The following is a 70,426-nucleotide window of genomic DNA, read 5'->3' as shown; positions in this document are numbered from 1 at the left end:
ACGGGGTGTGCAAAGCAAGCACTGAACCAGGCGAGCACTTTCTGCCGAGCAGGACGGCTGCTTTACTAAGGAACCAGGTCCCTGGTCCATGTGGCTTTCCAGGAATTCTAGACTGACATGGGCAGGTCTGTGGCCCAGAGCTGGGGCCCCAGGGGGGCTTCCTCCCAGTCCTGATGGCACTTGGAAGACCAGGCAGTGCTGGGGACCGAGTCCAACCTTCCCGCGTGCAGAGCCTGGCGCAGCCCACTGAGCTAACTCCCTGGCCCTCGAAGGCGTTTTCAAAAAAGACAACATCCGCCCTCTCCTCTCTGGAAAGAAAGATGGCGGCCACATGGGAGCCTTGTGGACAGCAGGTATGAGCCGGGGGAGTGGGGGCGACTAAAACCTCATGGGTCGGGGGGCGTTCCGGTCCGTCCTTCACGCCCTACCGAGGTCACCAGTCGCCCCCCGCGAGCGGCTCTCCAGCACGGCCATGGCCCCAGAAGCACAAGGACTTAATGCAGAACCCAGCAGCTTGGAGCAGAAAAGTGAATGGACTATGCGTTGATCCAGCCCATCAAGTCTGCCGGAGGGGAAAGGGTGTTGCCCCATTCGCCCTCTCCTCTCTGGAAAGAAGGATGGCGGCCACATGGGAGCCTTGTGGACAGCAGGTATGAGCCGGGAGTGTGGGGGCGACTAAAACCTCATGGGAAGGGGGGCGTTTCGCTCCGCCCTTCACGCCCTACCGAGGCCATCAGTTGCCCCCCACGAGCGGCTCTCCAGCACGGCCACGACTCCAGAACACAGAAACCAATTTCTTAACTATCTGACTTTCAGTAGAAATACTTCCAGGGTCAATAGGTAAAATAGCAGAAATCCAAAACCAACATTTAATTCTTGAACCCAGCTGTAGAAAGCAAATCACTTCACAATGCTTTTTCAGCATGTCTGATTTGGGGGGGGGGGGTAAACTCTAAATAATAGTGGTGAATCTTTTATTGAAACAATCTAATCAAAGCGGATAGAGTGTTAACTAGAATTCATCTGCCTCACAGGGACGGGGAGGGGTGGGGGGTGGGGTTTTATTGGGGTTCTTCATGGGAAAAAATAAGTATTGGTAAAGGGAAATGTATTTGATATTTGCATGACTGAGACATAAACCTGAAAGCTTTGTAACCTTTCCCACAGTGATTCAATAAATAAATAAAAAAAAAAAAAAAAAAAAAGACAACATCGTGGCCTTATCTCCCTTTCCTGTCCAGCCTTCCTCTGTCTTGAAAGTGACTTTGCCAGGTAAACATCTGTCCAGATGGGAAAGCCCATCTGGAGAGGCTCACGGAGGTGACAGCACCACCCCCTGGATGGCACTTGGCAGAAGGCCTGGGGCTGGCAGGTGAAGGCATGTTCCCTGTTTCCCGGAGGAGGGCGGAGTGCCTGGCCTGGTCTCCGTTCTAGTAGTCTGACTCTCTCTCTCTCTCTCTCTCTCTCTCTCTCTCTCTCTTTTTAATTTATTTATTTATTTATTTATTTTTATTATTGAAACACCGGGCCAGAGCGATAGCACAGCGGCAGGGCATTTGCCTTGTGTGCAGCCAGCCCGGCCGAGCCGGGTTCGATTCCTCCGCCCCTTTCGGAGAGCCCAGCAAGCTACCGAGAGTATCCAGCCCGCACGGCAAAGCCTGGCAAGCTCCCCGTGACATATTTGATATGCCAAACACAGTAACAACAAGTCTCCCGATGGAGACGTTACTGGGCCCGCTCGAGCAACTCGAACAACGGGAGGACAGTGCACAGGCCAGTGAAACCCCATGAGGTACAGTTGTAGACTTACAAACTTTTGTGCTTGGGTTTCAGTCATACAACGATCGAGTACCCACCCCTCCACCAGTGCCCATCCTCCACCACCAATGATCCCAGTAGCCCTCCCACCCCCCGACCCCATTCCCCCGCCATCCCACCCCACCTCTGTAGCAGGGCATTCCCTTTTGCCCTCTCTTTCCTTTAGGGTGTTGTAGTTTGCAATAGAGGTATTGAGTGGCCGTTGTGTTCGGTCTAGAGTCTACTTTCAGCACGCATCTCGCACTCCGAACTGAGTCTCTTTCTGCAGGGTATCAGCAGCCTGGGCATGGCTCGCTGGCCCTCAGCACCTGCCTTGTGAGTGCAAGGCCGTGAGTTTGATCCCTGGTGCCCCCCCCCCCCACATGCGCCAAGCACAGTCCCTGGGACTCTTGAGGTGCGAGCACCACAGCCAGGGTGTGACCCCCAGTGGGCACACGTGTGAACACGGAGAAACTGTGCAACCCCGTGAGTTCCATGAGTCTCGTCGTGACGGCAACAGAACTGAAGGGCAAGGGAGGGGACATTGTAGCAGCAACCCCCCACTCCACAGCCCTGTCCGATGGCCAGAGATGCTCTTGTTTGGTTTGAGGGCCGCATCTAGCGGTGCTCAGGGCTTACTCCGGACTCTGTGCTCAGAGAGCCATACGGGGATGCCTGAGATCTAACACTAGTTGGTCTCGACTTGTGCAAGGCAAGTGCCTCCCCCTCTGTCCTCTGTCTCCAGTGCCTATAAACACGTACTCTGTGCTGGTTTTGGTGCGTCTCAGAGTTTCCTGTAGCTGGACCCATTCAGTCCTTACAATTACCCTCTTTTACTGAGAACACCTAGCACAGAGAGGTTAAGCCACTGGCACAAGGTCACACAGCTGGGATGTAGTGACATCAAGTCGGGGACCTGGATGGTTTGGCTGTATAACAGGTGTTCTTGACCTTCTGCCATGTCTCTAGACAACATAAATAGTGTCAAGGGGAGAGGGGCAGGGGATGAGAGCCAGGTCATCTATTACAGATGATCGGTCATTTTAAATCTCACCGACACTGCGGGCCACTGATCACGAGGGATGGAATTAAGAGCATACTCAGTGGGGCTAGCGAGATAGCACAGTGGGTAGGGCATTTGCCTTGCACACAGCCGACCGGGGTTTGATCCCCAGCATCCCAGAGGGTCCCCTGAGCACCTCCAGGAGTAGTTCCTGAGTGCATGAACCAGGAGTAACCCCTGTGCATTGCTGGGTGTGACCCCCAAAAAAAGAAAAAAAACATGCTCAGGGGGTCACAGGTTGGACACTTCCTGTTTAACGCCTGCCTTGTGCCTGGGTGCCCAGATGCAGACAGTAGCAGTTATCACCCATGCCCGAGAACCAGGGATGCCAAAGGGATAAGGAGCCACAACAGACCCAGAGACAGACCAGGAGGACAGGGGTGGGGTTGGACAGAGAACCAGCGAGAGCCCAGAGTGGCCGTGGACGGAAAGAGCCAGTGAGACCCCCGGGGCCGTGAGCCCAGCCTGGAGTCCCTGACACCACGAAATAAACAACTCCAGTTTTTTACACACAATTTGACACAGAACTCAGGGACCTGCGTAGGAGTGGACCCAGTTACCTCTCAATCACAATAGCTGCCCGTGCCATCTTCTGTCACGCTTGGAGCCCCTCAGGAGCTGGGCCCTCGTGAACATCGGCACCAGGAGCCGGATTCGACACCCAGTATTACGCCTGGCCCAGAGATGTTCCATAAAGAACTGTAGAGTATGAAGAAATGATTCTTCTACACGCAGGCTGGGAGCCACTTGGGGGCTACATGCTCAGTCTGAGGGGTCCGGATGGTCCTGTGACTGGGGTCTGTGCTTACTCCCCTCCCTCAAGAACCCCCTCCTGGCTCCCTGCTAACCCCTGCCCGCCCCCCCCCCCCAAAGTGTCCACAGGTCTCAGAGCAGAACTGCACATGCTTCTAAAGTCAGCCCGGCTTCTGCGGTAGGAGTGATGGTTCGGTAGGTGGTACTGCGTTTGCCATGCGTGCAGCTGACCTGGGTTCTATCCCAGGCATCCAATATGGTCCTGCCCAGCTGCACCAGAATAATTCTCGAGCACAGAGTCAGGAGTAAGCTCTGAGCATCACCAGGTGTGTGGCCCAAGAACAAAACCAAATAATTTTTTAAAATATGGTCCCTTCCTGAGCCAGAGAGAGAGAGAGAGAGAGAGAGAGAGAGCCGGCAGGGTGCTGGCCTTACACATGACTGACCCGGATTCTATCTCTGGCACCCTATATCCTGGGCCTGCCAGGGTGACTCTTGAGCACAAAGCCAGGAGTAAGTGCTGAGCACAGGGTGGAGTCCCAAAACCAAAATGAAGAAAGAAAGTCACCTCCTCGGGGCTGGAGCGATAGCACAGCAGGTAGGGCGCTTGCCTTGCACGTGGCCGACCCGGGTTCGATTCCCAGCATCCCATAGGGTCCCCTGAGCACCGCCAGGAGTAACTCCTGAGTGCAGAGCCAGGAGGAACCCCTGTGCATTGCCGGGTGTGACCCCCGAAAAAAAAGCAAATAAATAAATAAAATAAAGTCACCTCCTCTGCTCCCCGACAGAGAAGCCCTGGAGAAAGCCTCTGTCCCCCACTGCCCCTCACCTGTTTCTTCCCTCAGACCTGGCCCTGGCTGAGTGACACATTACCCCCAAGCCAATCGGTACATCTTCCTGCAAGCCACTGATCTCCCCCACAGCAGGCAAGCCCCAGCCGGGGTATCCAGCGCCCCCCTCTCACAGGTCTGGCCTGCAGGTGAGCACTGGGAAGCAGATCAAAGGGCAGCCCCGTGGAGGGAGAACTCGGGGCTCAGAAACTATTGCAGGGCAGGCCGAGGATCCCACAGAGCCGCAGTGTGGGGTGTGCCTCACAGCTGCTGCCCGTCCCTGGCCGACAGAGACAGATGCTCCCAAGAGGAAGATGAGAGGTGGAGCATCTCCCCCGCTGGAGGCAGGGGACCCCCCCCATCTCGAGGTCTAATACCCCATTTTGCCAGACCCAGAAGGAGGAGGAGGCCCCAGGAGACTTCAGACCTCCAACAAAGCTGACCTGATTTTTATTGATTATTGTTTTTGGGAGACCTGAATAGCGTTCTCAGAACGCTATTCAGGTCTCCCAAAGAAGAATAGAAAGAGCTATGCTTGGAATATCACGTTTCACTCAAATGAGAGAAAGAATCCGGAGTTCTGACATCCGTCGACGATCAAGAATCAGGTTTTTTTTTTTTTTTGATGCTGTCTCATATGCCAAGGTGTCGAAAATCAGATGGACTGGTCACGTAAAGAGATTTAAAGACGACCGTTGGACTAGAGCTGTTACTGATTGGATTCCACGGGATGTCAAGAGACCGCGTGGCCGCCCACCTACCAGATGGTCAGACTTCTTCGTCAAGATCATGAACGATCGGTTTGAGGCCCTTCATGTTCCCGGAGCGAACAGATGACATTGGGCTACACTAGCAAGTGACAGGGACAAATGGAGACGTTACTGGCGCCCGCTCGAGCAAATCGACGACTAACGGGAAGTTAAGTGATTAAGTGAAGTGATTGTTTTTGGGTCGTACTCGGTGATGCTCAGGGGTTCCTCCTGGCTCTGCACTCAGGAATCACTCCAGGTGGTGCTCAGGGGACCATATGGGATGCCGGGGACTGAACCCAGGTTGACGCATGCAAGGCAAGCACCCTACTGATGGCACTATCACTGCAGCCCCAGGTGTGAGCTTCTTAAACTGAGTTCACGACCCCAGGAGTGTCCCAGACTGCGGAGCTTGCAAAGCAGTTCACAAAAGTCGAAGGTTTGGGCTGGAACCATAGTCCAGGGGGTGGCAGGGCTCTTGCCCTGAACATGGCCAACCCGAGTTTGATCCCCGGTGCTCTGTAGGGTCCCCTGGATCACTAGGAGTGATTCCTGCGTGCCAAGCTGGGAGTAAGTCTGAGCACCCACGGACATGGCCCCCTAAACCAAAAGAAATTAATCAATACATCAAAATTGCAGGGTAGGCCTGTAGAAAGTTCTGAAATGATGATGAAGAAGATCAAAGAATCCAGATTACCCAGAGAACGGCCCTGTTCTCCTTGGCAGGCATCTCAGCACTGCAGTGGTCAGTGTTCTGGATGAATCTCTTGCGGGGGTGTGTGTGGGGGGGTCTCAGTGTTGTCTCGGATGGGGAGTTCTCAGCACCATGGTGGGGGGCGGGATCTCAGCACCACAGTGGCTAGTCTTCCGGGTCAATCTCTGGGGTATGTGCGTGTGTGTGTGTGTGTGTGTGTGTGTGTGTGTGAGTGTGTCTCAGGTGGGAGGGAGGATTTTGCAGCGCCTTCGGGTGGGGGGTTGTCTCAGCACCATAGTGGACAGTCTCCCGGGTGAATCTCCAGGTTCACGCGAGTTCCCTCAGAATCCCAGCTCAGTGGCCAAGAGACCCGGACAAGCTTACTCTAAAATCCTAACACGGAAAGCCAGAGGTCCTAGAATCGCTGAAATCATTTTGAAAGGGAATCAAGCTGAAGGAATCTCTCTACCTGATTCCAAGATTTCTAACGTAGGGGGAATTAAGACTGCTGGGCATCAGCAGAAAGAAAGACAAACGGATGGGAAGAGAGGGGCCCGTACGTAGACTCAAATATGAGTGATTTCTCACAGAGGGGCAGAAGGCAAACAAGCGTCCTCAGTACCAGATACTGAGGAGAGGGACATTCACAGACCAAATAAAACCAAAGTATAAACCGTGGACCTCAACTTAAATCTCACATGTTGTGCAAAAAAAAAAAAAAAAAAAGAAAGAAAGAAAAAAGAAAGAAAAGTTCCAATGGACTAAAATGTGTGGTACAGAAGCCTAAAAATTTCAGAAAACAAACAACATAAAGGGCCAGGCAGGACAAAGTTCCTAGATGTGGTACCAAAGCACCACTCTAAAAGGAAAAGCTACAACTGTATCTTTCTAACACTTTTGCTCCATAGCACAGCGGTAGGGCGTTTGCCTTGCACGCAGCCAACATGGCCGACCTGAGTTCGATTCCTCCGCCCCTCTCGGAGAGCCCGGCAAGCTACCGAGAGGATCTCGCCCGCACGCAGGGCAGAGCCTGGCAAGCTCCCCGTGACGTACTCAATCTGCCAAACACAGTAACAAGTCTCATGATGGAGACGTTACTGGGCCCGCTGAAGCAAATCAAGGAACAACGAGAGGACCGTGACCGTGACCAAAGACCCTCTTAGCAGGATGAAATGACAAACTAAAACTGGGGAAAACAACCTCAAATGGTAATCTGACAAATCTATGTATTACTGCCATCTAAAGAACTCACAGGCTGGAGCGATAGCACAGCGGGTAGGGCATTTGCCTCGCACGCAGCCGACCCGGGTTCGATTCCCAGCATCCCATATGGTCCCCTGAGCACCTCCAGGGGTAATTCCTGAGCGCAGAGCCAGGAGTGACCCCTGTGCATTGCCAGGTGTGACCCAAAAAGCAAAAAAAAAAAAAAAAAGAACTCACAATACCCAATAGTTCAAACGATTCGATTAGAAAAAAGGAACACGTCCAAACATCTTATCAACTGGGAATATGCAGACGGCCAACAGGCACACGAAAGATATCCAACATCCTCACTCATGGGAAAACACAAATTAAAATCACAAGAGGGAGGCCACAGTGGGCACTTGCCTTGGACGCGGCCAACTCTGATTTGATTCCCAGCACCTCACAGGGTCCCCCGAGCCCCACGAGGAGTGACCCCTCAGCACAGAGCCAGGAGTCAGCCTTGGGCATCACTGGAGTGGCCACAAACCATTAAAAATAGATAAAATAAAATCACAAAGAGGCATCATAACACACACGTCCGAATAAAACTTTGAATAATGACAAGGCCAACACACAGTCGGGATGCAAGAAACAATCCCACATGTGATGCTGGCGGGAATGCAGTGATACAGTGATTCAAGCAGGCAGTTTAAAAGCTCCTTCATTAATGAAACTGAAAATAACAAAATGGTCCAGCAAATGCACTCCTGAGCATTTGTCTTGTAGAAATGAAAACTGATGTACACACACACACACACACACACACACCACAGCCTGTATATGAATGTCCATTTCAGCTTTATTTAGAGTAGCCCCAAACAGAAACAACATAGATGTTCTTCACTGAATCAATGGTTCAATAAACAATGGCACAGGGTCTCTAGCATGAAATACTACACAGCAATAAAAAAGGAATAAACAGTCGATTCCCTCAATACACTGGATGAAGCCTGGGGATAGTCGACTGAGCGCAAAACGTCAGTTCCTGAGGCCACACGCAAGGTGATTCCATTTATGTCACATTCCCAGACTGCCCACATTTACAGAGGGAAGGAGTAATGAGGATGCCAGGTGGGGGGGACTTGGGGTCACCAGGAGGTAGGAGTGAGAGAACTCCTGGCCACAGCATGCCAGACCAACATTAGCATCTGGGTTGGGAGATTGTCCTTCAGTTTTCAGACTGTTTACCCTGTAGGAAACTGGGTAAAGAGTGCTGGGGTGCCCCAGGGCTGCACCCGGTGATGATGGGGACAGTCGGTATTGGGGGTCAGTTTCCTGCACGGCCAGCACCTTAACCTTGTCCTCTCTGACCCATGATGTCAATTTCTTAAGATTTACGTGTATGTGCTGTTTTTAATTTTATAGGTTTTTTAGAAACTAATTTGCTCGAGCGGGCCCAGTACATTGTGAGACTTGTTACTGTGTTTGGCATATTGAATACATCATGGGGAGCTTGCCAGACTTTGCTGTGCGGGTGAGATACTCTTGGTAGCTTGCCGGGCTCTTTGAGAGCGAAAGCACAGCGATAGGGTGTTTGCCTTGCGAGCAGCCGGCCTGGCCGAGCCAGGTTCGATTCCTCCGTCCCTCTCGGAGAGTCTGGCAAGCTACCGAGAGTATCTTGCCCGCACGGCAAAGCCTGGCAAGCTCCCCGTGACGTATTCAATATGCCAAACACAGTAACAAGTCTCACAATGGAAACATTACTGGGCCCACTCGAGCAAATCAATGAACAATGGGAGGACAGTGGACAGTCTGAAAGTAATTGTCATTAGGTTCATTTTATTAGTTATTTATTTGGGTGGGGATTTGGGGAGGGAACTGGTGGTGCTCAGGGTGACTCCAGGCTTTTACTCAGGGGTCATTGCCAAGGGTGTTTGGGGGACCATACCGTGTGAGAACCGCTCAGGACTCACGAGTGCGAAGCTCACACCCAGCCTTTCGCGTTCTCTCTTCAGCCCCGAGTACATCCATTTTAAAAACACAATTCAAGAAGTCAAACTGGTTTTTATGGCGTGTAAAATTAGGGGCTAGCCATAAAACTGGCACGGAGATTGCCTGCAGGTACTGGACAGTTGCTGAGTTTTAGGGCGCTCCTTCCTGGGCAGAGAGGAGATACTGGGGAGTGGGCGGGGTGGGGGGGAAGTCTAGCCATGGGGGTCAGTGCAGAGCGGGGTGGAGGTCGGGGAGCCGCCCCTGACACCCACCTGGTTGTCGGGGGCGCTGTTCTCGTTGCCCATGGCGATTCAGGGTAACCGGGGTCCCTCAGCAAATTCTCGGAGGCGGCTGAAAGAGACAGAGGGGTCACACATCTGCCAGGCGGGGACAGAAGGGCCCAAGGCTCTCTCTGTCTGCTCATCTCCCAGATGCCACAGGCAGAGAAGAGACAAGGATATCCCTGCTGGCACCCGGTGGCAAACTGCTGCCTGCCCCAGACACCCCCAGGTGGCTCCCCGCAGGTTGGCAGAGACTGCCAAAAAGTGAGTTCGTTACCGGGGCAGATTCCAGCACCCTAGGCCTGGGGGGGGGACCCCAGGACCCGGAAGGATGGATGTGCTCTGTTTCCAGTTGTGGCCTTAGACACAAGTCAGAGGGTGATCGGGGACAACGGGTCCAGCAAGGGGCTGTGAAATCTGCCCCCCTGACAACATCCGATCTCTGTAGTTTCTACTCTAAACACATGCGTCTTCAGACCAGTCTCACATGTGCCTCTGGAGGAGGGGCACGGTGCAGAGGGGGCCAGACGGGAACAAGAAACGCACACGTGGCAGCTACCAGGACCACGGGGCAACACTGCTCACTCATCACCATATGTGGGGAGGGGGGGCATGTCGTGAGGACGCCTCCTTCCCACACAGGTCCCCTCCCTGGAAACCCAGAACACGTGTTGAACCCTCTGAATTCCAAAAGACTCTCAAACATCAGTGGCTTCGGAACCTTCGCCTGGTTGGATGGAGAAGGCCAGGGCAGAAAACTTGGCACATGCCAACCCAAGCTTCCCCCGTGGGGAAATGGACACCCCGCAGTGCTTGGGGGGCTCCATCCTCCGTGTCTGGGATTAAGCAGTGTTGGCATGAGGCGAGGTGGGTGCCTTCTCCCCTGTACCCTCTCTTGGCCCTGCTGTTCCCTGATTCCCGACCCTTCTTCTTGCCCTTGGCTATTTATTAGGTGAAGAACAACCATCAGCACATACGGAATGTGAAACTCTGCATTTCTTTAACACAACACCCGCTGAGAGGTAGTACAGTGGGTAAGGCGCTTGCCTTGCATGCAGCTGGCTGGGGGTCAATCCTCTGCACCCCGGATGGTCCCCTGAACCCTACCAGGAGGGATCTCTGAGCTCCAAGCTGGGAGTGAGTCCTGGGTACTGCTAGATGTGGCCCCCAAACCAAACCAACAAATAAAAATGAAACGCTTTGGTTTATTTTTGCTGTTCCTTTGGAAACTGATGCTTTATTGGGAAATATTATTAAGTAGCACAATCATCATCTCCTTACCAATTATTGCAACTTCCTGTATAAGCCAGGTTGTGTTCAATTATATGGAATTTGGTGGTAGGATTCCATAATATATTCATGGTATACACATAATACAGACATAATATAATGACTCTGTGTGTGTGTGTGTGTGTGTGTGTGTGTGTGTGTGTGTGTGTGTAAAGCTCATTCAACAAAACCAAGTTCAGTAATTTCATTAAAAATCAAGCAGCAGGGCTGGAGTGATAGTACAGCGGGTAGGACGTTTGCTTTGCATGTGGCTGACCCAGGTTCGATTCCTAGCATCTCATATGGCCCCCTGAGAACCGGCAGGAGTAATTCCTGAGTGCAGAGCCAGGAGTATCCCCTGTGCATTGCCAGGTATGACCCAAAAAGAAAAAAAATCAAGGCAGGTTGGGCCAGAGCAGTAGTACAGCGGGTAGGGCATTTACCTTGCACACAGCTGATTTGGGTTTGATCCCCAGCATGACAGATGGTCCCCTGAGCACTGCCAGGAGTCATTCCTGAGTGCAGAGCTAGGTATAACCCCTGAGCATCACTGCATATGACCCAAAAAGCCCCCCTCCCCCCACAAAAAAATCAGGTCAGGGCTGAATAAATAATATAAATTTAATCCCTAGTACTCCATGGTCCGGGCTGGAGCGATAGCACAGCAGTAGGGCATTTGCCTTGCATGCAGCCAACATGGCCGACCCAAGTTCGATTCCTCCTCCCCTCTCGGAGAGCCCAGCAAGCTACCGAGAGTATCTCGCCCGCACGGCAGAGCCTGGCAAGCTACCCGTGACATATTCGATATGCCAAACACAGTAACAACAAAATCTCCAATGGAGATGTTACTGGGCCCGCTCGAGCAAATCGATGAACAACGGGAGGACCTTTTAAAGGGCTGGAGCGATAGCACAGCAGTAGGGCGTTTGCCTTGCATGCAGCCAACATGGCCGACCCGAGTTCGATTCCTCCACCCCTCTCGGAGAGCCCAGCAAGCTACCGAGAGTATCTCGCCCGCACGGCAGAGCCTGGCAAGCTCCCCGTGACGTATTCGATATGCCAAACACAGTAACAACAAAGTCTCCAATGGAGACGTTGCTGGGCCCGCTCGAGCAAATCGATGAACAACGGGAGGACAGTGACAGTGACAGTGACTCCATGGTCCTGTGCTGGGAGTGATTCCTGAGTGAGTAAGTGAGTGAGGAGTTAGTCTTAATCACCATCGATCATGATCTGAACACCAAAGGGGAGGGACTGGAATTATACAGTGGATGAGGTGCTTGCCTTGCATAAGGCAGACCTGGGTTCAATCCTCAGCATCCTATACAGTCCCGCCCCCCCCCCCCCACCAGCCTGCCAGGAGTGATCCCTGAGCGTTGGGGTATGGCCCAAAATCAAACAAAAAAACAACAACACAAACCGAAGGGGAAAAACTCAGAGCAGCCGAACGAGCTTCTCAGAAAGGCGAAGGTGGGGACCGAGCATGACAAGACTAGTTCAGGCTAGGTGTCCCCGCCAGGGAAGGCCAGCTGTGTGAAGAAACCCCTCCTGGCAAACTCTGGAACCACCACCCACCCTGAGGGCCAGCCTACTCACGTGCCTTGGGAATGGTCAGTGGCTTTAGAGGTTGCGGCCCAGGAGAAGCTGCTTTTCAGCAACTGGACTTTCTCCTCCACTGTTCCGAAGCGGGTGAGGTCTCAGCCGAGGCCCCAGCATCCACCTCGACCAGTTGGGCAAAGAGCCTGTCCCCACCCTCCACACTGACACTCTGGGATTATGCAAATATGTACCCAGTGCCTGGCCGCCTGGGGCCGGCCCAGTTCTCAGCCAGCCTGGCTGCTTCAGGTAAAGATTCTCCCAGAGATTCTCAGACCTAAGCCCCATCTCGGAGGGGGGTGGGTGCCCCAAAGGGAGTGGGGTCTTCCCTTCAGGGAGGCTGGGGGGTGGGTGGGCACAGGGATCAGCCAGTAACCGGTCATGCGTGTCAGCCAGGAACAAGTCTTGCTTTCTAGAAAGGAGCTGTGTGCCCTGGGAAAATTCCACCAGGCACACGTGGAAGGAAAAGCAAACGTGTGGAAACAGGGTGACGCCAGCCCCTGGCACCTGTGGACGGGGCGTGTACCTGTCCTTCAGAGGTGTGGGCTGAGTGTCAGCAAGAGAGGTCATAAAAAGCAGTGGAGGCTGTCGGTCAGCAGGCCGGGTCATGCAGGGCAGTGGCCTTTCCTGAGACCCCCACTCAGCCTCCCCCATCTGGAACCTTCCTCGCATGCCCTGTCAGTCCTTCCTCAGGCAGCCCGATCCTGCTTGGCTTGTGTGAAAAGCTTCTGCAAAGACCCTGCCTCCTGCCTTGAAACACCCACTGCCAAACACCAGGAAGCTTTACATCCACGGCTTTGGTAGACCAGATGTCCCTGGAGCTCAGCACCCACTTTCTGGCTCAACTAGAACAGATAAGTGGGTCAGAGCAGATGGGTGGGTGAACTACTTGCCCCCTGCCATGAATTGGGACCCCCGAGCATCACGACCACCATAACAAGGCAAGCAGACTTTTTCTGTTTGTTTTTTTTGGGGGGGGGAGGTAACATCTGGTGGTGCTCAGGGATTACGCCAGGCTCTGCACTCAGGATCACTTCCAGTGGGCTTGGGGGACCCTGTGGGATGCTGGGGATCAAAGCCTGGTCAGCTGTGTGTAAGGCAAGTGCCTTCCCCCACTGTGCGATCGCTCCAGCCCCGACACAAATGAGCTTTTAGACCAAATCAGTGGTTCCCAGAAGGGAGGGGCAGGGGGTGGGCACACTAGGCAAAAGCAGGGAGGTGTGTGCTGAAGGATAGAACCAGAGCTGGAGATGTGAGTCTAATGTGGGGTGTCGCACCGCACTTACTGGCGTTCAGTGAAGCACCTGAAACTTTATTTTATAATGCAATGTGATGTCAGTACAAAAGAATGTTCTTGAGAAGGTGTTGGCGAGCAAACCACAACACCCAAAAGGAGAGAGAGAACAAAAGGGAATGCCCTGCCACAGAGGCAGGGTGGGATGGGGGGATGGGGGGTGGGAGGGAGACTGGGATCCGTGGCGGTGGGAAATGGGCACTGGTAGAGGGATGGGTATTTGATCATTGTATAATTGAAATCCAAGCACAAAAGTTTGTAAGTCTGGGGCTGGAGTGATAGCACAGCGGGCAGGGCGTTTGCCTTGCACGCGGCTGACCCGGGTTCAATTCCTAGCATCCCATATGGTCCCCTGAGCACCGCCAGGAGTAATTCCTGAGTGCAGAGCCAGGATTAACCCCTGTGCATTGCCAGGTGTGACCCAAAAAGCAAAAAAAAAAAAAAAAGTTTGTAAGTCTACAACTGTACCACATGGTGTTTCACTAATAAAAATTTAAAAATAAAATAAAATATGGGGCTGGAGCAATAGCACAGCAGGTAGGGCATTTGCCTTGCACGCGGCCAACCCAGGTTTGATTCCCAGCATCCCATATGGTCCCCTGAGCACCGCCAGGGGTAATTCCTGAGAGCAGAGCCAGGAGTCACACCTGTGCATTGCCCCGTGTGACTCAAAAAACAAAACAAAAAATAAAATAAAATAAAATAAAAATATTTGATGGTAAAAAAAAAAGTGTTGGCTGTGGTGATACACGTTGGCGTGGCCATGGCTGGGCTTCAGTTGTGAGTTGGGGGGACTGTACCCACAGGCGAGCCAGTGCGTCTTCAGCCTGCGTTCTTCTCTCTCCCCCCATGGTCTATGCTGTGTCCCTCAGTCCTGGGAGATGCTCTGTGACTGATACTGAACTAGGTCCAGTGATGGCTGGAGGCCAGGAACAGAAACAACAGGCCTGTGAGAACTATGGAGGCTCATCCCGCCCACGGCTCCTCTCTCACCGGGAGAAGCAACAGCCCCGGGGAAGGACTCCTCAAGGCGGCCACGCTGACCCTGGAGGGAGAGGATTGTGGGACCCGGGCCTGGAGCAGACGCCCTGCTCCTGGCTCCTTTAACCACAGCCACAGCCCCGCACCACAGAATTCCCTGCCCTGCGCACAGCCTCCGACCTACCCAACCAGACACAGCCAGACCCAACGCTCAAGGTCCCCGCCCCAGACCCATCCATGCCGCACCCACTCCTCTCCGGCAGGTTACGCCAAGTCCTTTCATTTGTCAGTCTTTCAGAACAATTTTTATTTTTCAACTGTGGTTGGGACTTCGCGCCAGGCTGTGGGGCGGGTGAGAGCCCTCCCCAACCCAAGGGACCCAGCCCCGGCAGTCGACCTTCACTGCCCAACCACCGCCAAGCTCCAGACCACTTTGCGGACTGCGTGGCCGCTTCCTACCCATTTTCCACAATTACTACACCATATCTGATGGGGTTTAGACACTAGGCAACAAATCATAGAGAAAAATAAATATATGCCTCTCGGAGAGCCTGGTGATGGGTAGGATGGGGGGAAATGGGGGGTGGGAGGGAGACTGGGAGAGTATTCCGTCCGCATGGGCAGAGCCTGACAAGCTCCTCGTGGCATATTCAATATGCCAAATACAGTAACGACAAAAGGTCTCATTCCCCTGACCCTGAAAGAGCCTCCAGTTGTTGGGAAAAGATGAGTAAGAAGAGGCTGCTAAAATCTCAGGGCTGGGAGGAATAGACACATTACTGGCACCCACTCCAGTAATTCTATGATCAATGGGATGACAGTGGTACAGTGATACCTGTGGTTGGTATAACATTATTTCAGTCCTGAAAGACCCAAATATAAACCAGGATCAGCTCACTGATTCACTCGTTCCTGTGCTCAGTACTGCACGCTCGGGGGGGGGGGGGGAGCATATGTACGGAGCAGTTTGGCCAGGGTCAGAGAGATAGCGCAGTGGGTAGGGCCCTTACCTTGCACATGGTCGGCCTGACTCTGATCCCTAAAATCCCATACAGTCCCCCAGGCTCCACTAGGAGTGCTCCCTGAGCACAGACACACGGAGTCAGGAGTCAGCACTGAGCACCGAGTTTTTGGTGTGGTCCAAAAATAAACAAAAAAGAAAAGGCAAAAGCAAAGGGAAGCAAGGCCAAAGGTCTGCAGGGGCAGAGGAAGGAGGGTCTGGGAGGACGCCCCCACCTGCCACGGGCCCCCATGTCCTCCTGGAAAGATGCTCTCAGAGGGGCTGCGGCGCTGGCCCCCAAAGCAGCAGGGAGCCCCCGGCTATTGGCAGCTGGTAGCAACTGGGGAGGTCCCACTCCACTGAGCCCTGAGTCAGAGAAGAGAGAAGCAGGAGCTCGGCGTAGAGACCCAGGCCTCGGGGCAGCCTATTGCATGTCTGCGCTGGGGGGCGGGGAGGTGCCATTATATGTCTGCTAGGGGGGATGGTACCCACTATATGTCTGTGAGGGGGCAGCATCTCAATACATGACTGAGCAGAGGGTATGGTGCCCATTATATTTTTCTTTTTTCTTTTTTTTTTCTTATTTTTGGGTCACACCCGGCGATGCTCAGGGTTACTCCTGGCTCTGCACTCAGGAATTACTACTGGCGGTGCTCGGGGGCCCCTATGGGATGCTGGGAATTGAACCTGGGTCGGTTGTGTGCAAGGCAAACACCCTCCCCGCTGTGCTATTGCTCCAGCTTCACAGATAACAGATCACAGATCATCCTGTTATTCGTCGATTGCCTCGAGCAGGCCCCAGTAACGTCTCCTTCATCCTAGCCCTGAGATTATATTCAAGGCTCTTTAGGAGAATGAGACCCATCATTGTTACTGGTATTTGGCATATTGGGTACACCACGGGGAGTTTGCCAGACTCTGCTGTGTGGGCAGGCTACATTCGGTAGCCTGCCAGTTTGTCAAAGCAGGAATGAGATGTCATAATAAGATGTCGAGCGGCCGCGAATGATGGGATTACACGGCGCCAGGGGGCCAGTTGGTGGGTGTGACCTCCGCCTACTGGAATTTGGAGGATCTGGGTGGAGGATGCTCGACTCCAATCCGAGTAGGCTTGGAGATCTCGGCTCCAGCCTCAACCCATTATATTTCTGTGCAGGGGGGGGAGCCAGTGCTGCATTATAAGCCATGAGGGGAGAGGGAGGGTTGGATCGATAGCACAGCGGGTAGGGCATTTGCCTTGCATGCGGTTGACACAGCCAACACAAGTTCGATTCCTCTGCCCCTCTCGGAGAGCCTGGCAAGCTACCGAGAGTATCTCGCCCGCACGGCAAAGCCTGGCAAGCTCCCCATGACATATTCGACATGCCAAACACAGTAACAACAAGTCTCACAATGTTACTGGGCCCACTCGAGCAAATCAATGAACAACGGGAGGACAGTGACAGTGACTTATCTTTGGGTCACACCTGGCAATGCTCAGGGTTACTCCTGATTCTGCACTCAGGAATTATTCCTGGCGGTGCTTGGGGGACCCTATGGGATGCTGGGAATCGAACCCGGGTCGGTCGAGTGCAAGGCAAACGCCCTACCCACTGTGCTATCGCTCTAGCCCCAACCCATGATATTTCTGTGCAGGGTTGGGAGCTGGTGCTGCATTATAAGCCGTGAGGTGGAAGGGAGGGTTTAGGACCGACCTCCCTCTCCGCAGAGTGATTCCCCATTCCAGCCTGATTTTCCAGCACTTCGAGACTCCAGGTAGCAGGGACCACTCCCACTCTGGGCAGAATGAGAGACTTTGATGGATGTCTTGAGGGGACCACTGAGACGGGAGGTCTGTCCCTTCAGGTGCATATCACAGACATTTTTTCTGTTTGTTTGTTTGGGCTTGGGGGGGCCACACCCAGTGGCACTCAGGGGAGCATATGTGGTGCCAGGTATGGAACTTGAGTCAACCGCATGCAAGGCGAGCGCCCTGCCCATTGCATCATCTCTCCGGCCCCTCATCACAAACTTTCTTTGGTTCTAGATGTCCCAGCCACTTCCCTGGTGACCGAGGTGGGGAAGCTTTCCATTTCCTTCTCATGCCTGCCCTCCTCCCCACCCCCCTTCACAAAAGCCCCTGGGGACCCTGCTTCTTCTTCTTTTTCTTTTTTTTTTGTTTTTTCTTTTTTGCTTTTTTGAGTCACACCCAGGCATTGCACAGGGGTTACTCCTGGCTCTGCACTCAGGAATCACTCCTCGCAGTGCTCAGGGAACCATATGGGATGCTGGGAATCGAACCTGGGTTGGCTGCATGCAAGGCAAACACCCTACCTGCTGTGCTGTCGCTCCAGCCCCCAGGGACCCTGCTTCTTAATGGACGTGGGAGACACCTCCCACTGGTTATGGCTCTATTTGGCTTTTCTGTCGGCTGGCTCTGCACCTTGCACCCACTTGCAAGCCTCACCCGGCTCCTCTCCCCGCCGCCTTGTTTCACCAAGCACCGGCTCCCGGGGTCAGCCACGTGACTGTCAGGGGCTTTCGTCATTTTCACAGCCAGACACCACCTCAGCCTGAGCCAGCTCCTCCAGCTCCCGGCTCCCATGAGTAAGTAACGTGGTAATAACACGGGCTCCACAGCTCCTGAATGACGGGTTTCGTGTCCTCGGGGAAATAGCCCGGAGAGGCCCGCGGGCGTGTGTGGAACGCAGCACCCAGTTCCCAGCAAGAAGGGCTCAGCTCTCCCATTTGACCCAGCAATACCACTCCTGGGAGTATATCCCAGAGAGGCAAAAATGTATAGTCGAAGTGACATCTGCACTTGTTTGTTCATTGCAGCACTCTTTACAATAGCCAGAACCTGGAAGAAACCTGAGTGCCCGAGAACAGATGACTGGTTAAAGAAACTTTGGTACATCTACACAATGGAGTACTATGTAGCTGTTAGAAAAGATGAAGTCATGAAATTTACACACAAGTGGTACTACATGGAAAGTATCATGCTAAGCGAAATGAGTCAGAAAGAGAGAGATAGACATAAAAGGATTGCATTCATCTGGGGGACATAAAATAACAAAATAGGAGACTAACACCCAAGAGTGGCCGAGATTAGTACCAGGAGGTTTGCTCCATGGCTTGGAGGCCAGCCACACATGCTAAGGGAAAAGGGAGCCCAGATAGAGAAGGGAGCACCAAATAAAGGGTGTTGGGAGGATCCTCCCAGGATGGAAGATGCATGTTGAAAGTAGACTATGTACCGAACATGATGGCCACTCAATGCCTCTTTTGCAAACCACAGCACCCAAAAGGAGAGAGAGAACAAAAGGGAATGCCTTGCCACAGAGGCAGGGGGGTGGGAGGGATACTGGGATCATTGGTGGTGGAGGTATGGGTACTCGATCATTGTATAACTGAAACCCAAGCACAAAAACTTGTAAGTCTACAACTGTACGTCATGATGTCTCACTAATAACAATTTAAAAAAAAAAAAAAGAAGGGCTCAGCTGTGACTGGGCTGACATCCCACGGTGGACCCCCTGGGCCGGGCCCTGACAGGTCCTGCGTCACCACCAGACACATGCAGCCAGATCAGGGGAGACCGGTGCCTTTTGCCCAGCACTGCCCTTCCTGACACACGGCTCCAGCCTCCAGGGGTGTGGGAGGCACCAGGCTCTGCCCATGGGCTCACCCCCACCTGACCTTGCCCGACCTAGCCGTGCCTCTGGCCACTCAGCAAACACAGGGCCCAAGCCCTTGATCTTCCCACAGATGGCCCGGCCATCCCTGGGGGCAGGCGGCTGGCAGGGCCCGCAGCTCCCGGTTAGTTGCTCATCCCAACCTGGTCAGGAGCTGGGATGAACTCATAGCCAGGGATGGATGAGACAAACAGCGGCACCCGGGCAGGGCTGATCTGAGCCAGCTCTGCTTTCTGGGGTTCCCTGGCCTGGCACTCACTGCCTCCTGCCCTCCCCAGCTCAGAGGAACCTGGAGACGTCCCGTGTTATAGGCCGGAACCAGCAGGCCGGGCGCCTTTTGAGAGTGTGAGTTCCTTGGAGTTCATGCCCAATTCAATCAGCCTGATCGATGTCTGAATAGGGCTGGAATGATAGCACAGCGGGTAAGGCGTTTGCCTTGCACGCGGCCGACATGGCCAAGCCGGGTTCGATTCCTCTGCCCCTCACAGAGAGCCCGGCAAGCTACCGAGAGTATCTCGCCCGCACGGCGAAGCCTGGCAGGCTCCGCGTGATGTATTCAATACGCCAAACACAATAACAACAAGTCTCACAATTTGTTGTGATACATTATTGGTGCCCGCTCAAACGAATTGATGAACAGTGGGAGGACAGCGCTACAGTGCTACTCCTACATTAAATTTTTTTTTAAAGGGGGCTGGAGCGATAGGACAGTGGGGAGCGCATTTGCCTTGCACACGGCTGACCTGGGTTCGATTCCCAGCATCCCATATGGTCCCCCGAGCACCACCAGGAGTAATTCCTGAGTGCATGAGCCAGGAGTGACCCCTGTGCATCGCCGGGTGTGACTCAAAAAAGCCAAAAAAAAAAAAGAGTGTTAGCTCCAAACTCTGACCCCCTAGTTCCCACTTCTCTGGGCATCATTTTTTGGGGTGCAGGGAGATTCCCAGTAGCTGGGGTGCTGAATGCAGGCCCCCTTCTCTCTAGGCCAAGGGCTGGGGTCCTGGATTCCTTCCCCCACCTCTAAAGTATGACTCTGAGGTTCACTGGCCAGGCGGGGCGTTTGCGGGTTGGCACATGAGGGATGGGATGCGCCCCGGGGTGGAGTGATGAGGGCCGGGACACACCCCATACTGAAGGGGTGATGAGGACCGAGATGTGCTCTGTAGTGGAGGGGTGAAAGGCATTTGGTAAAGGAATGAATGAAAACAAGTGATTCAGGCCACTGAGTGCTATAGAAGTTTGGCACTTTTATGACCAGCACTGTAGCACTGTCCATCCTTTCTTCATCGATTTGCTCGAGCGGGTACCAGTAACATCTCACAACAAATTGTGAGACTTATTGTTACTGTTTTTGGCATATCGAATACGCCACGGGGAGCTTGCCAGGCTCTGCCATGTGGGCTGGATACTCTCGGTAGCTTGCCGGGCTCTCCCAGAGGGGAAATCAGAACTTTAAAAAAAATTTTTTTTTTTAATTTGAATGTTGGGTTCTACACCCAACACTACTCAGGGCTTACTTCTGGCTCTATACCTAGGGATCGCTCCTAGCTGTGCTCAGAGGACTCGGTGGGGTGCCAGGGATTGAACCCCAGTCAGCAGTGTGCAAGGCAACTACTGCACTATCTCCTTTGGCCCCCAAACTTTTACTTCTTTTGTTTTTTGTTTGGGGGGGTCACACCCTTCAGTGCTCAGGGGTTACTCCTGGTTCTGCACTCAAGAATCACTCCTGATAGTGCTCGGGGGACCATATGGGATGTTGGGGTTCAAACCTGGGTCAACAGCACCCAAAAGGAGAGAGAGAGAACAAAAGGGAATGCCCTGCCACTGAGGCAGGGTGGGATGGGGGGGATGGGGCAGTGGGAGGGATACTGGGATCCGTGGTGCTGGAGAATGGGCACTGGTGGAGGGCTGGGTACTCGATCATTGTATAACTGAAACCCAAGCACAAAAATTTGTTAAGTCTACAACTGTACCTCATGGTATTTCACTAATAAAAGTTTAAGGAAAAATAAATAAATAAATAAATAAAAGTTCAACCAGAAAAAAAAAAACAAACAAACCTGGGTCAGCCACATGCAAGGCAAACACCCCCCTCCCCACCCCCACTGGACTCTCCTCTGGCCCCTTTCAACTCTTATTTCCATCAATGCAAAGACAAGCCCTTAATGCAGTTGGCTCCGTCGGCCCTGGTTTCTCTGAAATTCAGTCAGTTTCCAGTAAAGGCTTCCCGCGTGTTCAGCTGTTGGGTCTCTGCAAAGCCCAGTTGCAGCTTTGCCAACTGTCCCTGGGGCAGGGACCTGAGGACTGAGGACACGGAGGGGAGGAAGAAGGGAGGAGGAAAAGGAGAGAGAGAGAGAGAGTATGGGGAAAATTGTCTGCCAGGGAGGCAGGGGGAGGACTGGAAAGGAGGGGGCTATACTGGGGACACTGGTGGTGGGGAATGTGCACTGGTGGAGGGATGGGTGTTTGATCACTGTGCGACTGAAACTCAAACATGAAAGGTTGTAACTGTATCTCACGGTGATTCAATAATAAAAAATTCAAAAAAAAAAAAGGGAGGAGAGCATCCTGGTTCTGCTGGGCTTCCTGTTTGCAGGTGCCGCCCAGGCCTCCAGTGGACCCCCAGCAGAACCCCTTTGCGGTTTTCCCAATTCCTGCAGAGGCTGGAGTCTCTTCCACCGAGAGCTGAGGGTCCCTCCTATGGGACCCTGCAGGCACCTACAGCACCATAATTCCAACCACGTCTCTTTGCCTCCAAGTCTGAATCCTGGGACTGCTCGTCCTGCAGGTTCAGACTGCTCTCTGCCTTCCTCGCCCGCAGAGGAGGAGTCTTCAGGCTCAATCCCCTGTGGAAGGCCCCGGGGTAGGGGTGTGGGGTGGTTCTGGGCCCCCACTCAATTCGGAGAGGGTGACGTGGAGTCTAAACTAGGCCATCCTGCTCCCAGATCAGGATTCTGCACTGGGACCCTATCAGTGTCTCATCCCGGATCGGGCCAAGTGTGTCTTCTGCGTCCATCAGCTCCAGGTTTAATAAGATCTGTGGGCCAGCCTGGTGGGGCATCTACCTTATATGTTGCTGACCCCTGTTGGATCCCCGCACCCCATGTGGTTCCCTGAGCACAAGCAGGAGTGACCCCAAGCACAGGAGCACAGCTGAGAGTGGCCTGGAAGGAAGGAAGGAAGGAAGGAAGGAAGGAAGGAAGGAAGGAAGGGAGGGAGGGAGGGAGGGAGGGAGGGAGGGAGGGAGGGAGGGAGGGAGGGAGGGAGGAAGCGAGGAAGGAGGGAAGGAAGGAGGGAAGGAAATAAGAAATGAAGGAAGGAAGGAGGGAAGGAAGGAAATAAGAAATGAAGGGAGGGAGGGAGGGAGAGGGAGGAGGAGGAAGGAAGGAAGGAAGCAAGCAAGGAAGGAAGGTTTTATTAATAAACAAGATGTTGAGTTAATGAACCATGTTGAGTTAATCAGCAAGATGTTCTCTAGGGCTCCTGGTGACCAGTGGCGACACCCTTGTCCTCCTCAGCCTGACTTGCTGCCACCCAGCGCCATCTCTGCTGCGGGCCCGAGGACTGGGAGGACACAGCTCAGCCCTTTTCTCTCTGCACACAGTGTGGCCGCATGGACACCATCCCTGCCCAGGAAGGTGACCAGGTGCTGGAGGTCTCAGTCACTGCCCTGCTCCTCCTGCTCCTGCAGAGGCCGAGGAACAAAGTCTGGACACACCAGTGACCTGTGCTCACCTGTGGCTGGTTATACCTGTGATGTAAATACCTATGACCTGGCCACATCTGTGGCCTGCCTGTGGTCTGCCTGCATATCTGGCACTTGGCTACACTCCTCTGACCTGTCCTACACCTAGGACTTAGCTGTATTCCTGGGACTTGTCTGTGCACCTGGGATCTGTCCTAAACCGGTCACCTTCTGTAAACCAGAAGCTAGTGTCCTTCCTTAGAGCAGCAACAGCCTGATGTGACACTGTCCTTCAGCAGATGCTGACCGCGAGGCTCGGGTCACCCACTCAGCCTCGAGCAGGTCAATCCGGCTCATCCCAAGTCCAGCCCCAGGACCTCCGCTGGGATAAAACCTTTCAGCTGTGAAGGGGCTATGAGCCGGCAGAAGCTTGGTAAACTGAGGTGGTTAAGCGTCCTTAAGTGCAAACGGCTGTGCTTGAGGGTTGGTCCCTGAGGCAGAGTCCAAAAGGAGGACATGGGGACAGAGGGGACAGGGGTACAGACCAGGGGATGGAGAGAGACAGGATTGTCAGGGTGGAGGATCTGCAGAATGAAATGTTTGGGACAGTTTGAAGGCAGCTCTTCTCTCGGGACACAGAGCCCAGGCGCAGCCCGGCACGATGCTTAGTGAACACTCAGTTCCAGGCAGAGACTGGGGAGGAGCCTGAAGAAGGGGTGTTCCCTTCTTCGCACCCGGCACATCCTGGGACAGAGATGCAGAAAGGGGAGCCCAGGACACTCACGCCCAGCCCTGGACACTTGCAAAATCTTGGGGTTGACTTTGGAGGTCCTTAAGGCCTGATCTCAGTGGACTTTATCTCAGCATGGACCAAAGGCACGGACAGACCCCGGGCCACGATGTGGTTCAAGTGTCAAGCCCAGGTCTGATAGGCTCAAGGCCCTGGGTTCCGTCTCTGACCCTGCCTGCCTCCCGGAGCACCACTGAGGGCCCCAAAGAACAGCTACTGGTGGCAGTAAGATGTCTTCAGTGTCAGGCTACCAGTGTGGGGCACTCACGACTTCCTGAACATCTCCTCAAGTCCACTGGAAGATTCTCTTAGGGCCACTGGAAGGTTCTCTCAGGGCCACCAGAAGATTCTCTCAGGGCCACTGGAAGTTTCTCTCAGGGCCACTGGAAGTTTCTCTCAGGGCCACTGGAAGGTTCTCTCAGGGCCACCGGAAGGTTCTCTCAGAGCCACCGGAAGGTTCTCTCAGGATCACTGGAAGGTTCTCTCAGGATCACCAGAAGGTTCTCTCAGGGCCACCAGAAGATTCTCTCAAGGCCACCGGAAGATTCTCTCAGAACCACTGGAAGGTTCTCTCAGGGCCACCAGAAGATTCTCTCAGAATCACCGGAAGATTCTCTCAGAACCACTGGAAGGTTCTCTCAGAACCACTGGAAGGTTCTCTCAGGGCCACTGGAAGGTTCTCTCAGGGCCACTGGAAGTTTCTCTCAGGGCCACTGGAAGTTTCTCTCAGGGCCACTGGAGGGTTCTCTCAGGGCCACCGGAAGCTTCTCTCAGGGTCAGTGGAAGATTTTCTCTTGCTCCCTCACTCATTCCCCAACCCCATGACATGTGTCCCAGGCTTGAACAGAGGTGACACCTTGAGGCATGGTGACAGGCAGTGATGAGGCCAGGGAGAGCAGTGAACTCTAGGGAGTGGTCCTGCATTGAAGGTCAGGACTAGGGTGACTCTTGAATCTTCTTTTCCATGCAGGGGTAGTTGGGCCACACCTTGGCGGCGCTTGGGGCTTACTCCAGGATCCGTGCTCAAGGGATCATTCCTGATAGTGTTTGGAGAAACATTGTGCGGTGTCAGGGACCTAACCCAGCTGGCCATCCGCGAGGCAAGTGCCTGCCCATACACTATCTCTCATGAGCTAGCCAGCCCCCTGCTGACCAGGGGGAGACCAAGAGCCACACACAGGAGCCGCTGAGCTCAGCGCAAATCAACAAACCACAGAACCAGAAGCTAAATGCGTGTCTCTTGTTGGGTTTCAGTTAGGGACCATCCTTGGCCCTGCTCAGGGCTTACTCGTGTCTCTCCAGTCAGAGAAGTGCCTCAGATAGAACCCAGGAGAGCTGCTATTTTTATGGGTTGAGGGGACGGTACACTGGCAATGCTCAGAGGTTACTCCTGGCTCTGTGCTCACGGATCACTCCTGCTGGGGGTAGGGACCATATGAGATCCAGGGCATGGAACCTGGGTCGGCCTTGTGCAAGGTAAGTGCCCTGCCCACTCTACTATCTCTCTGGCCTCTGGGGCCACTATGTCTAGGGCCCCGTGGTTACTATTTGAAGCCATTGTATTTGGGGGGGTTTGTCACCAGCAAAGGTTAACTGCTAGCTTCTCCTCCGGAGACTATTTAACTTCCCTTAAATAGTTAAATAGCACTGTAGCACTGTCCTCCCATTGTTCATTGATTTGCTCGAGCGGGCCCAGTAACGTCTCCATTGCGAGACTTGTTGTTACTGTGTTTGGCATATCGAATACGTCACAGGGAGCTTGCCAGGCTTTGCCGTGCGGGCAAGATACTCTCGGTAGCTTGCCGGGCTCTCCGAGAGGGGCGGAGGAATCGAACACAGCTCAGCCAGGTACGCACAAGGCAAATGCCCTACCGCTGTGCTATCGCTCTGGCCCAAATAGTTGAATAGTTCACAGTTAAATAGCTAAAGAGCAGCCTATCCCACTCCTGCTGCCTTCAGGCAGAGGACCGGGTAGGGGATAAAAGCACAATTGACCTGCAACCAGCCCCACTCGGTGGCCACTCGTGTGGTCGTGGTCTGCGTCAGGCGGAGTGGCGTGGCCCTATAATTCTACAAGGATGCAGCCCTGAGCACTCAGCGGGCCACGCCATGCAGAGCTCCCAACCCCAAACGCAGACCTGCAGCGTGCAGGTGATGGGCAAGAGTCTCTTTTCCTGTTGCAACAGCTACTCAGCGACCCATTCAAAGATGAGGCCTGCCTGGCACCCTGTTTCCACACGGTCCACTCTACACATGGAAGAAAAGCAACGTCGCATAAGGAAAACAAGCCATCGACATGCACAGATTCAGACAGCTGAGCCCAAAAAAGCCAAAAGGCGCTGGAAGTTTGGGGAATCAGACATGTAGCGACAGAATCAGAAGCCGCTCTGGGCTCAGAGCGTGGCGGGGAAGCGGGTACAGAGTCAGTAGCAGAGATGGTGAGTATAGAAGGAACATCAAGACCAAGCCCTGCAGGGACAGAGCTGAAGTAGGGAAAGGAAGTGATTTGCCTCTTGTCTGCAAACACAGTTAAGTACTGGAGACCATCTCACCTGACACCAGGCAATTTTATTGGAGGGAAGAGGACACAGCTTTTGAAGAACCCCAGCTCCTCAGGCTGATTTATTTCCTGGCCCCTTCACAGCTGAAGGTACAAATCATCGCTAGAAAATTAAGCCCACCAGCACCTCCATCTTAGCTCTATAACCCTATGGCCTTTCCGGAACTTCTTTCTAGCAAAATCAGAAAGGGCATCTCCCTTATCACGTTGGCCTGCGCTTGGGGTGTTTGAGGGAGCTCTTGGCGGCTTGATCTGTCCACTTCCCCCCCAAATGAGAATCAGGAAACAAGGAGAAGAGAAGAGCCAGTGTGGTAGAGACGCAGAAGTGCAGTAAAGGCTGAAGGTAGCAGATGGGGCCGGGAGTGTGGCTGCGGCCGTGGGCCTTAGACCGGACACGTGTGAGGGCCTGGGTTTGATCCCTGCCACCACAGTCCCCAGAGCCCTGCTGGGTGCAGTCCGAGTGACCCCCCACGCGCCCCTGGGAATGCCCTCTTGTACAGAAAAGAATCAGCTGGGAAAAGCAGGAATGTGGAAGGGTTTTACCAAATAAGGATGAAAAGTCAAACAAGGTCAGCCCGGGAGCCCAGGGATCTGGCTTCTTCCACATAGACCTGGAACTGGTTCCCAGGAGGAAGAAGAGGACAAGATGGGACTCAGGCAGTGCCCGGACCCCAAACTCCTCGAAAACGCCAAGAAGGACGACAAACTCCTAAGTCAGAGAAGCCCAGAGCTGGGACCATCCCCAGACCGGAAAGCAGCCTCCTGCCTGCCAGTGTCCCCTGGGCCACGCAAACGGCAGGTGACCGGGGGATGCCGTCAGGTGGGGGCCATGGGAGCAGCAGGAGAGGGTGAGGGTGCAGCCCCGGATGCCGTGATCCCCTGGAACCCGCACCCAGCTGGGCTGAGGCATCACCCCACAATCACTCCCAAACCATGCCCCTGTAAACAACGGCCCCCAGGGAAGCACCCTGTGTCCCCCACCCCACCCCTTGCTGAGGGCTCTGGTGTCTGTGGCTGCCCTGGGGAGTCAGCTGGCCGACCCCCCGGAGGAGCCCGGGCGTTTCCATGACGCTCAGAACACACCACGCTCGGCCTTCCAGAATCTGACGCAGCTGGACGTGGCCCCAGCTGCATAAAATTAGCTCTTTGCTTGAACAACATGGACCGTCGCTAGGCTAAAGCACTTTATCATTCCCTGCCCCGCTCGGGCACCGAGGCAGCGCCCCGACTCGGGTGTGGGGCTGAGTGGCCCCATTTGAGGTCACCCTGCAGAGCGCTCCCTCGAACACCAGCTCCCCCACGCCTCCACGGAGGTTTGTGGGAAACCGAGGCACAGGCCCACGCACGGACTTGGGGGCGCAGGCCTGGATGTGGAGTTGATGGGGACACCCCTCTGCCAAGCGCGACCCAGCTGGTCCCTTGGACCCGGGTCCGGATGCGTCCTTGGGGCTGGCTCTGGGAACACACCCCTCCCCCTACCCAGGCCAGGGACCCTCGAGGCCCAGCTGGACAAATCTCTCCCCTTGGGAGCAGAGTCCTCGGGCTTCCTGCTGGTGGCAGTGCTGGGCCGGCCCGTGGCGTGGCTGGACTCTCTCCCACTTCCCCAGCACCGCCCAGGATAGAGCACCAGCTCACTAACACCCCGGTTGTGGCTGGGGTCACCACCTCCCCCCACTTCTCCGTCCCATGAACCCCTGGAGGAACTACCTTGACTCTGGAAACTGCCCCTTCCTCATCTTCACCCCCACCCCCACGTCTCCTACCCCGCCCACTCTGGACCCCCAGGACTGGAGCGCCCCCCTGGGCTCACGGGGCCGGACAGACCCTGTTCCTCACATCGGGGTCCTGCCAGAGAAACAGGGGCGTGTGCCTGCTGACGGCGGGGAGCCCTTCCCCCATAGACCAGAGGAAGCAGACGGAGCTGAGGAGTCCGGGGGGCGGGGGAAATCGAGCCACCCCAGAGCTGTGTCTTCCCCACGCAGGGCCCCCCACTTCTGGACGAACGACTCTTACCTCGTCCCACCAACGCCACGACAAAGCTTGGCTCCAGACTTGCGCTGACAGAGCCCGGGTCTCACACCTCGTCCTCCCCGTCACCCCAACCTCGTTCTGTTCGTGCCCCTTGTTGCCCCTCCGTCTCTGCAAAGCTGGGGTGAGGGGGGCATCTCTGATGTGACTGTCCTATAGATGCCACTGTGGGCAGTCCCAGCCCTGGCCCCTCCCTCTGAGGGATGCAAGTCACGCCCCTCTGGAGACACGTGTGCTCGCCCTTCAGCACCAGCGCCCCCTCCCTGTGGGATGTCCCCCAGGACCCACAGGGATCCCTTCCTGAGCCCAGTGGGTGCTCGCCGAGGGCAGTGGCTCCAGGACCCTGGCGTGTGAGCACGCCGTGGGCCACAACAGGACAGCCTGAGCGAAGGAGCAAGTGTCTCTCTCCTGCCCGTTTCTCTCCCCGGCCCCCTGGACCCTCCCCAGTTCTCAGGATTCTCCTCTGCCTCTTCCGTGGGCTCTGGGCCACAGCCTGGTCGCTACTCATGGGAGCCAGCTCCCTCCACCCAAATGACAGCCCAACAAGGGGAAATGGGGGGTCTCAGTCTCCCCCAAATCCCTCATGCATGTAGACCGGATGGAAGGGCCTCACGAGTCCCCCAACCTGAACCCTCAGACGGAACAGAACCAGTTACAGGACCTCCCCCATGATCAGAGCAGTCTCCCGAAACCTTTCCCACAGCTGACAGGCAAGTGATGTCAATCCCACGGGAAAACAATTTCAGTGTCCCACACACCCAAGGGACACTCACCAAACCACAGCAGAGAACACAAGGGCACCCACGAGCACTGCAGCAGACAGAGCCGGGCGCCAAGGGAACCCTCCGTATCAAGTGGAGTTGGCAGAAAGGTGCTTGGAGCCCCCTGCCCCATCTCCCACGGGGGCTGCCGGGTAGGGGTCACTGTCCCCACATTCTGCGGTGGCCAGAGCCAAGCCCAGGCCTGATGCGTTTCTCTCCACTCGGGAAAGCGGGCCCCCGGCTGGAATTCGAGGAAACCAAGTGACAGAACAGGAGTGTTGGAAAGCCGCGGAACCGACAACAGCAGCACAGGGCTCCCTGGGTGGGTGCAACAGAAACAACAGGGGAGGGGGGCAGGGGGCTGAGAGGTATCTGTTTGCCCCACGGGAGCAACCCACAGCCCTCGCCCACTGCAGCAGCAGGTGAAACACTGACACCTTCTGAACCCCGAGCAGTAACCCACAGAGCCGGGATGGGGGACAAGGGGTGGACAACTCCAGCCCAGGGCCAGGGAGACGCTGCAAAGGGCTGGTGCTCACACTGGGTTCTGGGTTCAATCCCCGGCACCATGGGGCCTCCTGAGCACTAGAGGGAGGGACCCCGAACCCTACCAGGTATGGCCCCCAAACAAAAACCAGAACTTTCAGGCTGTGTATTTCTGCTACACACACACACACACACATACACACACACACATACACACACACACACCAGCCTGTTTCACAAAACTGCACACACACACACACACACAGCAGCCTGTTTCACAAAACTGCACACACACACACCAGCCTATTTCACAAAACTACACACACACACTCACCAGCCTGTTTCACAAAACTGCACACACACACACACACACACACACTCACCAGCCTGCTTCACAAAACTGCACACACACACACTCACCACCCTGTTTCACAAAACTGCACACACACACACACACACACACACACACACACTCACCAGCCATTTTCACAAAACTGTGCATTCTCTTCTGAGCCACAGGACTCGACCTGACTTCTGCGGCTACCCCGGCTGGTCACTCTCAGTTTAATGGCACCAAGCCGGGCTCCGACAGCCACCGTCCGGGTGCCACAGTGTGCCACTGTGTGCGTATGGCATAGACTTGCCAAAGTCAGCCCAGCAGGTTTGTAAAGTCTTTGCCCTGTAATGTCTTGGCACGTTACGGCCTCCAGGGCTCTGGGACTCATCGTTGAGCAGAACCGTCGGGTTCGAGGCGCCAGTGGGCCATGGAGAGAGACAGAGTCCAGCGAGAGTGGTCAACCCCAAACCCAGACCTCACCCGACACCCAGAGAGAGGCAGGTGTGGCCCTCGGGTCCCCAGCAGAACCAGCCACTCACTGCACAGACCAGAGCGGAAGGGGGGCAGAACAGGGCTTCGAATTTCCCTTCCTAGGAAAAGAGGGGGAGAAACACAGGTGGCCCCCGACCCCGGGAGTGACGCGGCCCCCAAATCCAGTGCTCGCACAGAGGGATGGACCATCTCCCCAAGACTCACCCAGTGTCTTCGCCTCGGCACAGGGTAGATCCTCTGGGTGGATCCACCCCACAGCCCTGGGAGAGCCCTGACTCTCGGGATCACATGGGCCTGAGCTATAAATGAGCCCCGGCTTCAGGTTGGGAAAGAGGCCTGGGCGGCAGGAGCGTGGCAGCAACCTGACCCGGGCGGGCCAGGCCAGGTGGCAGCTTTCCAGAAAGCTCACAGAGGCCCCGGGGAGAGTCACGGGGCGGGGTGGGGGTGGGCACAGCCCGTGCCAGCCGCCCGCAGGGCAGTGACGGAACGGGCTCGGGGCGGCCCTCTGTTCTGGCTCAAACCGGATGCCCAGCCACTTTTTAAAAGCAAAACTGCTCTCTGTTTCCCTTTATTTTCTAGGGGTGGGAGGTCAGGTGCACGGCCTGCTTCTGCCTGGGTCTTGCTCCTGGCTCTGTGCTCAGGGACCAAGTGTGTGGAGGTGCCTTCCTGCTGGGCAGGCTTTCTGGCCCCCAGAGAGGCTGGCTGAGAAATACCTAATAAAGCGCGACTTCTCTGACTGTTTGCAGTAAACAGGGACAGGTCAGTACCGGTTTCTATGGGCCTCGGAACTCAAGTTGTCCTTGTCAAGAATGCTGTTAGCGTGTTCATGGCAACTGGTGGGGCCGGAGCGATAGCACAGCAGGGAGGGCGTTTGCCTTGCACACGGCTGACCTGGGTTCAATCCCCGGCATCCCATATGGTCTTCTGAGTACCGCCAGGAGTAATTTCTGAGTGCAGAGCTGGGAGTAACCCCTGAGTATCACTGGGGGTGACTCCGTCCCCCCCAAAAGAGAATGTCTAAGCAATACAAAAGAGAATAGGGGGGAGACTAAGTGATATATAGAGGCGGGGAGGGGTGCGATGGAGGGGATATTGGGGTTCTTGGTAGTAGAAGATGTGCACCGGTGGAAGGTTGGGTGATCGATCATTGTGTGACTGGAACTCAAACAGGAAAGCTTGGTAACTGTATCTCATGGTGATTTAAAAAATGATAATAATAAAGTAAAATAATAAAATAAATTGATAATAATGAAATTAAATTAAAATAAATGATAATAATAATAAAATAATAAAATAAAATAATAAAATAAAATTTAAAGGTAAAGGTAAAGGCCCTCCCATTGATCGTCGATTTGCTCGAGCGGGCCCAGTAACGTCTCCATTGGAGACTTTGTTGTTACTGTGTCTGGCATATCGAATACTCTCGGTAGCTTGCCGGGCTCTCCGAGAGGGGCGGAGGAATCGAACTCGGGTCAGCCATGTTGGCCGCGTGTAAGGCGAACGCCCTACCCGCTGTGCAAAATGATAATAATAAAATAATAATATAAAATTAACATTCTGAATAAAAAAAAAAGTAATGTGGAGTACATGCCCAACTCAATCAGATTAATCACTGGGTGAATAACTAGAAGTATTCCTACATTAAAAAAAAAAGAGAGAGAGAATGTCAAGGAACGGGTGTTGGAACATTGTATGGCTAAAACACAATCATGAACAGTTTTATTACTGTGTTTCTCACATTCATTCCATTAAAACATGTAGGTACACACACATATGTACTATAGCATCCCATATGGTCTCTGAGCACCAGAGAACGAGGGGGCCAGTAGCAGAACTGGGTAAGGGTTAGGGTGGTTAGTAGTAGGGTTTCTACTGGGGATAATGTTTAAACTTGATTGTACTCCTGGATGCACAATTGATCAAACTGTTGCACTGTATACCTTTGAACTCTATGGAAAACAAATTTTCACAATAAAACTAATTTTTCTAAAGGGGAAAAGGAAGAATATCCTCATGGTGTCCAGAGCAATGAAAGAGTGGGTAGGACACTTGCCTTGCGCACAGTGGACCTGGGTTAGATCCCCGGCACCCCATCCTCTGGTCCTCTGAGCTCTGCCAGGAGTGATTCCTGAGCACTGCCAGAAGTGATCCCCGAGCACTGCCAGAAGTAATCTCTGAGTGCAGAGCCCATGCAAAGCCTGAGCTCCTCTGAACGTGACCCCAAACAACCCCAAAACGTCAGCATGCTTCCAGGAGAGATCACAAATCTCCATACCAGCTGTTGCCCGTTCTCAGGCTGAAAACGAGGCCAGATGCAGCCTTCCTGGGGCCTGAAGGTGCACCACAGCGCGTGTGATCTGACCTGCGTCCCCGAGTGCAACAGAGCAAAGGGGACGGTGTGTGTGTATGGAGTCAACCTGGCAAGCACGCAGGGCGTTGAGTTAGAAAAGAATCACGGGGCTGAAGCGATAGCACAGCGGGAAGAGCGTTTGCCTTGCACGTGGCCGACCCGGGTTCAATTCCCAGCATCCCATAGGGTCCCCCGAGCACCGCCAGGAGTAATTTCTGAGTGCAGAACCACGAGTAACCCCTGTGCATTGCCGGGTGTGACCTAAAAAAGAAGAAAAAATAAAAGAATCGCGGTCGATGCTGGCCGGTACATCAGTGACTCTGGAAACTCTCCCGAGAGACTGACTGGGGAAGGGCTGGTGGGGGAGGGCTGCGGCAGCCCTCAGCATCTGCTGCCGTTTATGCAGCTCGAATCATTCTTCTCCAGCACGCACGGGGCTGCCCATTCATCATGCTTAAGAGTAACTGCTGGAGAGAAAAGAAGAAAGGCAAGGAAAGAGGAGGGGAGGGGAGAAGAGAGGAGGGGACGGGAGGGGAGGGAAAGGGAGGTTAGGATCCTTAACTCACTAAACTCACAAGCCAACTCCCTGCACCCGGGAACCTGGGGGCTCCAGCATAGGCTACGATTCTTTTCCAACTTAGCTTCGTAAAACCCTGGCGGCTGGCATGTGGCACTAAGGAAAGGGTAGCTGCAAAATGATTCCAGCCAGAACACAAATCGACTCATTATCTAGCAGAAGCAACTTCCCCTCTTCCCCCGCCCCCATTAGTTTTGGTTTGAGGGCCACACCCTTTCTATGCTCAGGGCTTACTCCTGGCTCTGTGCTCACGGATCACTCCCAGGGGACTCGGGGACCCACATGATCACACAAAGCAAGCGCCCAGCCCACGGGACTGTCACTCCAGCCCCCCAAAGCAATGCTTTGCTTAAAGGTGTAGGACACAACCCGCCCCCCCAGCACCATCTTACAGCACAACAAAGAAGAAAACCAGCTGGGGGGGCGCCACAGCTCTCGGAGAATGCTCCAGGTCCCAAACAGAGCCGATATCACCGGGAGGTCCCAGATGGGGTAGGTGCTGCATCCCACCTTCTCTGGATGGAACCCCGATGACCATGAGCCTACAAGCGGGCACCGGGACATTCTTTCTAAACCACGCGGCCACTTTTACGCGCGACATCTCCTTATCTACAAAGTGATCAACGGAAAGTAAATCATCCAACGTTTCTCCCTGAAAATCAGACTTAACTCTTTTGCAAACCACAGCACCCAAAAGGAGAGAAAGAACAAAGGGGAATGCCCTGCCACAGAGGCAGGGTGGGATGGGGAGGGGTGGGGGGTGGGAGGGATACTGGGATCCGTGGTGGTGGAGAATGGGCACTGGTGGAGGGATGGGTATTCAAAATGAATAAATAAATAAATAAATAAATAAATAAATAGATAAAGGTGTGGGACGATTTGAAATGCTACGGAATTTTTCTCAAAATCTCATACAGGGACATTGTGTTGATATTCTTATTTTCTCGAGTTTATTTGCCTTATTCGAATCCACACAGTCGGCTGCAGTTAAGTTCGGAGCATATGGCAGAGAAAACAAAGAGAGCCAGCGTTTCCCAGACAATGCGCGGAACTGCTGATTATTTAAAGGTTCTGAAAGGAAAATAAACTCCAAACTAATGTGCAGTGTAACCGTATATGGTTGACATCATCATTCTTTTTTTAAAGGACACTGGTTGAAGTTCATTGTTACCCATTACAAACCATCCCCTACTGGATACCTTTGCGTTCACTTCTGTCTCATCTCTATGCTCCAGCTGTAATTTAAGTTCTGTGAAAGTTGAGGCCTGTCTGTTTTTGTTTGGAGGTTGTCTTTTGTGTTCTATTTTAGGGCCACACCAGCTGTCCTCAGGGTTGTGTCCTTGCTCCGTGCTAAAGGATCAACTCAGAGTGTCTCGGGGACCCTTTCTGATGATGCTGGGGTTGAACCCGGACTGACTTGGGCAAGACAAGGCACCTTACCCCATGCTCTTTCCAGCCGTTATATATTTGTTTTTAATATGATCTTTAGTATTAAATGAGCATCTGTTTTATTGTAGATTCTCAATATATAATAATAATAAGAAATGAATCAAATAAGCATTTCATTTAAAAAAAAATGACAGAAATGGGGCAGGAGAGATAGCACAGCGGGTAGGGCGTTTGCCTTGCACGCGGCCAACCCAGGTTCGATTCCCAGCATCCCATAGGGTCTCCTGAGCACCGCCAGGAGTAACTCCTGAGTGCAGAGCCAGGAGTAACCCCTGTGCATCGTCAGGTGTGACCCAAAAAGCAAAAAAAAAAAAAAGACAGAAAATAATGCTCATGAATGAAGAGATGGAACCAACAAATTTCACTCCTTTGCTTCAGGAGAGAGTGCATTCGGGTCCAAGGCAGAGAATGTTTTAGGTTGTTTTTCCTTAATTTTTGGGCCACTCCTGGTGACATTCAGAGGCTCCTTCCAGCTCTATGCTGGGGGTTGCTCCAGATATACCTGGGTGGGCCCCTACGATGCTGGGGACCATGCCCGGGGCCCGATGGCGGGGACCGTGCCCAGGACACCTGCCTTGATATCACCCCTGTCCAACCCGGGATATCGGAGGGTTTTGTTTGTCCTGTTTTTATTTGGGGGCCAGCTCAGCAATGCTCAGGGATCACTCCTGGTGGTGCTCAGGGGACCATATGGGATGCCAGGAATGAACCAAGTCAGCTGCGTGGAGTCAAGCTCCTTATCCACTCTATTATCTCTCCAGCCCCCTGGAATATTCTTTAAGAGTGTTGGCAGCAGTGACTCCAACACGCCCTGGGGGTGTGTAACACAGAAGGAGAAATAGGGCTGGTGGCCACACATCAACACACAGGAGACCAGGCCTCGGGGATGGGCGGGTTCGAGGGTGGCCTGCAGCCCGAACATGACCTAGCAAAGCTGCAAAGAAGCTCACAGGGACCAGAGGCCAAGGAGAGACCAGACTGGGCTGAAAATGAAACACGGGGACACGGGGCCAAGCGGCACAAACTTGCCCCTGTCTTCCCCTCATCACTGTACCGCTGTATCACTGTCATCCCTTTGTTCATCGATTTACTCAAGCAGGCGCCAGCAACGTCTCCGTTCATCCCAGCCCTGAGATTTTAGCAGCCTCTCCTTACTCGTCTTTCCCAACGCTGTCGTATTGGAGGCTCTCTCAGGGTCAGGGGAATGAGACCCGTTATTGTTACTGTTTTGGGCATATCAAATACGCCACGGGGAGCTCGCCAGGCTCTGCCCCCTCATAAACAAGCCAAAGCAAAACCACGAAACCAGCCCTCCACTATGTTCCGAAATCAAACCATCAATGGGAGGTTAAAGGCAGAACTAACAGAAACTACCTCCAGAAGAAGAAACAGGGCTGGAGCGATAGTACAGCAGGTAGGGCACCTGTCTCGCAGGTGGCTGACCCGGGTTCAATCCCTGGCACCAGCAGGACTGATCCCTGAGTGTAGAGCCTGGAGTAAGCCCTGAGAATGATCTGGTAAGGCCCAGAAACGAAAAATAAAAAGAACAAGAATTAAAGATTTAACCACACACACACACACACACACACACACACACACACACACCAGAGAATCAACTCCTGAGGGCCCATGTCCGAGCTACAGGAGATGCCCACAGTCAGCAAAGGAGTGGAAGAGAAAATCCACGAGGCAATCTATGAAGACATGAAGGGTTCTGCGTTGATGGAGGTGCTTCCGGCTGCCGGGGCTCTAGGGGCGCCCCGGGGCTCTGTGGGCTGGCTGGGCACAGCCAGGTGCTTTGCCGATCTGGGCACAGTACATGGCCACACTCGGACACTGGCAAGGACGGGGTCGTCTGAGGCCTCCACGGCCTTGGACACCCGAACTCTCCCTCATGTGACTGGCAGGTGACACGAGCTTTGGCTGCAGTGCCTCGGTGGCCCCTGCATGGCCTCTCTAACAGGCCTGAGTTTCTTCCAGCAAGAACGACAGGGCCTGGACAGCGAGTGGACACAGCCAGCCTCCAGGAACTGGAGCCGGAGACTGCCATCTGTCAGACTGAAATGTGGGCGACTTCACTTCAGGCCACCACCAGCCCTAAATGTTTCTAGAAACAGAACAAAGAAGAGGCCACTTGCAAAGGGGTAAGACTCAGAACCAAGTTTGGCAGCCAACGTTTTCCTTCATCACAGCTGGCTACTTGCACCTTCCGGAAATTTCTGGAATGGGCCAGACTCAATCTATTCTCAAAGACTTTTCTTCCCCTCCCCCACTTTATTTAAACACTGTGGTTTACAAAGTTGTTCCTGATGATGTTACAGGCATTCAGTATTCCAACCCCAATCTTACCACCACTGTCACCATCCCTCCACCACAGTCTCCATTTTCCCAACAACCCCTTAAGCCCATCCCCGTAACAGGCAAACAATAATTTATATTATATTGCTTGTTGGGCTGGAGCAATAGCACAGCGGGTAGGGTATTTGCCTTGCATGCAGCCAACCGGGCAGACCAGAGTTCGATTCCTCTGCCCCTCTCAGAGAGCCCGGCAAGCTACCAAGAGTATCTCGCCTGCACAGCAAAGCCTGGCAAGCTCCCGGTGATGTATTCGATATGCCAAACACAGTAACAAGTCTCACAATGTTACTGGGCCCCCTCGAGCAAATCGATGAACAACAGGAGGACAGTGACAGTGACAGTGCTTGTTACCATTAAATAGCAATGGAATGATCAACAAATATTTCCATAGGAGAAAATTTGAGAAAATCGCTGTCTCCCACCAAGGGGACATTAAGTCCTTACCTGTGGGTTTTCTAAGCTATTGTGGCAAGTTAAGCCTTCTGTGTTCACGTTTTCGTTAGTCGAGATTGGATGTGATGTTCCCATCCAGTCTGGAGTGTCCCTGTGGGATGTCAGTGTTGTTGAATTTGGAGAAGTCGCTCCAGAAAATTCAGAATACTTAACTGGGCAGTTTGGCCGGGAGTATGGCTTTGGGGTGTGGGAGTGGCTGTCGGGGTCTTGTTAGGGGGGAAGCTGGCTCTCCCCGCTCCAAGATCAACCCAGAGATTCTCAGCCGGGAGCAGGTGTCCATCCGGGAGATTTTTGAGGCTAGTTGATCTCCTAGGAGATGTGTTTCGGGATCTCTGGAGCAAGGCGGGTGGAGGAGCTGACGTGAAGGTGGTGAGGGTGGGGTGCAGCTGCCAGGGCTGGTGGGGTGCACAGAGAGAGGGGTGGGGAGGTCTCCCACCCCAACTCCTAGAAGGTCCTGAGTCTCCAAGACTTTCCTTTGCCCCTGTCCTGGTGAGAATAAGTCTCCTTGTATCTCTGCCTGACTCATCCCTTCTCCTGAGGGAAATCTCCCCCGAGACATCCTCTCCTTACAAAGGGGAGTCCTTGCAGCAGCTGTAAATAGCCATTAGCACCCACCCATTCCCTTCCCCCTAAAAGGGCAGGAGTGATACCTTGCACGCAGCCGCAGCCGACCTGGTCGACCCAAGTTTAATTTCTCTGCCCCTCTCAGAGAGCCGGGCAAGCTACAAGTATATCCTGCTCACAGGGCAAAGCCTGGCAAGCTCCCTGTGACGTATTCACTATGCCAAACACAGTCACAACAAGTCTCACAATGGAGACGTTACTGGGCCCGCTCGAGCAGATCGATGATCAACGGGAGGGCCTTTACATTACTTTACATTATTGTCTTGTCAGGGCGACCTCGCAACCTGGGCTCGAACTCACAACCCCCAGCTCCCAAGGCGGGCTCTCAGCCACGGCGCCCTCTGTTGGTTCGCCCAGAAACTTCCCTGAATGATGCTTCTCAAACTCCCAGACCAAACCGCACTCAAGGAATGGATGAGGAGGGGGTGAGGGGTGGGGCATGGCCCAGATGTATCGAAATCTGGATTTGATTCCAACGTGCTCCTGGGCTCAAGTAGCCCAACGTGATAAAGTCTGGGCAGGTGGGAGGATCCAGCTAATGTACTCAGTTTACTGACCTGAGGTGGGGAGGAGAGGGTGCTTGCCAAGGTGGCTTGGCTTTGTTTTATTCATTTGAGACTTAAATACAGAAGGAAACGCTGTCTCGTTTGCCAAGGCATCAAAAATCAGATGGGCTGGTCACGTAATGAGATCTAGAGACGACCGCTGGACTAGAGCCGTTACCGACTGGATTCCACGGGACATCAAAAGACCACGTGGCCGCCCACCTACCAAATGGTCAGACTTCTTCATCAAGGCCATGAACGATCGGTTTGAGGCTCTTCGTGTTCCTAGAACAAACAGACGCCATTGGGCTACACTAGCACGCGACAGGGACAGACGGAGACGTTACTGGCGCCCGCTCAAGCAAATCGACGATTAACGGGAAGTCAAGTGATCAAGTGAAATACAAAAGAAAGGCAGATGGGGTGAGAGGTTGGGGGCACAGGCCGCACGGGGCTAACGCATCTAACTGCATCCTGTACTGAGCACAGGGGCTGCAGTGTGGCGTCAGGGAATCGCTCCCCGCCTAATACTGTTTGTTTCTAATTCATTTTGCCACGTCTCTCCCTTGACCATCAGCGCCGTTTGCCAACAAGTCTGCTCTAGGGACAAATGACAAACGGCCACTGTGGGCTGGAAGGCTAAACCCTTAGATCGCCTGGCGACCCCTAGGTCCCTACAACAATTACTTGCATTTTTTTTTTAATGGTGGATTTGGACAGAGTGCTGAGCCATGCTCATTGAAAATTGATGCCTTTTAAAATGAAATTTCTTCTGAAATAACAAAAGGAACTTAGTGCTGAAGCAGTGACGGCGGAATCATCTCTCGCCCTCCTTAATTTCTTAATTTAAATCACTTTTGAGAATTACTTTTCACATTTCTGGATGTCATAGACTATCAAATAACAGGGAGTGTTATCTATTATTTATTGGATTTCATAACTCAGTTTTGAATAATGTACTACTTTCTCTTCACTCATTCTCACCCTGGGGCAACAGTGCACTGGACTTTCTCTGCTTTGAAACAGCACTTCCCGATGAGTGCAGACAGTTTTTCTACTCAGACTACATCAAAGTCGGTGCTTCTTTTGCTACCCCTGTCGAAAGGAGAGCATAAGATCCTGCATCCTTCTGGAATCTTCCGGAACCTTCCCTGACTTTACCCTCTCCTCTGGCTACTTACTCTGCCTCTGGGATTGGTTCCAAGAAGGTAGACTCAGAGGATGCTGTGCTCAGTTTCTCCTCGGTCACTTTTGGGGACCAGGGAGATCAGAGCTGAGCAGAGGCTTCGCATGCCGGAAGGAGACTGTGATTCAATCCTTAGTATGGCCAGGGTAACCCCTGGACACAGAGCAGAGAGTAGCCCCTGAGCAACGCTTAGGTAAAAACCCCCAAGAAAGGGGGGGGAGAGAATAAAGAAACTTTTGGATCATTGTTCTAGAGTCGGGTAGCTTAGGAAGGAGAGTCTCCAGATAAGGGATGTTTTCACCTCATCACCAAACTTTATTTTTAAAATTCTTTTATTTTTCCTTTTTTTTTTTTTTTTGCTTTTTGGATCACACCTGGCGATGCACAGAGGTTACTCCTGGCTCTGCACTCGGGAATTACTCCTGGCGGTGCTCGGGGTGGGGTGGGGGGACCATATGGGATGCTGGGGATTGAACCCGGGTCGGCCACGTGCAAGGCAAATGCCCTACCTGCTGTGCTATCACTCCAGCCCCTAAAATTCTTTTATTTATTTATTTTTTTTTTGCTTTTTGGTTCACACCTGGCAATGCACAGAGGATACTCCTGACTCTGCACTCAGGAATTACTCCTGGCAGTGCTCGGGGGGGACCATATGGGATGCTGGGGATTGAACCCGGGTCGGCCACGTGCAAGGCAAACACCCTCCCTGCTGTAATATTGCTCTGGCCCCATCATCACCAAACTTTATGGGGACTCAGTTTCACCCACAGAGGGGCAGCTTCTCAGAGAGCTGTTTCAACTAAAGTCCACCTTAGTCCCTTCTGTTTTGTGCCCCCAATGTCGCGACCTCACAACTTTTGCTGTCAGTGATGGTTTCTTGCTTCCTGTCTCTCGCTGGCCATAATTCATAGCAGCAGGAAATTTTGTTTTAAGTTTTGTTTGGGAGCTACACCCAGGGGTGCTCAGGGCTTCCTCCTGGCTCTGCACTCAGGGGTCACTCCTGGTGGGGCTCAAGGACCATACGGGATGCCAGGGATAGAATCTGGGTCGGGAGGATGCAAGGCAAGTGCCATCCCCACTGTACTCCCTGCCCAGTCCCAACAGCACGGTCTTTTTTACCTCTTGCCCAACTCACTCAGCTGGTAAAGTTGGCAGTAGGTTGCAGAGGACACATTCTAGTTAGCGACGGTGTGTGCATACCGCACCTGGTCGCGCCATGCCCTGGCCACCACCTCCCCCCAGGTCCCCTGTACAGCTGGGGACATTTCCTTTGGACATGCTGTCTATTCATCCTGCAGCCAGTTGGGCCATACAAGCTCCAGTGAGCAGAGAATCTGGTGCTTTCTTCCGGGATAGCCTTCAGAGTAGTTAGCTGCACACACAGTGGGGCTGGAGTGATAGCACAGCGGGTAGGGCGTTTGCCTTGCGTGCAGCCAGCCCAGCCGAGCCAGGTTCGATTCCTCCGCCCCTCTCAGAGAGCCCGGCAAGCTACCGAGAGTATCTTGCCCTCATGGCAAAGCCTGGCAAGTTACCCGTGACATATTCAATATGCCAAACACAGTAACAACAAGTCTCAAAATGGAGATATTACTGGGCCCACTCGAGCAAATCGATGAACAACGGGAGGACAGTGACAGTGACACTTGCGGTACACACTGCCCCTTTGAACAAGGCAGTTCCCAGGGGCTGGAGCGACAGCACAGCGGGGAGGGCATTTGCCTTGCATGCAGCCAACCCGGGTTTGAATCCCAGCATCCCATATGGTCCCCTGAGCACCACCAGGAGTAATTCCTGAGTGCAGAGCCAGGAGTAACCCCTGAGCATCGCCAGAAGGCAGTTCCCAAACTCGGAGCAGCAGCCTTGTCCCTTCCCCCCTCCCATCTCAGTTTAATTCCTTGTCTCTGCCCTCTAAGTCAAAATTCTCTCTTGCTCCTCCCCTTTGTCTTCCCAGCACTTAACTCTGTGGGGATCACAGATCCATCATCTGGATTTCTTTTTTTTTTTTTAACTTTATTTAAACACCATGATTTACAAAGTTGTTCAGAATATTGTTGTTTCAGGTATTCAATGTTCCAACACTCATCCCACCTCCAGTGTGCCCTTCCCTCCAGCAATGTTCCCGTTTCCCACTCCCCCCAACTGTGCCCCTTTTAACAGGCACAAAATAATTTACTTTATATTGCTAGTTATGGGGCCGGAGCGATAGCACAGCCAGTAGGGCATTAGACCAGGCCGACCCAGGTTCAATTCCTCCACCCCTCTCAGAGAGCCCGGCAAGCTAACGAGAGTATCTCGCCCGCACGGCAAAGCCTGGCAAGCTCCCCGTGACGTATTCGATATGCCAAACACAGTAACAAGTGCCACAGTGGAGATGTTACTGGGCCCGCTCGAGCAAATCAATGAACAATGGGAGGACAGTGACAGTGTTTGTTATGACACATATCTCGTAGCGGTGTTACTAAAGTCCTTGTCTGAGGATTTGCTGAGCCGGCTGGTGTGAGCTGAGCTTTCTGCATTCTGGGTTTCTCTCCCTGAGCTTAGTGGGCTTCTGTGAGACTTTCCCATCTAATTTGCTGCACTCCTCCTACTGGGCTGTTAATGCTGGGAAATTAGGAGACGTCGTACCACATATGTGGCCGCAGGTTCTAGGAACTGTGGAACTGGGATTCTTCAGCAATTGGGTATCTCTTGAGACTAGGCATGGAACTGTGAAGCTGACCTGTGTATATGCTGGAGGAGTTGCTGTGGTCTTCAGCAGGGTGGGGACTTAACCCACCCTCATTGTGAGAAGGCCCCAGCGGGCTTGCCTTGGGCAATTCAACAGCAGTGAAATTAGTCTGTCTTTTACTGCTGGATGCCATGGGCCTCTTTTCAAAAAGTGTCTGCCTCCAAAGGGGGGAAGAGTTGCACTAATCTAGAACCTAATCTAACTTTAAGTTCTAGAGGGCAGCAAGTAAGAACTGTGTGTCAACCACCAGTTGGCTTCACGGTTACGTTCCTTTAGTCACAGGGCTCATGGGCAGATCTTGGCAGGCCCGCTCTTAAATGGAATTAGCAGCAACAATTACAGGTTCAACAGGAGTCCAAGAACAGCAATTACATCAGCCCTTATAACAGTGATCTGAGTTTTTATATTAGTGCCGTGCCCCTTTGCTGTCCCTGCCCCTACCTGGCAACACTCTGTGTAAATTGGAGTTGGTGAACTTGACCTATCGGATTGTTCTTGTAAATGAGTGGCCAGTTCCAGACCCTAAGTATCTGGCCCCTCCCTTTGGTTCTTCCTAACAGAGGGACTGGGCTTATTGTCTTCAGGACAGAACTGACTCCATCTTATCCCTTAGTGGATGCCAAGGTGAACTCAGCAAACACAGATTAAGAAATGACAGAGCCGGACAAGGGGGAGATTTTTCTTAATGGTTCCTGTAGCCAAGCGCAGAGAAAACAACCTGAGAGTGAGACTGTTGGGAATGTTCACTAATCTCCGACTTTTCCTGGAAACCAACAGATGGGCAACTCAGTGATCTCCCTGCTAGACCTGTGGGATAGCAGGTGAAGGAACAGGGCAGGTGATTATTTTTCCGACCCTAACATGGCAAACAAAATGCTGATGCTCTTACTCAGCCTCGTGGGGTGTACCCAGCCAGGTACAAAATTCCCTGCACCCGATGGGACCTGATCTTGAGGGTCCCACCTGTGCCTGGCTGTCTTCCCCATAGGGGTGCCCTAGGTCGGTGACAAACTTTGGGTCCCACCTGAGAACTTACTCATGTCCCATCTGGTTTACAAGAGCATCAACAACCATCACAGCCTGGTGGACTCACCCGGGGGCCCCATTCTCTCCCTCTGTCCACCTCTAGTTTCAGGACACCTTTCTCCTCCGCATGGTGTATGAGTTGGGACACAGGGCACTCCCTGTTGCTCATGCTTCATTTCCCCATTGGTCACAGTCACTAGGGAAGGGACCCAGGCCTTCACCTCAGGGGAGAGGATGGAGTCGGTTCATCAGAGCCTCTCACCAGGCTCTTATCAGCTTCACCAGCGAGTCTTGTGTGACCAACCCTGGGAATCACTCTCCCGTGCCAAGCACACATCCTACCTGCAGGCTCCATCAAGTGGCACAAATTTGGGACTCATGTTTTTTTGGAACCAGAAAATCTATGTCTAGTAGGAAAGAAAAATCTCTAGAACTGGAGTGATAGTATAGAAGGCAGAGTGTTAGCCTTGCACGAGGCAAGAACACCATATGCCCCCTACACACACACACACACACACACACACACACACACACACACACACCTGTCAGGAGTGATTCCTGAGAACAGAGCCAGGAGAAACTCCTGCACACCTTTGGCTCTGGCTCCAAGCAAGACAAAAAACATCTCCAAGTTGGAGAGAAATGCATCTTGGGGATGGTTTTGTCTCCACCTAAGAGAACACAAGTGAAACGTGGTTTAAGCGGGAAGGGCAGTTATTATTTCCGGTCACAGTGTGAGGAAGGAAGGGCACTGGTCCTGCAGTTTGGTGACATGGTCGAGGGTCTGCACTCAGGTCTTGTGAATCTGTTATCTTGTTCCCCCAGGGCCCCGGATGGCTGCCTCGGGCTGAGCAGCACCGTGGTCTCCACAGCATCTGCCTCAGGAGGGGCGGTGCCCCTGCTGTCTACGTCATGGGGAGAAAACGTTTCCCAGCTTGATTCTGGATGTCTCCTTAGTCCCCTTGATAGCTGTCAGGCTATTCCATGACGTAGGCACAAGGGAGGGAATAGACAGGCACTGTCTTTTTTGGGGGACGGAGGGGTGGTCACACCCAGCGATGCTAAGGGGTTACTCCTGGCTCTGCACTCAGAAATCACTCCTGGCAGTATTCATGGGACCACATGGGATGCTAAGGATGGACTCCGAGTCCATGGCGTGCAAGGCAAGTGCCCTACCCGCTATGCTACTGCTCTGGCCCCGTCATCAGGTATGGTCTCAACTTGATGATGGAACGTGGGCTCTGAAAACAAAGAAGGGAGAGGAAACCCAAATTCCAGAAAGACACGGTTCCCGGCATCCCTTGTATTGGGGGGGGGCACGTGACCAGTTGTGGCAGAAGTGACAGGTGCCGCCTTTGGGCTGAGGTTGTGGAATCAATACACTCATGTAATGCAGTACTCCTAGACCTCCACTTTCCCATGAAAAAAAACTGTGACTATCTGGGCTAAGGCACTGCATCAGGGTTTCTGCTGTGTTCCTCTGTGTGGAAACTTTGAACCCTGTACCCACATGATTAACCTGGCTAGCTTCCGTTTGTACCCAGTCCTGTCTCAAATTCATTTTCACCTTTTTTTTGGTCCTGCTCTGCCCAGAGAAAGATCTGGAGATGTATCACCTGGGTTCTCTGGCCTCTGGTTTCCCGTTGGCCTGAGCCAGTGGAAGACAATACAGGGCAGGGATCACTGACAGACACCAGGTACGTCAACCTTTTCCTTGGAACACTTTCACCACCTCTTCGCTGGCAGGGAGGACTAGACTCTATGGAGGACCACTAGACTCTCTGGAGGACCGCAGTCCCAGCCTGGTGACCTCTCCCAAGGCTTCCCCCTTATGGCACTCTGGTACCTTCTTTCTTTGGACCCTCAGGCCTGAGGGTGGCTAGACCTTGCTTTCCCTGAGGTTTTGTCTACACTGTCTTCAATTCCTCCATCTGCCCTTCGGTTGCGTGTGCGTCTGGCATCATAACTCTGAGTCCATCTCCTGCTCCCAGTCACAGAGATTCATACCTGTTTCCTTCTAAGAGTACGGCACTAGTTCTTCCATTTCAATCTGGTCCCTTTTGAGTTAAGTTTTGTATCTAGTGTGACTATGTCCAGCTTCATACTTTTGCTCATGGATAGCCACTTGTCCTAGAACATTTGTAAATGAAGACTCTTCTCTCCCATTGGATTCTCGGGGCGACTTGGTAGGAAATAACCGGGCTTATTTCCGGATTTGTCATTCAACTTCCTGGAACTACAAGCTTTTCTTTCTTGAGAGCATCCCAAAATGTTAACTGCTACAGGTTGGTAATAAGCCTTGCCACTGAGAAGCGGAAGTCCTACCAACTTTGCTGTTTCTTTCCCAAGACTTTTTTTTTTCTTTTTCTTTTTGGGTCACACCTGGCGATGCACAGGGGTTAATCCTGGCTCTGCACTCAGCAGTTACTCCTGGTGGTGCTCAGGGGACCCTATGGGATGCTGGGAATCGAACCTGGGTCGGCTGCGTGCAAGGCAAATGCCCTACCTGCTGTGCTATCTCTCCAGTCCCTTAAGATTTATTTTTAACTATTCCGTATTTTCCCTTGGATTTTAGGATCGTTCCTGTCATGTCTGATTCCTGGTGAGGCCCTGGAGGGTGGAGGCCGACTCAGCGTCACTGTCGTCTCTGTCACCAGCTGCGCTGGACATAGTAAATGGCCCTTTCACGTATACCGAGGAGCTGTTGAAATGAACTAAATACTCCACAGACTTCTGTCTAGCGCTCGGAGTGTGTTTCCATGAAGAAGAAAGCTAAACATTCCAGTTACAGAACCTTGGGCCGCAAGGGGTAACAACGGCATCACTGAATACTTGGGGCTTTTCCAGTCAGAATCAGCTTGGCGGAGGACAAAGCAAGAAGTTCAGAGGATGGTCATTACCGCCCTCTCCTCCCCCGCCCCCCCCCCCCTAGTGGGTTACAGAAGTTCAAGTGCCTGAGGGAAGCCTGCAGGGTCTTGTTGGGGAGGAAGTTGGTAGTTAAAAGCCTGACTTGGTTGCCCTAAAGAGTTCCTAGCCTGCCAGGTGCTTTGCCCTGAGGTATGTTCCCACAGGGTGTTCCCACAGGGTGTTTCAGTAGAGTGTCAGGGTGAGGGGTCAAAGCCAGTCCTTATTCCAGCTTGGTAGGTGGCTGCCAGCTGGCTGGGCACCACGTCCATGGGGCGAGAAGGGAAACAGGGACCTTCTCGGGACCTCTTGTGTTTCATCCAGAGATGCTGCCACTCACCTGTCATAGGACGGAGCTGGATGATGGGTGCAGTTCCCAGGGAAGCGGGTGGGATTGCACCAGCATCTGGGCCAAACAACACCATGCGAAGCTGTCCAAGTTCAACTTTCTATCGCCAGCCCAGGGTACCAGTGGGATTTGGGTAGACCCATGCAGAAACTTTCATTTTTCTTTCTTTCTTTGGGGTCACTTGGCTGTGTGCAGGGGGTCACTTGGCTGTGTGCAGGGCTGACTCCTGGCTCTGTGCTCAGAGATCACTCCAGCAAGGCTCAGGGGAGCACATGGGGTGCCGCCGGGAGGGTGGAACCATACGGACCATACGGGTCAAATTGAACCCCCGGTACCACCTCTCTGGCTTTAAAACTCAGACTTTTAATTTTTATTTATGTATTTATTTTTGGCGTTTTGGGTCGCACCCTGCGATGCACAGGGGTTACTCCTGGCTCTGCACTCAGGAATTACCCCTGGTGGTGCTCAGGGGACCATATGGGATGCTGGGAATCGAACCCGGGTTGGCTGCGTGCAAAGCAAACGCCCTACCTGCTGTTGTGCTATTGCTCCAGCTCCAAAACTCAGGCTTTTTAAAGAACTCCTAGCAGCATTCCATCTTTCCTGGACCCTTCCTGAGGGACTTCAGCATTTTGTGGTTCCAGGGGCAGGGGGATTAGCTGGTACCAGGGGTGGGATATAGGTTTCACATTGCAGGCCAGGTATGCAGTTACCACCCAAAAGAAGTGGATTCTGGGCCGCAGTGATCACACATTGGGTAGGGTCTTTGCCTTCACGTGGCCAACCCAGATTCAATCCCCGGAACCTCATTTGGTCCCCTTAGCCCACCAGGAGTAATTCCACAATGCAGAGCCAGGAGTAACTCCTGAGCACTGCCAGGTGTGGCCCAAAGCCAAAAATCAAGAAGTGGATTCCCTGACCTCGGCCAACGGCGGCCAGTGTTCCTGGTGGGGTGGGGAGGAGACAGGGGGAAAGAGCTTCCACCTCCCCGCTCCACCCACGCCAGTCACACCGGGAGTCCCTGGGAGGGTCAGAACTGGAGAGGTTGGGTGCAGGTACCCCTGGGGCATGAACTCGGGGGGAACTGTGGACCCCGGGAGGGGTGGGGAAGCTCTCTGTGCAGGGGAAGGAAAGTCAGCCCTGATCCAGGCTGGATCAGGTTCTGGGCACCACAGTCTCGCGCAGAAAGGATGAGGGAATCCCAGAGTCTGTCCCGGGCTCCAAGGCCAGCGCGTCCGTGGGTGGTGGGTGGCGTGTCCGGCCGTGCGTGACTGCGGTGCGGTCCAGCCCAAAGGGTCCGAGAGGGGCAGGGCGGGCGCTGCAAATCGCAGGCGGGCAAGGGGCATGGGGGCACGGGGCGTGGGGCTCAGAGCACTGCGGGGCGCTCGGACTGGGGACTGGGCTTGGGGTGTAAGGTGGGGGGGTGGGGGTGGGGCCGGGACTCGCGCGGGGCTCGGGGTTGGGGCTTGGAGCTGCAAATCGGGGTTCGGGGCTGGGACTCGGGGTTCGGGGCTGGGACGCGGGGTTCGGGACTCGGGGCTGGGTCTCGGGCCTGGACTCGAGGCTCAGAGCTGGCACTCGGGGCTCGGATCGGGGTTCGGGACTCGGGGTTCGGGGTTCGGGGAGGGCTCGTGGTTCGGGAGGGGCTCGGGGTTCGGGCGGGGCTTGGGGTTCGGGCGGGGCTCGGGGGGTTCGGGCGGGGTTTGGGGTTCGGGAGGGGCTCGGGCCGGGATTCGGGCCGGGACTCGGGGTTCGAGCGGGGCTCGGGCCGGGACTCGGGGTTCGGGCGGGGCTCGGGTCGGGGCTCGGGGGGTTCGGGCGGGGCTTGGGGTTCGGGAGGGGCTCGGGTCGGGGTTCGGGCCGGGACTCGGGGTTCGGGCGGGGCTCGGGCCGGGACTCGGGGTTCGGGCGGGGCTTGGGGTTCGGGAGGGGCTCGGGTCAGGGTTCGGGCCGGGACTCGGGGTTCGGGCGGGGCTCGGGCCGGGACTCGGGGTTCGGGCGGGGCTTGGGGTTCGGGAGGGGCTCGGGTCGGGGTTCGGGACTCCGGGTTCGGGACTCGGGGTTCGGGGTTCGGGGAGGGCTCGGGGTTCGGGCGGGGCTTGGGGTTCGGGAAGGGCTGGGGTTCGGGCGGGGCTCGGGGGGTTCGGGCGGGGCTTGGGGTTCGGGAGGAGCTCGGGTCGGGGTTCGGGCCGGGACTCGGGGTTCGGGCGGGGCTCGGGCCGGGACTCGGGGTTCGGGCGGGGCTCGGGCCGGGACTCGGGGTTCGGGCGGGGCTCGGGCCGGGACTCGGGGTTCGGGCGGGGCTCGGGCCGGGACTCGGGGTTCGGGCGGGGCTCGGGTCGGGGCTCGGGGGGTTCGGGCGGGGCTTGGGGTTCGGGAGGGGCTCGGGTCGGGGTTCGGGCCGGGACTCGGGGTTCGGGCGGGGCTCGGGCCGGGACTCGGGGTTCGGGCGGGGCTTGGGGTTCGGGAGGGGCTCGGGCCGGGGTTCGGGCCGGGACTCGGGGTTCGGGCGGGGCTCGGGCCGGGACTCGGGGTTCGGGCGGGGCTCGGGCCGGGACTCGGGGTTCGGGCGGGGCTCGGGCCGGGACTCGGGGTTCGGGCGGGGCTCGGGCCGGGACTCGGGGTTCGGGCGGGGCTCGGGCCGGCCCGCCTCGCCCCGCCCCGCCCCGCCCCTTGCGGCCCGTTGCCCTGCGGCCTCCCGCCAGAGGCGTCGCTGTGCGGGGCGGGCGCTCGCGCCGGCCCGGGGGGTTTCAGTTTCTGGCGCGAACTTCCGCCGCTCCGAAGTTGCGCGGCCGGCGGGCGCGATGTCGGGGGACGGCAGCGGCCGGCGGGCCGAGGGCCGGGGCCGGGGCCGCGACCCGCACCGGGACCGGCCGCGCTCCCGCTCCCGCTCGCGGTCGCCGCTGTCGCCCGGGTCCCGCCGCGGCGGGCCCGAGCGGCGGGAGGCCCCGGAGCGCCCGAGCCTGGAGGACACGGAGCCGTCGGACTCGGGGGACGAGCTGATGGACCCCGCCAGCCTGGAGGAGGAGGAGGACCACGGCCTGTGCCGCCAGATCCGCCACCAGTACCGGGCGCTCATCAACTCGGTCCAGCGTAAGGCGGCGCGGCCGGGCCGGCGGGAGCGGGCGGGAGCGGGCAGTGGCCGGCAGGAGTGGCCAGTGGCCAGCAGGAGCGGGCGGCGGCGGGCGGGAGCGGGCGGCGGCGGGCGGGAGCGGGCAGGAGTGGCCAGTGGCCGGCAGGAGTGGGCAGTGGCCGGCAGGAGCGGGCAGGAGCGGGCAGTGGCCGGCAGGAACGGGCAGCGCCGGACAGGCCCGGCCGCTGCCCCCAACGGCGCCCGCGCCCGCCCCGCGCCCACCCCGCGCCCTCCTGCGCCCGCCTGCGCCGCGCGACCTTGGCGGGGCCCACGCGGGGCCCGGGACGTCCGGACGCCCCCACTGGAGCCGCGGACACGGGGGACCCTTCCAAAGCCGGGACCCCTCGGTCGGACCCCGGCTCGATCTTTTCTCTCTTTTTTTTTTCTTTTTTTTTTTTTTTTTTTGCCTTTGCCGCTCCCCGGGTGCGCGGAGCGGGTGGGGCCGGTCACGGGGAGCGCGCGCGCTCGGGGCGCAGGGGGGCCGGGCTGGGGGGCGCACGGTGGTCAGCCCCCAGCTGCCCGCACCGGGGCCCAGGCCTGCCTGCCCCCCCACCCCCGTGGGTCTGGGTTCAGCCTGCAGCCCACGCGCGCTGAGTTCGTTCTTTTCTTTGGGAAAAAAAAAAATCAAACAGAAAACCGAGAGGATATACTGAATGCCAGCGACAAACTGACCGAAGTCCTGGAAGAGGCCAACACGCTGTTTAATGGAGGTAGTTCGCCCCCTTCTTTCCTTGCCAGGCTGTTCTGGTTTCTGCAAACACCCTCCGGGGCCCCCACGGGATGCCCGGATGCGCGTGACCCTGGTCGCCCTGAGCCCTGCATCCCCTGCGGCAGGACTGGGCCTGGGGCTCCCCAGGAAAGTGCAGTGGGTCCTCCCTCGTCCCAGAGGTTGTGGGTCCGACTTGAAGGGTTGATCTGCAGTGGATGAGTTCCAGCAAGAAAGGAGCTGGTCTCTGACTTCCTATTTCTTTTCCTCCCAATCTCTGCCCCCTAACTGTGACTCACCTGTGGGGGTGACCCTGTCCACAGGTGGTGGGCCAGTTGATCTGCAGCATGTGTGTGTGTGTGTGTGTATGAGAGAGAGACAGACAGACAGACAACCTATAAGGCCTACATGCTGTACCATCTGTCCAGCCCCAAAATAAAATCCTGGGGTCACAGAGATAGTACAGCCAGTAGGGCACTCGCCTTGCACACAGCTGACCCAGGTTGGGTTCTGCACCTCTTAAGGTCCCCTGAGCCTGCCGGGAGTCATCCCAGAGCTCAAGGCCAGGAGTAACCCCCGAGCCCAGCCTGCTATGACCCCCAAACAAATGAGCAACAAAAGAGAAAGTCGTGAGCCCCTCGCCTGAGCCCCAGGAGCTGGTCGGTGGGAGAGTCCCTGCTCCCCCACCCCCCGGGATGGGCCTGAGCCTTGGGTTTGAACCTTGAGAGCCTGAGTGCCGTGCTGGTCATGGAGAGCCCCAACTGGCCTGCAGCCAACGCCCTGAAAGTGCCTTGAAGGCACGAGGCAAGGCGCCCGGAACGGCCCCGGAGGGAGTCCCTGGCCTCTGACACGGGCGTGTGCAAAGAAACTCTTGAAATAAACAGGCAAGAGTGGGCTGGAGAGAGAGGACAGGGGTCGAGTGTATACCTCGTACGCTCTCTCCCCTGCACCGCTGGGCCTGGCCCCCAAACAAAAAAAAATACAGAGGCAAGAAAATGGCCTTAGAAACACAAATTCCAGAAATCTCTCATATGTCCGCTAGTCTAAAGCCCACCCGGGATTGGGTGGCCACGTGGGTTGCCTGTGGGTGCAAGTCCCCATGGACACAGGCCACTTGAATTTGAACCTGGCTTTGTGGGGTGCCTGGTGGCTGAGTTGGCCTTTGTGGTCCTTCCCCACGTGGCCTCCGTCCCTGCTGCTCCCTCCCCCAATGCCCCTCTACCTTTCTGTCTGGGGGGCCGTGCCCTGCTGGGCACCAGCCCCCCGACACCCCCGCCTGAGCACTCTCCTGCCTGCCCCCACACCATTTTGATTTCTCCCTCTTGGACAGCTTTATTGTTGGTTTTGGGTTTGGGGGCCACACCGGCAGTGCTCAGGAATCACTCAGGGGACCAGATGGAATACCCGTGATGGAACCTGGGTTGGCTGCATGCCAGGCAAACGCCCTCCCTGCTTGCTGTCCTACTAAAAGATTTGGGGCCATTCTCAGAGGTTGCCCAGGGCTTCCTCCTGGCTCTGTGTTCAGGGATCATTCCTGGCAGGCCACGTGGGGCCCTACGCAGTGTTGTTGGGGATCGAGTCAGCCTTGTACCAAGGAAGCACCAGACCCGCTGTGTGATCGCTTGGGCCCAGCCCACTCTCTTTATTGGGGGTCAGCACCAGGTAGACCCCTAAAAGCAGGCCTTCCAACCTCAGGGCTTATTCCTGGCTCTGCTCCATATCTGGTGGGCTCGGGAGACCATGTCACGTGCTGGGATTGAACTCTGGTTGGCTGCGTGCATTATTATAACTTCAGCCCGCACACATTTAATTGTGTTTTCCCTCTGAGCAGTGTCCCGGGCCCGAGAGGCCGTGCTGGACGCCCAGTTCCTTGTCTTGGCCTCCGATTTGGGCAAGGAAAAAGCCAAGCAGCTGCGTTCTGACCTGAGTTCGTTCGACATGCTCAGATACGTGGAGACGCTGGTGAGTGGCCCGCGCCGGCACTGCCGGGAGTTCCATCCTCTGTCGCCTGCTCACGGCCACTTTCCTTTCTTCTGTCTCGGACCCCACTTCGAGAGAGAGAGCTTGGGCCGCTGGGCAGATGGCAGCAGGTGGCGTGGAGGGGACTTGGGGTATGTGGTGCAGTCTGAGCGGCGCGGTATTGCAGACCCGGTGCCAAGTTTCTGTGTGAATGGCCGTGACCCCCTCAGGCCACGCCGTTTTGCTCGAGTGCATTTGCAGTGAACTGGACGGTTGTCCTTGGCTCAGCATGACCGCTCGGCCTGAGCTGAGAAGTGGCTGGTGCAGGGTTGGGGGGGAGGCGGTAGATTTGTCCCTCCCCGAGAATCTTCCACAGCCGTACGAACCGACTGGGTCTTTGCACCGTTTTTCTTGTTGTGTTTACTTGCTATTCTTAGTACATTTTGTTTTATTCGCCTTTTCCTGCTGCTTAATAAGTTTGCACCGTTGTTCCCTGGAAGTTTAGAAATTTCCATTGGTGGATTGGCCCCAAGGACAGAAAGGCTGATCTTATTCTGTTTTATTTGGTTGTCTTTTATTTGTGTATTTTTTTCCTCTTGGTTGGGCTCTGAGCCAGCCTCTTCCTAGCATTTCTCTTAGGCTATTTATTGAGTTTACGACTGGATTTCTGTGAAATGGTTATTAAGATGATTTAGTGCCACGAAATCTGACCAAAAAAAAAAAAAGAGCTATTTTGTTCAGTTTTAAGATAGATGAGGGGCGTTCGCCTTACAAGCGGCCAACATGGCCGACCCGAGTTCGATTCCTCCGCCCCTCTCGGAGAGCCCGGCAAGCTACCGCGAGTATTCCATATGCCAGACACAGTAACAACAAAGTCTCCAATGGAGACGTTACTGGGCCCGCTCGAGCAAATCGACGATCAACGGGAGGGCCTTTACCTTTACCTTACCTTTCAGAACCTTAATATTTTCTTCAAACTTCATTATTGTGAAATGTAATACATTTAGAAAAATGCCACTAATGTGTTCAGCTCAGTACATAAAATAACCTTATGACTGTGTACATTTTATTATCTTTTATTTATTTATTTATTTGCTTTTTTGGGTTACACCAGGCTCTGCAATTTTTTATTTATATGCTATGTTGGGTTACACCTGGCTCTGCACTCAAGAATTATGCCTGGTGGTGCCCGGGGGACCATATGGGATGCGGGGATCGAATCTGGACTGGCTGCATGCAAGGCAAACGTCTTACCCACTGTACTATCATTCCATCCCCTTGAATTTCTTTTTTTCTTTTTGGGTCACACCCGGCAATGCACAGGGGTTCCTCCTGGCTCTGCACTCAGGAGTTACTCCTGGCGGTGCCCAGGGGACCCTATGGGATGCTGGGAATCGAACCCGGGTTGGCTGTGTGCAAGGCAAACGCCCTGCCCGCTGTGCTGTCGCTCCAGCCCCGCCTCCCCTTGAATATTTTTTAAAAATATTCCCTGCATTTGTGACCGGAGAGGTGGCCCAGTGCACAGGGTGATTGCCCTGCACGGAGCTGACCCAGGCTGATTCCAGGCACCACGTGGAGCGCAGAGCCAGGAGTAAGCCCTAAACGCCGGGGGGGGACGGCCCAAAAGCTAAAATCAAGGGCAGTTATCAGCATCTGTTGGGGCAAGCGTTGTACTTTACCTTATCAAGGGGCTAAAGAGTTCTCAGAAGGGCGAGCACTGCTCGGGGGCGGGAACCTGGGTTCCAACCCCAGCACTGCCTGCTTCCCGGGACCCCACCAGGTGTGGCCCAAAGCCCCAGCTGTCAGGATAAATGCCTGCTCTCGGTGCGCTCAGGATAAAACTCCGAAGTCATAACCGTTGAGTCTTTGGGGCAGGGGAGAGCATTTTGGGAAGAGCACCAGATCCTGCGAGTTTGCAGCAGACTGGCCCCTGTGGTCACACAGAACCAGAAGTGTCCTCCCGCCCTCTGGTGTAGGACAGGGTGTGAGAGCCGAGTTGGGGCTGCGGCAAATGCAGAGCCCATCAGTATTTTGTGGTCTCTTTCCCCCAAACTCTGGTGGCATAAAATAAGTGAACCACTGAGGGCCTTTCAATGATTATTTGTGTATAATATTATTATTTTTTTAATTTTTGCTTGTTGGGTCATACCTGGCGATGCACAGGGGTTACTCCTGGCTCTGCACTCAGGAATTACTCCTGGCAGTGCTCGGGGGACCATATGGGATGCTGGGAATCGAACCCAGGTTGCCCGTGTGCAAAGCTAACGCCCTACCCACTGTGCTATTGCTCCAGTCCCTGTTTTAATCTTCGGTCTCAGGGCCATACCTGGTGATGCTCAGGGCTTCCTTTTGACTCTGTGCTCAGAGCTCATGCCTGGAGGGGCTCAGGGTGTCGGGGATTGAACCCAGGTTGGCCAGTGCAAGGCTGTCGCTCCAGCCCCATATCCCCATTTGAGTTGAGTAACTTCCTGGCTCTTAACAGCCTTCCAAGACAGGGCTGGGGAATGCCAGTCTGTGGGCGTCTAAGGCCCCTTGAGACCCGGGGCTCTGGCCCTGCTGCAGGATGGGAGAGACCAGCTGCCAGAGCCCGTCCTATTTGGTAGTTCTCACGGACAAGGTTCCCTACGCCTGTTTGAACGCAATAAAAGTGTCCTTGAATAAAAGGAGTCTTGGGGATCGTACAGCGGGTAGGGCACCTCTTGCCTTTGCCGACCTGGGTCCGGTCCCCAGCTCCACATAGGGTCCCCCGCCCCCCACTCAGTGCAGAGCCAGGAGTAATCCCAGCACAGCCGTGTGTGGCTGAAAACCAAAAAAGGAGGGAAGGGAAACTTGATTCATTTTCAGTAAGTTTTTGAGAGAAGAGAATCATTAGCCTTTCTCCAGTCATCATTTCCCATGCCCTGTGTGCGTGCACACACACACACACACACACACACACACACACACACACACACACACACACACTCACGGTTTCTGTTCTCCTGACATCCCAGCTGAGCTGAGATTTCTGGGCTGTTGGCTGAGAAGCAGCACCACAAGCCAGTGAGTCTCGCCAGTTCCACCCTGCAGCTTTGGTGTTTGGCGGGGAGGGCTTGAGTGGGGTGGTTCTCACCTGGCTGTGCTCAGGGATCACTCCTGGCCGGGTTCAGGGGACCATAAACAGTGCCGGACATGAAACCAGGGTGAGCTGTGTTCAAGACAAGTGCCTTAACCCCTGTCCTGTCTCTCCAGCCACTGAGTGATTGCTTTGTCTGAAAGGGTGCAATGAGTTTGGGACCCTCTGGTGATCATCGTATCCTCACTAAAAAAAAGGCTTTAAGTGCATCAAAGAACATCTAGTGCCAGAGGAAGGGACCTTTGCAAGTGGGCTTTTATACAGAGAAACATCCGTAGAAAGAGATCTTGGCCCGTGGGCCACTGGAAAGGGCTCTCTGTCACGCTCTCTGCTTTGGCCGGGATGGGCAGCTAACCGGGGTTTTTGTCTCCCTCCGTTCCTGCAGCTGACACATATGGGTGTGAATCCGTTAGAAGCCGAAGAACTTGTCCGCGATGAGGACAGCTCCGATGTTGAACTCATAGTCTACGACTCCTGGAAAATATCAGGCAAAACCGCAGAAAACACCTTTAATAAAACCCATACATTCCACTTTCTGTAAGATTATTTTAAAACTCCACCAGACCAGCCATGCTTAACCCCTGCCCTGTCCTGTGTGTGGTGGTCGGGGTGGAAGGGAGTGAGTAGTGTGATCGTGACAGGGGTGGCCACCAGAGAGATGCCCTTAAGGCTGGACTCAGAGGTCCAGGAAATCTTGGTGTGGCCGGAACCTCGTCCTGGGGGGGACAGGAAGTTGCGCTTCCAGGTCCTGGCCCTCAGGTCCTGGCTCATGAGCCCGAGCGTCTGGGTTAATGGCTACCTTTGCTGAGTCTGCTTGGCCACTACCTGTAACACGCTTGCTCTTCGGGGGGGGCTGGCATCCCTGACGCTCTCAGGCCCCCGCTTTGTTGGAGACATCCTGTCTGTTTTGATTTGGGGGCCATTCCTAGCTGTGCTCTGGGCTTACTCCTGACTCTGTGCTCGGGGGTCACTCCTGGCACTTGGGAGCCCATAGGTGGTGCCGGGGCTCGAACCTGGATTGGCCGAATGCAAGACAAACGCCCTCTCTGTTGTCCTATCGCTCCGGTCCCTGTGTCTACCTGAAGGCTGATTAACTCTCCCCAGAGCCTCCTGTTTCTTTTTTGGTTAAAAGTCTTAATTTTTTGTTTGTTTGTTTTTGGTTTTTTTTTTTTTTTTTTGGGTCACACCCGGCAATGCTCAGGGGTTACTCCTGGCTCTGCACCCAGGAATTACTCCTGGTGGTGCTGGGGGAGCATATAGGATGCTGGGATTCGAACCCGGGTTGGCCACGTGCAAGGCAAACGCCCTACCCGCTGTGCTATCGCTCCAGCCCCAAAAGTCTTAATTTTTTAAAGGTTGTTTGTTTGTTTTAAATGTATATACTTAAATGAAACTGGCCGGTCTGAATGCCAGCCAGGCCTGTGGAGAAAGGAAGCCTGGCTCTCCCGACTCGCCTGTTCCAGAGCCTTTAGATGTGCCAGCCGTATTTCTTATCCATGCTTCCTCTTGGGGAACCCTTGTCCCTGCTCCACCCCCAGGTGGTTTTCCTCCGAAGTAGGACGGCTGGTGGTAGGACGGCTGGTGGGGACCCAGCCAGTTCTGGGCCCTGCCAGGACCCTCTCTCCCGAGACGGCTCCAGGGCACAGGCACGGCTGAAGATGAGATGTCATGGTTTGCTGATAGGAGGAAGCCCTCTCTTTGCTTTTTGCTCTTCAGACTGTGTCCTAGGTCCTGGGGTGACCCGCCCCATGTGTCCCCAGGCAACCCCCTTTCCGGCCAGAGTGAGTCACTCACATCCTTGTATCCCTTCTGGCACGAATGTGGGGGTAGGAATCCCACCTTTCTTGCTCTTGCCAGTCCCGGCGTCCAATGCCCTTCGATTGGTCTTTTCCCTCTGTCGGGGTTTACGTACCCCTGACCCCTGGCCCCAGCCTGGGGACTCCAGTAGATTTTCCGGACAGAGGAGTCGTACAGGAGCAGGTCACCTCTGTGTGGGCCGGCTCACCTGCCGGTCGCTCTCGGCCTCGCAGGCTGCAGCAGCGCAGGCCAGGCACGTCTCTCTGTCCATCTGTGTTGTCCTCAGCCTTCCTGTGCTTGGAGCCTGGGTGCCCTCACGGCGTTCCTCCAGCCGTGGCCTCTGCCTGTAGTTGAACGTTACTTGTTTTGCAGGGGGCAGGGGGAGGAGTGCAAAAAGGGGAGGCCTCCTTCAGGTGGCCCTGTGACCGTTGTCCTCAGGCAGGTGTGTCCCGTGGCCCCAGGCTGTCAGCTTCCACCCCGGCACCCCGATAGAGCAAAGCCAGGTGACCCCGGTGGCCATGTTCGCTCCCCTTTCCACCCCCACCCCACCTGCAGTTGGCTTTGCCGCAAGCCGGTGCTGGGGGGACTGTCCCCAGCCGAGTCCGGGGTGTGGGGGTGTGTGGGAGGGGGGCAGAGCAGGTGTCAGCCTGCTAGTCGGGGTCCCTGTGTACGAAAGGCGACTGCATTTCCCGCAGGCTGGGCTCCATACAAGGAGACGCGCCCCCGCCCAAGCCGCGCACGGACCGTCCGAGGAGAGTGCTCGCCTCCGAGGAGCAGCGGGCCATGCCTGCCGAGGTGGGCACCCTCCCGGGGTGGGCTCGGAAAAATAGGGCAGGTGTGTCCCGTGTTCCCAGGCTGTCAGCTTCCACCCCCAGCACCCCGATAGAGCAAAGCCAGGTGACCCCAGTCAATAGGGCAGGGGGGAGGGCCCTGTCCTCACACAGCTGATCACGTCTCATCCCCGAACCCCAGCTGACCGCGTAAGAGGCAAACACCCTACCGGTCGTACGATCGCTGAGCCCTGCCAGGAGTGGTCCCTGAGCACAGAGCCAGGAGTCAGCCCTGAGCACTGCTGGGTGTGGCCCAAAACCAAAAAAAGTAAAATATCTATGGGCCTGAGCGATAGTATAGTCCGTAGGGTGTTTTCCTTGCATGCAAACACGCAGGTTCCCTGCGTCCCCCAAGCACCACCAGGAGTCATTCTTGAGCATTGCGGGTGTGACCCGACACCCCCCCCCAAAAAAAAAAACCAGAAAACAAAACCCAAAAAACAAAACCCTAATGTTTAGGCTGGAGTGAGAGCTCAGGAATCAACCCTGCGCTTGGCAGGTGGGGGGCCCGGGTTATCATCCCTGGCATCGCCGCTTCCCTGAGCACTGCAGAAGTGCCCCTAATGCTGCCAGGTGTGGCCCTCTATACCGAAAAATAGAAAATAAAACACTTAAAAGTGAACATACTGGGGCTGGAGTGATAGCACAGCGGGGAGGGCATTTGCCTTGCACGTGGCCAGCCCGGGTTCGATTCCCAGCATCCCATGTAGTCCCCCGAGCACCGCCAGGAGTCATTCCTGAGTGCATGAGCCAGGAGGAACCCCTGTGCATTGCCGGGTGTGCCCCAAAAAGCAAAAAAAAAAAAAAAAAAAATACTCACTCATGGGCCGTGCATACATCTTGGCCATTTTTCCCCTAAGTATTAGAGTCCAGAGTTCTATTCGGTCACCAACTAATTATTTTGTCAGCCTTAATCGTTTTATTGGGCCAGTTTTTTAGCCCGAACTCCTGTCAGTGGTTAGAGCCGGCCCCCCTAAACCAGCCTCAGCATCACCTTCATGCCCCTTGGGTGTGAGGGTCTCTTCTTGGGCACGGAGGCATCCCCAGCTACCCACCCACTGGAGTGGGGACAGGATCCTTCCCCGCTGGGAACTGCAGCTCCATGTGAGAACCTAATTGACTATTTTACGCTCAACCACGTTTCTCTTCTGTAAAAATTTCCTAGAAGTGGGCTTGTAGCTCTGTAGTAGAGCATTTGCTTTGCATGCACAAGGCTGTGGGTTTAACCCCTGCACTGCCTTTTCCCGACCCCCCCTATATATGAACTATGAGCACTGCCAAGAGTTACTCAGTTACATTTCCCCCTTTTACTATAAAAAGGTGGGGATGGGCCACACTGGCAGCTTTCAGGGCTTACTCCTGACTCTGCATCCAGGAAACACTCCGGGGACCATATGTGATGCCAGGGATCGTACCTGGATCGGCCACTGGCAGGGCAAACACCTTCCCCAGGGTCCTATCGCTCTGGCCCTAAGCAGATTTTGAGATGAGGATATAAACTAGCGGTCAGTCCCCAATAAGAGCCATGTAGAGGCAGTTGAGTTTATATGGGAGTGGGAAGGTTAAAAGGACGTCAGTCAGCTTGATGGCTTTCTGTTTTCAGTTAAAAAGAATGGAAGAGTCTCACCAAGAAGCCACAGAAAAAGAAGTAGAGAGAATCTTGGGACTGTTGCAAACGTATTTTCGAGAAGACCGTAAGTATGCTGGAATGGGTTTTCCGTATTTCTCTCTTAGAGGTCTCACTGTTTTTGTGTTTGGGCCACACCTGGTGATGCTCAGTGCTCTGCACTCAGGAATCACTCCTGGTGGTGCTTCGGGGATCATATGGGGTGCTGGGGATCGAACCCTGGTCAGCTGTGTGCAAGGCAGATGCCCCACCCACCGTAGCTTCCGGCCCCGACACATATCACTTCTGATGAGAAGTGATTCCCCGGTAAAGGGCGTTTCCGATGTGCTTGAGGTTTGAATCACTCCGGTCTTCCCTGGAGATGGATTTGATGAGGCTTCTCCCCCTTACATAGTCTGTGGAGAAGCCACTTTTCTTCTTTCTCTTTATTTTTTGTTTTGTTTTGGGGCCACATTCAGGGCTTACTCCTGGTTCTGTGCTCAGGGATCACTCCTGGTGGGACTTGGGGGGGGGGGGGCCATATGGGGTGCCAAGGATCGAACACAGGCCAGCCACATGCAAGACAAGTACTTGCCTTAGCTGCCGTAGTATCATCCCTTAGATAAGATTGTAAAGGTTTTAAATGAGATACCAAGGTGCTCTTTAGAAAGATTATGTTGGGCCAGAGAAATAGTACTCACCTTGCATGCGGCAACCCAGGTTCAAGCCTCAGGATCCCCTCTAGTGCCCTGAGCGCCGCCAGGAGTAACCCTCGAGCATTGCTGGGTGAGGCCCCAAAATCAAAAACAAAAGGTTCTATCCTGTAGGAGCCGGTGAGAAAGCACAGTGGGTAGGGCACTTGCCTTGCGCATGGCCGACCTGGGTTCCATCCCCAGCATCCCATACGAACCCCTGAGCATCACGGGGTGCGGCCCAACTCTTCCCCTCCGAAACAAAAGGCGGGTGGGTCCTATCTGTTGATACTCATTCAGAAGGATGAATCCCTGCGTCCTTGGTGTTTCTTTTTCATTTGTGGGCTACACTCCGCCGTGCCTGGGATGGAAACGGGCGGCCTTCCAGAGATCAGGCAGCCCGGCCCTTTGGCCTGTCTTCCAAGCCCCTGATCTCCTTGTTTGTCTCTAACACGAGGGAGTATTAATAAGCACAAATTCTTCTTCCCAGTTTGAAGGCTTTCCCTTCCTCTGTCCGCAGCCGATACGCCCATGTCTTTCTTTGACTTCGTGGTCGACCCCCACTCTTTCCCCCGCACGGTGGAGAACATCTTCCACGTGTCCTTCATCATCAGGGTAAGGCGCCAGGTGATCTTTCGGATGGCCTTTCTGTGGCTTTCAGGGGACAGAGAGTAAAGAGCTCTGACAGACGGGAGCCCGCCGAGGTGATTGCGTTAACCAGTGTATATTTAAGACTCAGTGGAGTAAAACATTAATTGGCCGTGTGTGCAGAAAAAGCTAGTATAAACTATTTGTTGGTTTTTCACTTTAGGTATTATTTTGAGACAGAATTGAGTGTGGAATGGTATGTCAGTTTGGTGTGAAGGTCACATTTCCCAAATCTGGTGGATAGTTGTCGTGTTTGGTTTGGTTTCAGTTTTGGTTTTTGGGCTCAGGGATCACTCCTGGTGGGCTCGGGGGGCCATATAGTCATACGGGGCTGCCGAGAACGAACCCGGATCCCCTGCATGCAAGGCAAGTGCCAACCCACTGTCCTGTCCCTCCAACCCCATCATTGTCGTGTTAAGAGAATATCCTCGATCTCAAAAAAGACTGAAATTGTATAGTTGGAGACAGTGATAAGAAAATGTGGCGGGCCACAACACCCAAAAGGAGAGAGAGAACAGAGGGGAATGCCCTGCCGCAGAGACAGGGTGGGATGGGAGGGATGGGGGGTGGGAGGGATACTGGGATCCGTAGTGGTGGGAAATGGGCACTGGTGGAGGGATGGGTATTTGATCATTGTATAATTGAAACCCAAGCACAAAATTTGTAAGTCTACAACTGTACCTCATGGTGTCTCACTAATAAAAATTAAAAAAAAAAAAAAGAAAATATGGCGGGGCCAGAGTGATAGGGCAGCTGGAAGGATGCTTGCCTGGCATTGCTGCAGACCTGGGTTCGATTACCTGGCATCCCATATGGTCCACCGAGCCTGCCAGGTGTGGCCCAACCTACCCCCACCTCCCTTCCCGCAAAAAAAGTGGCAACCATTAATAAGCTGTGTAAAGGATAGCTTTTAGGAAATTTTTTACAGCAGTCTTAAATCTCTTAAGTTGGAAATCACTTCAAAATAGAAGGCTCAAAAAACAAAACCCTGCTCAGAAGTTTTGGGTTATTGGAAAATTGGCTTTAGATTGTCCTTAGTCTTATAGCAGGTTATAGTCTTACCTGTGGAGGATAATTTAATTTTACCCTTAGACCAGTATCTTCTCTTGACTAAAGTGTTTTTCTAGAAATTATAACAAAGGTATAGTTTGTCCATGATACACGGTAGAATTAAACATAATATGATGTGGAGGGTTCAGAAATAATCGATCAGTTAAAAATCAGGTTAATTGAATTAAAGAGGTAGGACAGCTGTGGAGACGATGGTGGTGGGGACTGAGCAGAGGCGGAGAGAGAGAGAGGCCCTGTGTTAGGACAGATGTCAGATTCGTGAACGTTTAGATCAAGGTGGATGACCTGGGGAAAATGGACTTCCTTTCAGATTCATTATGACTTCCGAGATAGAATCAGGAAGAAATAGCATGAACGTGCCATCACAAGTAGAGAATTTGAAACCTAATCAAGTCTCCCCCCAGACAAAGGCCTGGGCCCAGATGGCATTTTTGATTTCTATCAGACTTTTGCGTGCGTGATTGTGCTACAGTTTGATTGTCTGAGATGTAGAGATTGCCATCTGAAGTGATTTCTTTCTTTGTTTGTTTTGTTTTTGCCAATTGATTATAGGTTTCAAATCTAAAATTTTGGTCCTCTCTTAAAACCATGTTTGTGTTTTAGGATGGCTTTGCAAGAATAAGACTTGACCAAGACCGGCTGCCGATTATAGGTAAATGACACTGCGTCAGTTTCAGAAAAGCGTTTGTGGTCAGAGCTTATGGGATGAATACGGGTGGTTTATGTTCAAGGTCACAAACTTTCACCGTGCCGCATGCTGCTTACTGGAAATACTGAAGACAGGGTCAGAGCCTAAATTCGTCTTTATCACTTTCACCATCTGTTGCTCTAAAGATGAACAACAGTATATGATCCTTCCGTTTTAATTTAGAACCTTTGTGGGTCGCAGTCACGGCTGTGACTTCCTCCCACTGCCCCTGAATCCGGCTCCTCTCCTGGGAAAGTCTTTAATCCTTGGGAAAATGACTTCGTGCTCTGCCTTCCTCTCTTCCTCTATGCTTTGGGGGGTTCCTGTAAAGAAGGGAGGGCCCCGTGGCCAGTGAAGGCGAGCGCTGCCTGCCCCTGGGCCCGGGGTGCTGTGGCTGCAGACAGCGACAGCCCCGTCTGTGGCTCCTATGGGCTGTGATAAGGGACCTTGGAGGCAGGTCTTTGCCGTGGACGTTCCTGTCTACTCTCACACCTGCCCCAGTCTCTGACTCCAGTTTTGCAGGGAACCTTTAGAAAGCCCCAGGGCACAGTGGCCAGGGTCCACATTGGCCCGGTCCTCACGTCTGTCCACGCCAAACTGCAGAACGAGGAGCATGTGATGGAGACTCTGTGCCCGGCCAAGTTCAAGTGCACTGGCCACGAGGAGATCCATGTCCAGCTCTTAAGAAACGGGACTTTAAAGTTTAATGCAGGGGCTGGAGTGATAGTTCAGTGGGGAGGGCGTTTGCCTTGCATGCAGCCAACACTGGTTTGATTCCCGGCATCCCATATTGTCCCCCGGGCACCACCAGGAGTGATTCCTGAATGCAGAGCCAGGAATAACCCCTGAGTATTGCCAGGTGTGACCCAAAAAGAAGAAAAGTTAATGCGGCTGAGTTTGAGGACAGTGGCAGGGAAGCGACTTGCCTCAGGTGCCTGCAGGGTCTAGTGCATCCATCCCGAGTCACAGGCCTCTGGACGCAGGGTGGGCTCTGCGTTCCCAGGGGCCTCGGAGCTGCCCCCCATCCTGTTCTGCTCCCACCTAGCCCTCACCACCCTGTCCCATCACACCATAATAAGTCCCGCTTCTTAACAGAAGAAGAAGGGACATTTCTGGGCTGCTTTAAAACAGCATTTTCCACCAAGGCCGGAGTCTGTACTAGTCTGACGGGCTCTCAGACCCTCAGAGCCTGCGAGCTTGAGCTCTGCTTTTCAAACGCAGGCAGATGGGCTGACTCCATGCCTGGTGATCCGGGCGTGCCGGCATCCTGGGACACGCAAGGCCACTCTGTAGATGTCCTGGGACACACAAGGCCACTCTCCGTCGGTGTCTGGGTCTAAGATTCACCCTAGCTGCTCTTTGCTTTGGTAACCATCGAAAATGTTTGTCTTCCCAACAGAGCCCGTGAACGACGAGAATGAGGGAGTTGACCAAAACACCCAAATTCGGAATCAAGGAATCATAGCTCTGAGCTACCGCGACTGGGAGGTAAAGGCCGGGGGTGGGGGGGCCTGGGATGGTTCGGTCTCTGCCCCAGGCTGCAACTCCGGGGCTCCAACGCTCTTTTCTTCCTCCAGGAGATCGTGAAGACCTTTGAGATCGCAGAGCCCGTGATTGCGTCGGGCCAGAGCCAGCCACGGCCAAGTGCTTGACCCTGTGGCCCAGGTACAATGTCGACACCTTCTCACCCGAGCCTTCCCCACTCCCCAGGCTGCCTCCTGCCTTTTCACGTCCTAGGGGGTTCCCCCCAAGACTGCCCCACCAGAACGCTGATAAGAAGACAGGCCGGGTGGGACCTCCTGCCAGGATCCCATTACGTGGGCTTCTTTGTGGGGTTTGCTGGTGTCTGAAGACCCGCAGTTGGAAGAAGCCACGAGAGAGCTTGATGTTGGTGGGCTGGCAAGGGGCCGGGCGGTGCAGCCCTCGCCTGGCATGTACGAGGTCTTGAGTGCGGCCCTCAGCATCGCCATGTATATGTGCTCTTGGTTTGGTGAGAGCCGCCTGCCGTGGCCCAGCCACTAACACTCACGCGTGTTGGTGAAGAGTCAGTGGCCTTCAGCCACGGATGTGCCGATAGAGGAAGGTGAAAGATAGTGGCCTGGGCAGGAGAAAGCATGGCGGGAGGGCACTGGCCTTACATGGGGCAGACCCCGTCTTCCATCCGGCATCCTGTGCGGTTCCCGGAAGCACCACCAGGCGCGATCCTTGAGCACAGAGCCTGGAGTAAGCCCTGAGCACTGCCAGGTATCACCCTAAAACAAACGAACAGAAAACAATAGTTTCAGTTTCCTCATCTGCAGCTTACCTCAAAGATGGGGGTGATTTAAAATTAGATCAATGTGAAGAAGACGCTACTTTTCACTAGCTTGTTTTGCATGACTTTGAGAATTAAAATCTGCTTTTTAGGTAATGTGTAACTTCTTAATTAATTAAGCCTCAATTAATTAAACTTTTGTTCCAAGATAATGGAGGGACCAGGAATAGACTGGTGAGAGACCCTGGGAATCTGGTCTCTGCTTACAGGAAGGAGCTTGATTCCCCTACTTGAGTCAGTTTTTATTTTTTGTTTTTTTGGGCCACACCCAGCGATGCTCAAGGGTTACTCCTGGCTTTGCATTCAGGAATCACTTCTGGTGGCGCTCAGGGGACCATATGGGATGCCGGGGATCGAACCCGAGTTGGCCGCATGCAAGGCAAACACCCTCCCCGCTGTGCTATGGCTCTGGACCCCCACTTGAGTCATTTATCAAGTGCTCTCTGCCTCTTTCCCCTTCCCTCTCTTTTAGGTCTCAAGTGGATGATGAAGTCCCAGAAGGAAGAAGGCATGCATTGTAAATACTGTATGATTAAATGTTTTTAAAGATAGATTGTTTTTAGTAAAATGTAGCTTTTGATAGTTAATGAATTTGTCTTGGTTGTTTTTGATTGAAGAAAATTCACTGTGGTATTCATGCATACACACACACATACACACACGCGCGCGCACACACACACACACACACACATATTGTAACAACTCCTCTTCATTTCCTTTGTCCAGTCCCGACCCACGGGACATCCGTCCGTCCATGCGTGCGGTGGTGAGTGACCTTAGCCGTGGAGCCTGTATATCGGGTCGCAGACCTGCATGCTGGTTCCTCTGGCACAATGAGGGCAGACGGGAGCATTCCCTGGGTCGGCGAGCCTCTGGTGAGCCGGGCTGGACTCTCCCGGCCAGCCCTGGGTCTGAGTTTCCACAATTGTCTTGGCCCCTGGGGGCTGCTGATTGCCCCAGGATAGCGCCACGGATGGGGGAGCGAGTTCCCTCCCTCCCCCACCCTCCCCTCTCGCCTTCCTCCCCACTAGCCTCAGAGACCGAGGCACCTTTGCTGTGGAAGGTTCTAGATCCCAGCACTTCCTGGGTGACACCTTATGTCCTGTAACTCTCTTGTCCCTCTTTTGTCTTTAAAAGAAAAGACAGGGGCTGGAGTGATAGCACAGCAGGTAGTGTATTTGCCTTGCATGCGGCTGACCAGGGTTCGATTCCTGGCATCCCATATGGTTCCCCGAGCACCACCAGGAGTAATTCCTGACTGCAGAACTAGGAGTAATCCCTGTTACTCCTAGTAACATCGCCTAAAAATAGTGTGACCTAAAAAGCCAAAAAACAAATGACAGGGTCCTGTCTCGGGTCCCGTCCTCAGTCCTGTGCGGGAGCACTGTGGGGTCCTCCCTCGAGTCCTCCTCAGCCCTCCTGTGCAGGAGCACCGTCACCTCTGCCTCATCCTCCAGCCCCACCTGCCGGGTTCTCCCCTCTGCCACTCACATGGGCCTGGATGCCAAGTTCAGGCAGGTCTGCAGAACCTCGTGGGCAAGAGGTGAGCCACCGGAAAATGTGTTCCTCCAGGCCTAGGAGGTTCTCGTTGGCTGCTTTCGCTGGGACATGCCCGCAACAGTTCTTGGGATTCTTTGGTGTTTATTTTTTTTGGGGTCACACTGCCAGTGCTCAGAGATCACTGCTGGTGGTGCTTGGGGAGTCAACAGGTAGAGCCAGGGATTGAGGCCACGCTGGCCGCATCTCCACGGCCCCTCCAGGCCATGCCCTTCAGAGGCCGAAGCAGTGGCCAGGAGTCGCGCTGTCCAGTGATGGGCGAGGGGGCCCGCCTCAACAAGAGAGGGACCATCAAGCAAGTACCGGAGACCAGATTCTTCCAGAGTTGACTTTTGAAAAACAGGAGCACGTCCCATGTCCTCCCAGCTTTGTCTGTCTTCACAGTCACTTCTGTGAGTGCCCCTGATTGGGGCTGGCAGACGGGGACCCGCTGGAGTTCCTGGTCCTCCTTGCCCCTTGGAGCTCTGTGGGGCGAGGGACCCCGGGAGGGTTTCTGGACATGGCGGGCTCACATCCTCGCTCTGGATGTCCTTTGTCTCCTCATTCTCCCAAGCCAGCTTCGTTCTGCAGGAATTCTGGACACATCCCATCTGCTCCCCCTCCTGATGTGACAGGACATGGGAGGAAAATGTTCCACTCCAGGCGATGCTGGTGGTCCTGGAGACCCTGTGCTCTCTCGGAAGGGCCCTGGGTGTGGCCAGCTCCCTGTTCCAGCCTTTTCCGCTCTTCGAGTCCCGTTTTGGGCTGTGCAGGGCCCCCAGGCCACGTTCTGCTCCCTCCTTCCACGTCCTCCCGTGGCGGGGCTGGGGCTGCGGTCCTGTCCAGGCACCATGAGTCAGTCGATGTGGCCTGAAACCACTGAGGTGAGTCTCTGTCCTGCCCAGTGACCGCACTCTTGTCGGACAGGGAAGTGTTGGAGGTGGTGGTCAGCCTGGTCTGCCACCCCCGGGTTCCCTGCCATGTGCTGACACACCACATCCCATCGAAGGGCCTCGTAAGCTGGAGGGGGGGGGGGTGCAACCTCGGGGCTTCTGAGCAGCACTAGCGCCGCTGCTGCCCTGCTGGCACGACTCAAGGACGGGAGGAGTGTCCCCCACCCGGTCAGCTCCCTGCAGTACGAGTGAGGACCCCGTCCCTGCCACATCCCTCGCCTGGGTCTCCTCTACACCCCCCCCCGAGGCAGAGTCTGAAGAGAAGTGTGACACTTGCCCCCCAAGCCCGGCTTCTCGGCCCCCCCGCCCGGGGTGGCTCCCGGGGTCCCCTCCCTTCCCACAGGCCACAGGTCAGCTCAGCCCAATCCTGCGTCCCTTCTGCCATGTGTGGCCGGGGCTTTCTGAGTCACAGCCACTGGGTCTCGCTTCTGGTCTCCTGGCTCCAGCCAAGCTCATGTGACAAGGGCTGTCCCTGCTGGGACTGGACATGTCCTGGGAACTGACTGACCTTTGTCCCCCTGCCCCCGGCCCCCCACTCCACTCCAGGACTCTCTTGCCAACTGCGCTGTCGGGTTGCCTCAGAGAAACTGTCTCATCAGGGGCTGGAGCAATAGCACAGCGGGTAGTGTGTTTGCCTTGCATGTGGCCGACCCGGGTTCGATTCCCAGCATCCCATATGGTCCCCTGAGCACCGCCAGGGGTGATTCCTGAGCGCAGAGCCAGGAGTAACCCCTGAGCATTGCCGGGTGTGACCCAAAAAGAAAAAAAAAAAAGAAACTGTCTCATCAGGCTTATGGGGGGCCACTGAATGGGCGACTGTGTGTGTGTGTGTGTGTGTGTGTGTGTGTTATGAAGTGTGTCATTGGATGGGTGGGTGACCTCGTGTGTGTGTGTATGTGTGTGTGTGTGTTATGAAGTGTGCCACTGAATGGGTGACTTGTGTGTGTGTCTGTGTGTGTGTTATGAAGTGTGCCACTGATTGGGTGACCTCATGTGTGTGTATGTGTGTGTGTGTTACGAAGTGTACCATTGAATGGGCGACCGTGTGTGTGTCTGTGTGTGTGTGTTATGAAGTGTGTCATTGGATGGGTGGGTGACCTTGTGTGTGTGTGTATGTGTGTGTGTGTTATGAAGTGTGCCACTGAATGGGTGACTTGTGTGTCTGTGTGTGTCTTTGTGTGTGTGTTATGAAGTGTGCCACTGAATGGGTGACTTGTGTGTGTGTGTCTGTGTGTGTCTGTGTGTGTTATGAAGTGTGTCACTGATTGGGTGACCTCATGTGTGTGTATGTGTGTGTGTGTTACGAAGTGTACCATTGAATGGGCAACCGTGTGTGTGTCTGTGTGTGTCCTTGTGTGTGTGTGTGTGTGTTATGAAGTGTGCCACTGAATGGATGACTTTGTGTGTGTGTCTGTGTGTTATGAAGTGTGCCACTGATTGGGCGACCTCATGTGTGTGTATGTGTGTGTGTGTGTGTGTTATGAAGTGTGCCATAGGATGAGTGACCTTGTGTGTGTGTGTGTTATGAAGTGTGCCACTGAATGAGCAACCTTGTGTGTGTGTCTGTGCATGTCTTTGTGAATGGGTGACCTTGTCTATGTGTCTGTGTGTGTCTTTGTGTGTGTGTGTGTTAGGAAGTGTGCCACTGAATGGGCGACCTCGTGTGTGTGTATGTGTGCGTGTGTGTGTTATGAAGTGTACCATTGAATGGGCGACCATGTGTGTGTGTCTGTGTGTATCTGTGTGTGTGTTATGAAGTATGCCAGAGCAGGGTGGTCCCCTGCACCCCGGGCACTCAACTTTCGGTCCAGACACTCCTTCCAGAAAGTTCTCTGCAGCTTCTCCCGTTATACCCCCCACTTCTGGCCTTGCCCCCTTGGGTATTCAGCAGAGGATTCTCTCTCTAGGTCTGAGCATCGAAACCAACAGAGCCTGGAGTAGCCGCCAACATTCACGCCCATGTATTTCCTCACTGCAGTTTGCTGGTAAGGGCTGGGAATCTACTGCAGCGTAAGACTTTAGTTCCTTACAGTGGAATACTATGCAGCTGTCAGGAGAGATGAAGTCATGAACTTTGCTTATAAATGAATGGACACAGAGAGTATCATGCTAAGTGAAATGAGTCAGAAAGGGAGGGACAGACTTAGAAGGACTGCACTCATTTGTGAAGTATAAAACAACATAACATGAGGCTGCCACCTAAGGATAGTAGATACACAGGACAGGTAAGATTGCTCCCTCGCTGGAAGCCTGCCTCATGAGCAGAGGGGAGAAGGCAGCTGGAAGAGAGAAGGGATCACTAAGAAAAAGATGGCTGGAGGAACCGGTCGGGATGGGAGATGTGTGCAGAAAGTAGATAAAGGACCAAACATGATAACCTCTCAGTGTATTGCAAACCATAATGCCCCAAAGAAGAGAGAGAGATTATGGGGAATAATGTCTGCCATGGAGACAAAGGGAAGGTGGGAATGTGGAGATATTCCGGGGATATTGGTGGTGGGGAATGTGCACTGGTGGAGGGATGGGTGTTTG

General features: G+C 54.3%; 1 protein-coding gene across 1 annotated transcript; it reads left to right on the top strand.

Annotated features, from left to right (window-relative positions):
- Positions 1–49,596: 49,596 nt before the first annotated feature.
- Positions 49,597–65,992, top strand: NSMCE4A (NSE4 homolog A, SMC5-SMC6 complex component). Its single transcript, XM_056120670.1, has 11 exons — positions 49,597–49,939; positions 50,612–50,689; positions 52,517–52,647; positions 56,145–56,296; positions 58,252–58,351; positions 59,990–60,080; positions 61,205–61,299; positions 63,007–63,055; positions 64,491–64,579; positions 64,669–64,756; positions 65,878–65,992. Exons 1-10 carry the CDS (start codon positions 49,651–49,653, stop codon positions 64,741–64,743), a joined length of 1,149 nt encoding a protein of 382 aa, XP_055976645.1. The 5' UTR covers positions 49,597–49,650; the 3' UTR covers positions 64,744–64,756; positions 65,878–65,992.
- The last annotated feature ends 4,434 nt before the right edge of the window (positions 65,993–70,426 follow it).

This window comes from Sorex fumeus, unplaced genomic scaffold (genome assembly GCF_029834395.1).
Source record: "Sorex fumeus unplaced genomic scaffold, SorFum_2.1 ptg000043l, whole genome shotgun sequence".
Lineage (NCBI taxonomy): Eukaryota > Metazoa > Chordata > Mammalia > Eulipotyphla > Soricidae > Sorex > Sorex fumeus.
Note: the sequence above shows the minus strand (reverse complement) of the source record. Positions and strands in the feature narration are given on the sequence as shown.

What these genes read in the sequence shown, in the direction of transcription:
- NSMCE4A (XM_056120670.1), top strand. Translation starts at nt 49,651, where the DNA reads ATGTCGGGGGACGGCAGCGGCCGGCGGGCCGAGGGCCGGGGCCGGGGC. An exon ending in AACGTATTTTCGAGAAGACC is followed by an intron (nt 60,081 to 61,204) that starts GTAAGTATGCTG and finishes CTCTGTCCGCAG; the next exon opens with CCGATACGCCCATGTCTTTC. An exon ending in ACGTGTCCTTCATCATCAGG is followed by an intron (nt 61,300 to 63,006) that starts GTAAGGCGCCAG and finishes TTTGTGTTTTAG; the next exon opens with GATGGCTTTGCAAGAATAAG.